The sequence below is a fragment of the Neolamprologus multifasciatus genome, chromosome 22 (assembly GCF_963576455.1).
Source record: "Neolamprologus multifasciatus chromosome 22, fNeoMul1.2, whole genome shotgun sequence".
In the NCBI taxonomy this organism is placed as follows: Eukaryota; Metazoa; Chordata; class Actinopteri; order Cichliformes; family Cichlidae; genus Neolamprologus; species Neolamprologus multifasciatus.
The window spans coordinates 2,941,914-3,011,097 of record NC_140459.1 but is presented as its reverse complement, the minus strand read 5'-3'; the positions used below and the strand labels follow the sequence as shown (position 1 = coordinate 3,011,097).

At 41.5% G+C, this 69,184-nt stretch overlaps 7 protein-coding genes across 12 annotated transcripts in view; 5 read left to right on the top strand and 2 right to left on the bottom strand.

Moving 5' to 3' along the window:
• LOC146492582 (immunoglobulin kappa light chain-like) overlaps positions 1-7,703 on the top strand; it is an 8,487-nt gene extending 784 nt beyond the window's left edge. Inside the window, exons 2-4 of the mRNA XM_085149371.1 lie at positions 716-883; positions 5,535-5,655; positions 6,293-7,703. Coding sequence (XP_085005497.1) covers positions 716-883; positions 5,535-5,655; positions 6,293-6,618 — 615 coding nt within the window. The 3' untranslated portion in view covers positions 6,619-7,703. The remainder of the gene's footprint in view (positions 1-715; positions 884-5,534; positions 5,656-6,292) is intronic.
• Positions 7,704-14,036: 6,333 nt separating this feature from the next.
• Positions 14,037-18,165, bottom strand: LOC146492581 (pro-opiomelanocortin-like). The gene is made up of 3 exons (XM_085149829.1): positions 17,765-18,165; positions 15,409-15,539; positions 14,037-14,890 (listed from the first exon to the last, which is right to left on the bottom strand). The coding sequence occupies exons 2-3, from the start codon at positions 15,523-15,525 to the stop codon at positions 14,357-14,359; spliced, it is 651 nt and encodes a 216-aa protein (XP_085005955.1). The 5' UTR covers positions 15,526-15,539; positions 17,765-18,165; the 3' UTR covers positions 14,037-14,356.
• A 6,366-nt stretch (positions 18,166-24,531) lies between these two features.
• LOC146492580 (fibrinogen-like protein 1) lies at positions 24,532-36,887 on the top strand. 4 transcript variants are annotated; one of them, XM_085149205.1, is made up of 8 exons: positions 24,532-24,736; positions 26,995-27,135; positions 29,425-30,218; positions 32,235-32,466; positions 32,550-32,696; positions 32,786-33,002; positions 34,043-34,238; positions 34,367-36,887. In XM_085149205.1, the coding sequence occupies exons 3-8, from the start codon at positions 29,598-29,600 to the stop codon at positions 34,511-34,513; spliced, it is 1,560 nt and encodes a 519-aa protein (XP_085005331.1). In that variant the 5' UTR covers positions 24,532-24,736; positions 26,995-27,135; positions 29,425-29,597; the 3' UTR covers positions 34,514-36,887. The 4 variants fall into 4 exon arrangements, with proteins under 4 accessions (XP_085005331.1, XP_085005334.1, XP_085005332.1 ...); XM_085149208.1 differs by having other exon boundaries at positions 24,533-24,736; positions 32,550-32,684; XM_085149206.1 differs by lacking the exons at positions 24,532-24,736; positions 26,995-27,135 and having other exon boundaries at positions 28,696-30,218.
• Positions 35,592-39,069, bottom strand: ndufb9 (NADH:ubiquinone oxidoreductase subunit B9). Its single transcript, XM_085149259.1, has 4 exons — positions 38,912-39,069; positions 36,850-37,042; positions 36,572-36,685; positions 35,592-35,958 (listed from the first exon to the last, which is right to left on the bottom strand). Exons 1-4 carry the CDS (start codon positions 38,998-39,000, stop codon positions 35,827-35,829), a joined length of 528 nt encoding a protein of 175 aa, XP_085005385.1. The 5' UTR covers positions 39,001-39,069; the 3' UTR covers positions 35,592-35,826.
• Positions 39,070-39,156: 87 nt separating this feature from the next.
• tatdn1 (TatD DNase domain containing 1) lies at positions 39,157-44,010 on the top strand. Of its 3 annotated transcripts, XM_085149222.1 has the most exons (12): positions 39,157-39,356; positions 40,044-40,109; positions 40,189-40,238; positions 41,743-41,806; positions 41,933-42,076; positions 42,172-42,214; positions 42,578-42,663; positions 42,745-42,785; positions 43,103-43,179; positions 43,261-43,331; positions 43,599-43,725; positions 43,850-44,010. In XM_085149222.1, exons 1-12 carry the CDS (start codon positions 39,284-39,286, stop codon positions 43,950-43,952), a joined length of 945 nt encoding a protein of 314 aa, XP_085005348.1. In that variant the 5' UTR covers positions 39,157-39,283; the 3' UTR covers positions 43,953-44,010. The 3 variants fall into 3 exon arrangements, with proteins under 3 accessions (XP_085005348.1, XP_085005349.1, XP_085005350.1); XM_085149224.1 differs by lacking the exon at positions 40,189-40,238 and having other exon boundaries at positions 39,276-39,356; XM_085149223.1 differs by lacking the exon at positions 40,189-40,238 and having other exon boundaries at positions 39,163-40,109.
• A 769-nt stretch (positions 44,011-44,779) lies between these two features.
• Positions 44,780-57,095, top strand: LOC146492577 (E3 ubiquitin-protein ligase RNF139-like). Its single transcript, XM_085149204.1, has 7 exons — positions 44,780-45,291; positions 49,304-49,959; positions 50,605-50,752; positions 50,870-50,976; positions 51,238-51,489; positions 55,388-55,753; positions 56,935-57,095. The coding sequence occupies exons 1-6, from the start codon at positions 45,129-45,131 to the stop codon at positions 55,712-55,714; spliced, it is 1,653 nt and encodes a 550-aa protein (XP_085005330.1). The 5' UTR covers positions 44,780-45,128; the 3' UTR covers positions 55,715-55,753; positions 56,935-57,095.
• Positions 57,096-58,057: 962 nt separating this feature from the next.
• On the top strand, positions 58,058-68,503 carry LOC146492576 (E3 ubiquitin-protein ligase RNF139-like). The gene is made up of 6 exons (XM_085149203.1): positions 58,058-58,711; positions 59,969-60,624; positions 62,293-62,440; positions 62,558-62,664; positions 63,157-63,408; positions 64,517-68,503. Exons 1-6 carry the CDS (start codon positions 58,549-58,551, stop codon positions 65,297-65,299), a joined length of 2,109 nt encoding a protein of 702 aa, XP_085005329.1. The 5' UTR covers positions 58,058-58,548; the 3' UTR covers positions 65,300-68,503.
• The last annotated feature ends 681 nt before the right edge of the window (positions 68,504-69,184 follow it).

The window sequence follows — 69,184 nt, the reverse complement described above, 5'->3', positions numbered from 1 at the left end:
TGTAGTGCTTTACGGCTGCTGGCAGAGCAGCTTCTGCACTAAACTGTAATGCAGCTCGTCAGCAAGCTCTTGATCGCACACCTGTAGAAATTTGAGGTGATCTTAGCATTCATGCCAAACTTCCTCAGCCTCCTCAGGAAGTAGAGTCGCTGGCGAGCTTTCCTGATAGCAGTGTCTGTGTGAAGGGTCCAGGAGAGATCCTCGGTGATGTTGACTCCAAGGAATTTGACCCTTTCGACCTTGATGTGGATGGGCTGGTGTTCCCTGACTGGTCGTTTCCGGTAGTCCACTATCATCTCTCTAGTTTTGCTGATGTTGAGAGTCAGGTTATTTTCCAGGCACCACTCGTACAGCGCCATCACCTCCTCTCTATAGGCCATCTCATCGTTGCCTGTGATGAGGCCTATGATGGTTGTGTCATCCACAAACTTTATAATGGTGTTGGACTCGTGTTTAGCAACACAGTCGTGTGTGAACAGGGAATATAGGAGGGGGCTAAGCACACAACCCTGTGGCGTACCTGTGTTTAGGATGAGTGATGAGGAGGTGTCTTACCAACTCTCACCACCTGTTTGTGAGGAAGTTTAGAATCCATCTGCAGATCGGTGTCACCCAAGATTGACGAGCTTCAAGGCAAGTTTGAGGGCATGATGGTGTTAAAAGCTGAGCTGTAGTCGATGAAGAGCATCCTTGCATATGTATTCCCTTTTTCCAGATGAGTGAGGGCGGTGTGCATCGTCAGGGTGATGGCATCCTCTGTGGCTCTGTTTGTCCCATAGGCAAACTGAAGAGGGTCCAGTGTGTCAAGGAGGGAGGAGCAGATCTGACCTTTGACCAGCGGCTCAAGTCACTTCATGATGAGGGATGTCAGTGCAACAGGATGGTAGTCATTCAGACAGGAGACCACTGATTTCTTAGGAACAGCAATGATGGTGGATGTTTTGAGGGATGTGGGGACCACTGACTGCCTCAGAGAGAGGTTGAAGATGTTGGTGAACACCTCTGCCAGCTGGTCTGCACACACTCTGCTCCTGGAGCTTTGTGAGGATTGACCTTTTTGAAAGGCCATCTCACAGCTTCTGTTTTGAGAGTTAGAGTTACAGCCTCCCTGTGCTCCTGAGGATACAGGATCTGCTCTCTGTTGTCTGCATCAAAACAAGCATAGATGTTGTTAAGCTCGTCTGCGAGAGATGCAGTGGGCTGAACCCTGTCTTTGTTTTCCTTCTTGTAGTGATGCAGCATTGTCCATTCCACAGTCGCCTGGTGTCAAAGCTGTGGTAGCTGGACTCCACTTTGTCCCTGTAGTCCTTTCTGGCCTTTTTTATGGACTTTCGCAGCCACCCCAGAGCTGATGGATATAAAGCAATGATTTCTTTGCATGTGTGGATTAGATGGGTTGTTACCAACATCTGGTGAGAATTTCATGTCAGCATCACCTTTATAAATATGTATACTCATAAAAAAAAGACATTTTCAGTACTTATTTTAACCACTGTATATTTTCTCTACTTGTTTCCTCTAAATACAGAATGTGATGTGATTATGGAGATGATTTTGTAATGTTAATGTTACTACATCTCATGTTTTTATTTAATGTCATTTGAACATTTTTCAGGTAAAAATGTGTGATGATTCTGACTGTGCTGATATGCATGACAGGTTTGTGTTTCTGTGTGTGTGTCCTCGTTGAAATGCGTCAGTTGAGTTTCAGTTCAGTCTCAGGGTTTTTGTATGACGGTTTTTCACTGTGTGAACACCCACTGACTGTTTACACTGAAACCACCCTGACAGTAATAAACTGCTGCATCTTCAGCCTGGACTCCACTGATGGTCAGAGTGAAGTCAGAGTTTGATCCACTGCCTGTGAAACGACCCACAGTCCCAGGATCTCTTTTGCTTACATAATGAATAATACGTTTGGCCATTTCTCCATCTCTCTGTTGGTACCAGGCTAAACGATGATCAGGACTGCTGTAATACACGTTTGGACTTGTCGTACAGCTGATGGTGACAGATCCTCCTACAGTAGAACTCACTGCTCCAGGCTGAGTAACAAGGACATGGCCTCTGGATTCTGAAATGAAGCCCACAAAACCATAAAGCTGCTTTATGTTTTTGTCTCTGTATCCTCAGAGGGACAGATGTTGATAGAGGAGAGGAGTTTGATTCTCTGGACTTTACCTGTGAAGCAGCAGCAGAGGAGAGTCCAGATGAGGACGCAGATCAAAGTCATGTTTTTGATGAGGAGGATTTCTGTGGCTTCTGTTGTGATGAAGGACAGCTGTCAGTCATCCAGTGTTCAACTCTCAGGACTATAAACTCTCCCAGAGCACTGGAGCATGGTGCTGCTGATGCAAAGTGCCTCTCTATGGAAATCATCTGAATCAAGGACATGTAATTATTTGTTTTATGCACTGTTTGGCTTTCATAATTATCAGCTTCTGAAATGAAAAGGTTTAGATTTTCAGTACAAATAAACAGAATAAAGCCCTTTCATGACTGTGAAAACAGATCCTTGAACATATTTAATAAAAAAATGTAATAATTCTTGGTCGGTGATGCATTTTTCAGGTACAAAGAAGATTTTGTTATCATTTTTAATGAATTTGCAAAAGACCCTTGAATTCTTTTGCATTTAAAAGTGGAGCAGAACTAAACACAAAATAACCTTTAATTCTTCATCAGATGATGGTTTAAACCAGGGGTCTCTAACCTGGGGGCCACATCAGCCCTACTTGTGGCCAGTATATTGACATTAAGAAATTAAGTGCAATGTGGCCCTTCAAGTTGCCTTTTTTGTTAGGGAGGTTTTTTTGTTGTTCAGTGAAATGTTAAAATAAATTCTTTAAAAGGCAAAAAATGATTTAACCTCCTAAGACCCAAACTCTTCCATGGCATGGATTTTTTATTTATTTAAAATTTTGTATTTTGGTCTAGACAACCCAAACTATGATGTTCAGTTCAATTCAATTCAATTCAATTTTATTTATATGGCACCAAATCACAACAACAGTCGCCTCAAGGTGCTTTATATTGCACAGTAGATACAGAGAAAAATCCAACAATCATATGACCCCCTATGAGCAAGAACTTTGGCGACAGTGGGAAGGAAAAACTCCCTTTTAACAGGAAGAAACCTCCGGAAGAACCAGGCTCAGGGAGGGGCGGCCATCTGCTGCAACCGGTTGGGGTGAGAGAAGGAAGACAGGATAAAGACATGCTGTGGAAGAGAGACAGAGGTTAATAACAGATATGATTCAATGCAGAGAGGTCTGTTAATACATAGTGAGTGAGAAAGGTGACTGGAAAGGAAAAACTCAATGCATCATGGGAATCCCCCAGCAGCCTACGTCTATTGCAGCATAACTAAGGGAGGATTCAGGGTCACCTGGTCCAGCCCTAACTATATGCTTTAGCAAAAAGGAAAGTTTTAAGCCTAATCTGGTATGTGAGGAGCAGGATTTTGAATTCAATTCTGGATTTAACAGGAAGCCAATGAAGGGAAGCCTAAACAGGAGAAATATGCTCTCTCTTTCTAGTCCCTGTCAGTACTCTTGCTGCAGCATTTTGGATTAACTGAAGGCTTTTCAGTGAGTTTTTTGGACATCCTGATAATAATGAATTACAGTCGTCCAGCCTGGAAGTAATAAATGCATGAACTAGTTTTTCAGCGTCACTCTGAGACAGGATATTTCTAATTTTAGAGATGTTGCGCAAATGGAAGAACGCAGTCTTACATATTTGTTTAATATGTGCGTTGAAGGACATATCCTGGTCAAAAATGACTCCAAGGTTCCTCACAGTGTTACTGGAGGCCAAGGTAATGCCATCCAGAGTAAGAATCTGCTTAGATACCATATTTCTAAGCTTTTCAGCGCCGAGTACAATGACCTCAGTTTTATCTGAATTAAGAAGCAGAAAGTTAGTGTCATCTGCATAGCAGTGTAAATGTATGCTATGTCTTCTAATGATGCTGCCTAAGAGAAGCATGTATAATGTAAACAGAATTGGTCCTAGCACTGAACCCTGTGGAACACCATAATGATGTCCACATATGTGGACGCCAGGTCCTAGGAGGTTAATATGAAGGCGATATGAGCAGAGAGTACAAACATGTTGAGGGATTGGCTGTGTTAATTCAGTGAGAGAGTCAAAAACTAATGTGTATGCTTCTGTCTGTATGTTTATTTTGTTAAATATGAACAAAGGTATATCCGAAGTGCTGCCAAGTGTCTGGTCAGAAAGAGAGGAACAATGTGTTTATTTGGTAGTTCAATGAAAGGCTTCAGTTGGTTAAATTGAGAAAGACAAATTTACGTTCACATTTACAGTTTTGTCTTGTTATGCAATATTTGAAGTTAAAAAAAAAAAAAACACTACATTTTCAGAAATATTTGTGAGTGTTTTCTTGTTTGGTTGGGTTTTTGTACTACTTGAACACTAAATTGGCCCTCAAATGAGATGGATTGTAATGTATTCCTCTCACTTTTCTAAATAAATATTTGGTTAGTTCTTGTTTTACTTTGAAAGTAAAACCAGGTGTAGATTTTCCATGAAGACTGTCATGGTCCCTCTAGCTGTGTCTCAATTCATAGGCCGCATCTTTCGGAGGCCGCATTTGAAAGCCAATTACGTCACAGCCAGGCAGCGAAAGGCTGTCCCTGTTTGAAGGCTGTTCCAAATGCGGCCCACAAATGCGGCCTCTTTTTCACCACCTTTTTATTTATTTATTTATTTATTTATTTATTTATTTATTTATTCATTCAGGATCTTTAAGTCTTCTTCTGATGTACAAACTATGGAGCCCACTGATGAGTCTAAAAGACTCTTTGGGAGGGAAAAGGGCTGGTTCTTTTATACTGCTTTTCTATTGTAGCCTATCTGAGCACTCAAATCTCTGTCTGAGTTTGGGCTGCACACAAGCAGCTGTGTGCTTTGCACAAGCACTTTAAACTTTACACAACATGTCTCATTCACCCACAGAGAAATGCAAGAACTTTTTTCTATGCTTTCTATATAACATTCACGAACATTCAGACTCAAATGGATACATTAGACTGATGCTTCTGAGCTACAGCCACTCCAAGTGTAACTGTATTTAAACTAACATTGTATGATGTTATTTGAAGAAGTCATATCAGCTGAGTCATGGCTGCTGTGCAAACAGTGAATGATTTTGTTGAGTTTGTTTGTTTCAGAGTCAGAGAGCCGTGTCTCTCTACAGTCAGAGGTTTTTGTACGGCGCCTCAATGAGTTTGTATCACTGTGGTGGACTTTTGGTGGAGGAACCAGACTGGATGTTGGAAGTAAGTCACATTTAAACCTGTGTTATTTTTAAAGCTTTTTTCTCTTAATTTTATTCTACTTGTCTGCTGGGTGTGGCGGGAAAAATATATTTTTTAAGTATAATTATGAAGATTTACTGAATATTAAAAATACATTTTAATCATTTTTAAACATTAGAAATATCCATAAGAAGACTTTTTTTCAATTTACAATTTTAATGGCTGAATTTTGAGGGCTTGTAGGTTTAGTTCAGTCTGTTAGAGTCAGAGAGCCGTGTCTCTCTACAGTCAGAGGTTTTTGTACGGCGCCTCAATGAGTTTGTATCACTGTGGTGGACTTTTGGTGGAGGAACCAGACTGGATGTTGGAAGTAAGTTTATTCGGGTTTACTATCAAATACTGTCTTTTTATTAAAGTTCATTTAACAATTTAATTTCTGATTTTTGAATGAGAGAAAAGCACTTAGCTTTACAATAAGTTTGATGAAGGAATTTTTAATTATCCTCTTATGTCATGGAGGATAATTCAGATCTGCTCTGTGAAAATATTATGTCTACATTTCAATCAAATTAAAACGGAAAATAAAATCAAGCAATAATATAAAGAAGAAGAACTGTCAAGTATTGTTTGAAATTAGTTTGTTTGTGTGAATTTTAAAAATTGTTTTAGATATACATGAAGAGCATTTTGTGTCACTGAATATTTATTCTATTTATTTGTTTCCAGTTAATATTAATGTAAGTCATGTACAATACTGATGATTTTAAACTTGTTTTGTAAATGTTTCCACATCTGCTTCTTTTATTTCCAGTGTAGTTTGAACATATTTCAGGTCAAACTGTGTGATGATTCTCTCTGTGCTGATATGCATGAGAGGTTTCTTAAAGGGAAGTGAAACAATGTGTGAGTTAATGACTGGTGGAGCAGAAACAACACCTGACAGAAACTTCTTAACGGAGAAAATCAAATTGTGGTTCGTGTCCTCTAAGCTGATTGGTGTTTCCTAGGTGATACCCGTCCCATCCTGACAGTGTTGCCCCCCTCCAGTGAGGAGCTGCAGCAGGGGACTGCAACAATCACGTGTCTGGCCAACAAGGGCTTCCCCTCAGACTGGAGGCTGTCCTGGAAGGTGGATGGCAGTGGCAGCATCAGCTGGGAGGAGAGCAGGAGCCCCGTGGTGCTGCAGAACGACGGCCTCTACAGCTGGAGCAGCACCCTGAGGCTCCCTGCAGACCGCTGGATGAAGGTGGGCTCTGTGACCTGTGAGGCCACCCAGGGCTGCCAGACTCTGGTCTCAGAGCCACTGAGGAGAGACCAGTGTTCCCAGTCCTGACCTGACTCAACCTGATACTGGTTTAATGCTCTCATTCTCAACTCTGTAACTGTCTCTCCATCTTTCTTTTTTAAGAACAAATAAAGACTAAAACTGTTATTTTCTTTCTCATAATGACAACATTCATGTTTCATGTAATAAAGATGTTTTGCAAAGTGAATTTTGGTTGAATCAGACATTTAATTTTATTCAAATCTACAAACCTGCACTTGATGAATAAATTTTTCATTTAGAAGAATTTAGACCAACTCTGCACTCCAACATGATGTCTTTATTTTAAACTGGTAAAATAAAACACAGGTGAAAGAACCATTAAGGAGATCTGCATTTTGGCAAAAGCTGAAAAAGGAGTTTAAAATTGTACAGGTTATTTTTATTTTTATTTAAATTTAAATGACTGTGTGTGGTAGGTTGTTGGTGGTGTTGCTCACCTGTACCAGACAGACTGGTTCATGAAGGAATGCTGGGACCTGATTGCCACGGAAACAGCCTCACCAGACTACAAAGCAAGTCTAAAGAAGAAAAAGTCTTTAGTGTCTCTAATGAGCTGTTTGTTCTGAGGAGAACTCACAGACAGGAGAGTCAACGAATACAAGGAGTGATTAGAAAGAATCTGAAGAACAAAGTTTTAATTTCATTGACGAACACGGAGAAGATTAAAGGAATGATGACATGAACAAAATATGAAAAAACACCTTGAGTTCAAATACAGCTTTTTTATTCGTGTTCATGTTTGATGATATGTTTACAGAAAAATCTTTAATTCACAGGTGTGTTGAACACAACATGGATGCGATAGCAGTAGGACATTTTTGACGAATCACTTTATGTTGCGTGTGTGTGTGTGTGTGTGTGTGTGTGTGTGTGTGTGTGTGTGTGTGTGTGTGTGTGTGTGTGTGTGTGTGTGTGTGTGTCCTCAGTGAACTGTATCAGTCTCTGCAGTATCTTCCAGCTGCAGCAGTCACTTCAGTTTCTGTTCAGTCTGACTGAGGGAGGTTTTTGTACGACTGTTTTTCACTGTGTGAACACCCACTGACTGTTAGGATAGTGCCGACTCAGACAGTAATAAACTGCTGCATCTTCAGCCTGGACTCCACTGATGGTCAAGGTGAAGTCAGAGTTTGATCCACTGCCTGTAAAATGAGCTGGAATCCCTGATTGTCGACTGCTAGTACGATAAATGAGCAGTTTAGGAACTCCTCCATCTTTCTGTTGGTACCAGGCTAAAGCGTAAGAGTTATGAACATTCTGACTGGTCGTACACTTGATGCTCACAGTTCCTCCCACAGCAGAGCTCACTGCTCCAGGCTGAGTCACTGTGATCTGTCCTCTGGACTCTGAGGACACAGAGACAAAAACATAAAGCAGCTTCATGGTTTTGTGGGCTTCATTTCAGAGGGACAGATGTTGATAGAGGAGAGGAGTTTGATTCTCTGGACTTTACCTGTGAAGCAGCAGCAGAGGAGAGTCCAGATGAGGACGCAGATCAAAGTCATGTTTTTGATGAGGAGGATTTCTGTGGCTTCTGTTGTGATGAAGGACAGCTGTCAGTCATCCAGTGTTCAACTCTCAGGACTATAAACTCTCCCAGAGCACTGGAGCATGGTGCTGCTGATGCAAAGTGCCTCTCTATGGAAATATTCACAGTGACTCCAGCATGACTTCATAAGCAGTCATCACATTGTGAATTCACAGGTGTCATTTCAATCGGCCAACATGTTTCAAGAAAAATGTAAAATGGTATAATTATCATTTTTTGATCTGGGATGCACTTTCGAGGTCCAAGTATTTTTGTTTTTAGTTTGTTATTTATTCATTCAGGATCTCTACGTGTTCTCCTTAACTACAAACTGCTGCAGCAGATTAAAAACAGAATTAAACATTCATTCAGCTACTGCTGTAAAAGTCATGATGAATGATATCTTCAGGGCATTGAAACTTTTGGTGTGACTTTCTCCTGCACTGACTCCAACATGCTGTTGTCAGGGTTCCTGGGTCGTTGATCCAGCATTTTCAGTTTGTTTCATGTCTGGTTTCTTCTGTTTTCACTCCCTGTTCTTTATACCAGCCTTTCCCTGTGTGTTACTTCAATTATGTTCAGCTGTTCACTCACCAGTCTCCAATCAGTCATTATTCAGCCAGTGTATTTAAGTCCTCAGTTCCTCACACTCACACTGCCCGCCTCATTCACCAGACCTTCCACCTCGCCGGGGCGCCGGGACTCCATCTAAACCAAAGACTGTTTACTGTGATTACATTCTGGACTATCCAATTACTACTCATTACCATTCTGCCTCCAAAAGAACTGTCTTGCCCTCAGAGGCTCCCATTAAAGACATCAATGCTGCTCAGGCTGATAATTTTCCTCATTTTGCTATTTCTTCACCTACCTGTCAGCCTGTCCCAGTTCCTCCATCCCAGGCTATTATTAATTACACCACTAAACCCAATAATTTCTCCCAGTCAGTCATTATTTCTCCACCCATTGTTCAGCCTCTTCCTGCCAGCAGGGCAGCTAAGATTCGGCCTTCCCCTTCACCTGTTTCACGGGCAGCTAGGGCTCAGCACGTACCCACACCTGCACCAGCCCCTTGGGATGATGCAACTGACGTCCAGCCAGCACCCACTCCTGTGCCAGCTCCTATGGCGAGGGCAGCTAAGACACAGTCCACTCCTGCACCTGTTCCGGTTCCTCGGGTGGGGGTGACTGGTGTCCAGCTAGCTCCCGTGCCTGTCCCAGCGCCCAAGGAGAGGGCGAGGATTCCACCTGACCTCTCTAGAGGCTCTCACACCATCACCTGCAGCTGCTCCGCCACCGGCGGCTCGTCCAAGTCAAGTTTGGTGTCAGCAGCCACCTTCCACGCACTGACTGGACTTCCTCGCAGCCGCCCACCGGACCTGTTTTGGCTCAGCCGCTGGCCACGTGGTCGCCCACCACAACAGTTTCTTTTTGGAAATTTAAGTCCTCAGTTTCGACTCGCTCACTGTCTTGTCATTGATGTTGTCACTGCTGTCTACTCTGCTTGTTTGCCTTTCCGTCAGTCAGCCAGTCTTCTTCCATGTACTGTTCATCCGTTCATCCTGCCATTGCATTAAACACCCTTAATCCTCACCACGAGTCCTGTGTTTGGGGTCCCCTCTTCTTCACATCCACACAGCAACCCCTGACAGCTGTTTAGTAATAGATCAATCACATTAATATAATCAAGATCACAAAGTCGGTTGTCTAACTTTCTGATTGTATTTGAATTGAAAAGGTGTGTAGATTTTACCCACAAGGATTTTTTCTCCAGACACTCAAAAGTAATTGAACAACTGTCTACTACAACCCATTTCATGGAGATATAAGACTTGTTTCCTCATTATTCAAAGATAAATTAAAAAGATGAAGTATTTTCAGTTCAAAGTTAGCATAAGGTTCAGGAAATCGTCAATCAGCTAATATACTAAACTTTAAAAACCACCCAAGACTTTCAGAGGCAAAGAAATAGGATATTCTTCCATTTTTAAGTCACCTTCTTTCACCTCAACAGAGCATGCATTCCTGTTATTAAATACTAAACTGAATGAAGAGAGACACACAAACGAGCAGAAACTGAATTTGGATTCAGTAAAGGCCTAGTGGAGAATTATGTTGTTGAGTTTGTTTCAGAGTCAGAGAGCCGTGTCTCTCTACAGTTTTGTTTCAAAATAGCTGATAACTATTCACTGATAGCTGCTAACATCTGCAAACAAATATAATTCTATAAAATTGTTCTATATAGTGTGTAACTGTTAATATAGAGGGTTATTAAATTTATTGCTAATGCAATTGTAACCCAGTGTTAAAAACGGGATTAAAAGCATAAATATTGATACTCTTTTGCATGTAAACATAAGTTTAATCAATATGTGGATAAATGGTGTGGAGGCAGGACTGACCCTCCCCCAATCTGTGTGCGCTCTGGGCCAGCAAAGGACCACCATTGTATCTGCAGCTGGCCTTGTGCTGGCCCATGTGTGGGCCACCTCTGGCAAACCTGATCTGGGCCACCAAAGGGCCGTCATTCTTTGCGGTATGTGGGCCATGTGTAAGCACATTGTGTGGGCCAATCAGGGCCATAACAATTTTACTGTGTGGGTAATAGTTTATGTTACACTTCTTTTGCTCCAAATCACATTTTATTCACTACTGTTGTGTTTCTACATCATTGTAAATAATGTACCAATCAGCTACGCTAGACATACAGATGGAAGGAGAAAGAAGCTATCTGGATAGTAAAAGCCTTTTTGGTGAAAGTACTTGGAGAGTATTAGTGAATTCTGAAGGCCATGCAAGCACTGTGAAGTCCTGTATAGCATTTGCTGCTTTACATGGGGCCTGTCTCAATATGCGTACTTGTAAGGGTCTGAACAGAGTTTCATCATGTTATTTTTGCACTATTATGTTCCGGCACATGTTGTTATTACATGGGTTGATTAAGGTAAACATTAGGCTGACATCTGGGGCCAGAGCTGAAACTGTTCTGGGCCAGCACAGGACCACCATTGTATCTGCAGCTGGCCTTGTGCTGGCCCACGTGTGGGCCACCTCTGGCAAACCTGATCTGGGCCACCAAAGGGCCGTCATTCTTTGCGGTATGTGGGCCATGTGTAAGCACATTGTGTGGGCCATAACAATTTTACTGTGTGGGTAATAGTTTATGTTACACTTCTTTTGCTCCAAATCACATTTTATTCACTACTGTTGTGTTTCTACATCATTGTAAATAAAGTCATTGTCCACACCACAGCTCGGAGTCTGTTTTGGGTTCACTCCACACTCTGGCGACAGCCCTGACACTTGATTAGATGTTATGGCTTTGTTCCACTGCGGTTATCAAAGGTCATGACTAAGATTCATCTTGGTATCTGTTACTGGCCCACGTTTGTTCTTTAGTTAATTATATATTTGCAAGTTGAAAACAACATGCATGAGATAGCAGTGGGACACATATTTGTGTCGAAGGGCTTTATTTTGTGTGTGTGTGTGTGTGTGTTTGTGTCCTCAGTGAACTGTATCAGTCTCTGCAGTATCTTCCAGCTGCAGCAGTCACTTCAGTTTCTGTTCAGTCTGACTGAGGGAGGTTTTTGTACGACTGTTTTTCACTGTGTGAACACATACTGACTGTTGATATAGTGTTCACTCTGACAGTAATAAACTGCTGCATCTTCAGCCTGGACTCCACTGATGGTCAGAGTGAAGTCAGAGTTTGATCCACTGCCTGTAAAACGAGCTGGAATCCCTGATTGTCGAGTGCTAGCACGATAAATGAGTAGTTTAGTAACTCCTCCATCTTTCTGTTGGTACCAGGCTAAAAGATGGTAGTTGCTCCAAACACGAACATCCTGACTGGTCCTACACTTGATGCTCACAGTTGCTCCCACAGCAGAGCTCACTGCTCCAGGCTGAGTCACTGTGATCTGTCCTCTGGACTCTGAGGACACAGAGACAAAAACATAAAGCAGCTTCATGGTTTTGTGGGCTTCATTTCAGAGGGACAGATGTTGATAGAGGAGAGGAGTTTGATTCTCTGGACTTTACCTGTGAAGCAGCAGCAGAGGAGAGTCCAGATGAGGACGCAGATCAAAGTCATGTTTTTGATGAGGAGGATTTCTGTGGCTTCTGTTGTGATGAAGGACAGCTGTCAGTCATCCAGTGTTCAACTCTCAGGACTATAAACTCTCCCAGAGCACTGGAGCATGGTGCTGCTGATGCAAAGTGCCTCTCTATGGAAATGCCTTGTTTTGCACAGTAATCCATAAACAAAAATTTGCATGAAAAACGCAAAAATGTTAATTCTTCACCAAGTGTAAATTTTTCAGATAGCAAGAAAATATCATTAGTTGTTAATTTTTCATTTCTGCAATTTAATAATTATAATTTGTGCACATTTGTCTATTTAAGAAAAAACTTCTGCTATAATTGCTGATTATGCGTGGGGTAGAATAACACAATCTTTTTATGTAAATATACTAATAGATTTGCTGCAGACTAAAAGTAAGTGAAGGTACAACCCACTGGACCATATTCAACAAGAAATACTTTAGTATTCATAAATCATCGTAAAATGTGTTATTAGTTATTTATCTTAGGAGTCTTGAAATAAAGCGACTGGACCTCTGTAAGTTCTTGAGGATGTTTCATCCAAGAAGTTTCTTTGGTTCTAAAAGGCAAATGGTGGAAAGTCCCAGATTTTAAGCCCCAGTGGGAGTTTCCCCTTAAGAGGGACATTGATCCACCATTGATTGTGTGCCCATCACACGAGCCAACCAAAGTATGTTGAAAATCACAATGCATTAAATTTCCAGTTTTTCCTGTAATCCTAATTTCTCTAAATGTCTAAATGTCTTTCTGTAAATACTGTTAACACAGTACTGAGTAAGGAGGGACTCTGTGACTGCTGCTCTAGTTTCTAGTCAGACGTTGCCAGGACAGGACCCTTCATCCCTTAAAATGATGAAGCAAATTTGTCAGTTAAAACTAATTTTAAACTGAGCTAAGTCATAAATACAGTTCTAGCATTTGTATAAAACTAAAATGCTTGAAAATCAGAAGAAAACTCAGCAACCTTTGATGATTTTAATTAAAATTAAGATAAATACCTCTGGCTCATGTTGCAGGACTAATGTCCTTGGTTTGACTCTATGCTTTTTTCTTGAAGCTTCTTTATTGAGCTCTACTTCTGTGAAATGTGTCGCATGTAAAGCATTTAAATTATTAATAAAGTACAATAAACCTTTCAATTGATCAGCCGTGGACGTGTTGTCTGTAAAGCTGTATGACAGTGCTGCCCTCTTGTGGCCTGTGTGTGGTATTACACACACGTGCTGTCCTTCCTGTTACTGAAGCTCTCACTATAATCAGTTATTCATCATATGGCTATAATGTAAATGCTTGAGGAAGAATCTTTATTATATAGTTTTTATAAATTGTATTTTTCTTTGAATCACATAGAAAAACAACATGCATTGTATTTTTTGCTTGCAAATATCTTTATGTTTTTATGCGATATACAGGTTTTTTGCATTATATGAAACATTTCTTCTCACCCACTTTCTCTCGCTCATCTTCTTCCTGTGTTTCTTTCTCATTTCTGGCACAAAGATGACAAAGATAAATAATAATAATAATAATCCTTTTTATTACTTGCATCTCACTGAGTGAGCTGTTAGCTTCCATTGGACATTATCTGTCACAATAAAACTAAATCTGTACTTTTGTTTTGGGGGATTATAATGACAGCAATGACAGTTCTGACTCTTCTGAAGCATCGAGAACTCTGTGTTAGGTCCAGTATATCAGTTTGGGAGGGACTTACAAACATGATGGGAAAGATACTGTTGCTTGTTTACCCCTGAATAAGACAACATTATTAACCTGAGTGACATGAGACCACTCTCTTTCCCTTTGTTATTCAGCTAAAACAAATGGAAAGCAGCCCCAATGTTGTTTTGTACAGAAAGGCTGATTGGATCTGTTAATATTTGGTGGTTACCGTGTTTTGAATCAAAATATCAAAAACTTGGAAAACTGGGGTATTCAAATAATTTCATATTTCCTGCTCATGGACGTATGACATCATGGATTACTAACCCTGTCATAATGTGGCAATGACAAAAACACATCTTGTATTTGGTCACAGGACTTGTTTGCAGCTGTGAATAAAACTTTTCTGTCTGCTCGTCTTCTCTCCATCCCTCCCTCTTTTCTCCCCCCTCACTGCTCCCTCTTCTCCTCCTGGGCTTCTTTGTTGATGACGTTTTTGAAGAGTGTGATCAGCGGCCTCTGGCTGCGCTCGTCCCAGCTCTTCATGAACCCGCCGTAACGCTTGCTTGCCGGCAGGCCGCCCCAGCGAAAGTGCTTCATCTTGTACATTTCATCTTTTTTCTCATGGCTGTCATCTGGCGCCTCCTCCTGGCCCCCCTCTGTTAACTTCCCCTCGTTATCGTCCATCGTCATCATCTCACCAGCGAGCTCCCGCTTTTTCATCTCACCGGGGAAAAGCTCCGCCGACTCCTCCTCCAGACCGTTGGTGGTATAGATTTTAATCGGGCGGCGTTTTCGCCCAACAGGCTTCCCCCAGCGGAAATGCTCCATGGAGTAGGAGCGTTTGGCCTGAGGCGAGGAGAAGAAGGGCGGAGGGAAAGGTAAAAGAGAAAGAGGGCCCGATGGGGGAGGAGGCTGCAGGTGGGCATCACCAGGGATGATGGGCTTCTCGTTGTTTTCAAAGTGGCAAAGCTGAATACACTCCTGCAGGACAAAACGTGCAAACCATCAAAGGCTATCATCTGACCAAATTTTAGATGATAACGTTTTCCCATAACACCCACCTTGTGGGTGCTCCAATCTCAAATGATGGGAGTTCAGGTGATCCCAGGCTGAAAACCCACCCAATGCTACCAGTGAAACCCAGTAAATGACTTCACAGTGACTCATCTCATATATACAGTCCATCATGATGCTGCATCAAATTAATGATTTGTTTGTGGCCTTGAATTTATGGCCTTCTGTCCCTCGTTTTCTATAACATTTTACATCAAGACGTCAGTTATCAATCAGAAACGCTGAATGGTGAAATCACCTCTGTAATTCTACTTGGTCAGCAGCACTGACAAATCTGTCTGTATGCAACCTTGGGTCTTTTTTATCAGCAACATTTAAAGCCCTTAAAATCCTCTGTGCACGGTAAACTTCTCACTATTTATCCTCAGCTCTTCTCGGCCTGCAGTTTCTCAGCTTTGGTTCAGCCTCAGTGTGTGTGTGTTTACCATCATGCTCCTCTCTGAGTTGACCTCCTGACAGACAGGATGGTCCCAGCATTGACTTTCAGCTCCTCTGGCCACGCCCACTACTATTACAGCCACCAATAGCAACACAGGACACATTCTCTGTGCATCTGCTGTTGAAATACACAGTACAAGACAACCACAGTTACAGTCAGGTTAAGTTCATCCTGGCTTTAAATCAGTGTCTTCTTCCAAAATGCACTCTGGTAAGATAAGATAAGATAAGATAAGATAAGATAAGATAAGATAAGATATGATATGATAAGATACAATAAGATAAGATACGATATGATAAGATACAATAAGATAAGATAAGATAAGATATGATACGATAAGATAAGATAAGATAAGATAAGATAAGATAAGATAAGATAAGATACAATAAGATAAGATAAGATCAGATAAGATACAATAAGATAAGATATGATAAGATAAGATAAGATAAGATAAGATAAGATAAGATAAGATAAGATAAGATAAGATACGATACGATACGATACGATATGATAAGATACAATAAGATAAGATAAGATAAGATAAGATAAGATAAGATACAATAAGATAAGATAAGATATGATACGATATGATAAGATACAATAAGATAAGATAAGATAAGATAAGATAAGATAAGATAAGATAAGATACAATAAGATAAGATAAGATATGATACGATAAGATAAGATAAGATAAGATACGATAAGATAAGATACAATAAGATAAGATAAGATAAGATAAGATAAGATAAGATAAGATACAATAAGATAAGATACAATAAGATAAGATAAGATACAATAAGATACAATAAGATAAGATACGATAAGATAAGATACAATAAGATAAGATAAGATACAATAAGATACAATAAGATAAGATAAGATACGATAAGATAAGATAAGATAAGATACGATACGATACGATATGATAAGATACAATAAGATAAGATAAGATAAGATAAGATAAGATAAGATACAATAAGATAAGATAAGATATGATACGATAAGATAAGATAAGATAAGATACGATAAGATAAGATACAATAAGATAAGATAAGATAAGATAAGATAAGATAAGATAAGATAAGATAAGATAAGATACAATAAGATAAGATACAATAAGATAAGATAAGATACAATAAGATACAATAAGATAAGATACGATAAGATAAGATACAATAAGATAAGATAAGATACAATAAGATACAATAAGATAAGATAAGATACGATAAGATAAGATACAATAAGATAAGATAAGATAAGATAAGATAAGATACAATAAGATAAGATAAGATATGATACGATAAGATAAGATACAATAAGATAAGATAAGATAAGATAAGATAAGATAAGATAAGATAAGATAAGATAAGATACAATAAGATAAGATAAGATACAATAAGATACAATAAGATAAGATAAGATAAGATACGATAAGATAAGATACAATAAGATAAGATAAGATAAGATAAGATAAGATACAATAAGATAAGATAAGATATGATACGATAAGATAAGATACAATAAGATAAGATAAGATAAGATAAGATAAGATACAATAAGATAAGATAAGATACAATAAGATAAGATAAGATAAGATAAGATAAGATAAGATAAGATACAATAAGATAAGATAAGATAAGATACAATAAGATAAGATAAGATAAGATAAGATACAATAAGATAAGATAAGATAAGATAAGATACAATAAGATAAGATACAATAAGATAAGATATGATACGATAAGATTAGATAAGATAATTGTAATTAAACAATAGGTTAGGTAAAGAGGTCAAAAGGTAAGACATTTATAGTACAAAAATCTATTTATTCTCAAATTTCTTTCGATATATTCACCAATATTCTAGTTTCTAAACTCTACAGAGTATTATAAATATAGTCCCATATTTCCACAGGGAGACAGAATGAAAACACACATGAACAAAATTTCACATGAAAGAAGTAAGAAGTAAATGTCAAACAATGGAATGAAAATGTGAATCAAGCATAAAATAATTTTTTAAATGACACATTTTGTTCATGTTGTCTTCTATCAGATGTTTATACCAATCAAACATCAGAGAAACCACTTCTTCACTTTTTATGTTAAGTTAATGCATTTTTTAAAATAAAATAAAAAATTAAGAATATATGCAACAGAGTAACAAAGTAAAATTCTCTCAAACATTCACATCACTGTAAAATGCTGGAATTTTTATATAAAATTATCTTCATTACATATAAACAATCTGTTACTTTTGCTTTAGCTGTTATATCTTGGAATATTAAAATAAATAAAAGACTGTAAAGTAAATAAATAACAACACATAATGAAGACACTCACCACCTGCCCTCTGACTCTCTGTCTGATGCAGTTTGTTGTTTAGCAGTGAAACAGATTTCTGCTGTTCTGTTCCTCTGATGCACTGACTGATTTTATACTCTGTCACCAAAGCACAAACATACCAACGATGACGTTCTTACTTCCTCCCGTCGCTCTACCCCCCCCAAACAGGGACACTCATCGTTCTTTCGTTCAAGCTCGCAGGGCTAAACTTTCTTGGAAAAGCAGTCGGATATTATTTATATATTTTTTAAATGTCTGACAGGTCACATCTGTATGCTGTTAAAATCCCACAGAAATATCTCTGAATCTCTCACAACTAACAGGTTTGTCTGTGATTGCTGAAAAAAATAAATGTTTATTTAAAAGCCTGATTTAAGGACTTTTAAAAGACTTTTGTGGACAAACTGTACACCAACAGGGACATTTTTGTTTTCTTTTTTAATGAAGCTGTAAAACATCCTTTTGTTGGGTTGTGTGCATATTAAAATAAATAGTTTTTAATATTTGAATTGTAACATCTTGCATCCTCTGTTAGAACTTCAGAGTCAGCGTTTGGCTTTGTGGGTCAGTTATGTTTGACAAAAACAACCATCAGATGTACTGAAGTCCTGTGTTGACACTGATGATGTTCAGACCACGAAGCCTGTCCTGACTCTGCTTCAAGTTTCCTTCCCCACAGTAAACACTTTGCCTTATTCACGCTTCATCCACCTTCCACAATCTTTGTATTCGTTCCTGCGTGATGCAGTATTGATCAGCAGAGAGGTTAACTTAGTGACACACAGAACTGCATAGCAAAAACAGTCTACATGTCTCTCCCTCTGTGAAGCTGTGCACGAGGTGTCTCCAGTGTGATTGTGTGTTCATTTGCAAGTGTAGCTGCAGCTTGTGATGAATTGACCCAGAGCAGAGGATTCGGTCACACTGCTATTCCAACCAATCACACCGTCACCCCCCTGTAGGTTTTGCAGTGAACTTGTTCGTTCTGAAGGAGTCTGAAGAGTGTGTCACGTTCCTGGTCTTTTGACCCAACGTTTTGAGTTTTAGTTTATTTGGATGTTGTGTTTTAGTTCTTTAGGGTAGCTAGGTTCATTTGTTTATTAGTTTCTCTTTGTGTTTTCTACCCCTGTATTTAAGTTTCCCTCTCCCTGTTTCATGCTGCGCGTCTTATGTTGTCAAGTTTATATTGTCTTGTCTGCGTCTCACGTTTCCTGTTTTATTTTGAAGGTCTGTGTCCTATGTCAGTGTAGTCAGCTTTGCTTCCTTTGTCTCGTGTGTTTCCACTTCCCCTAATCACCCTTGTGTGTATTTAGTCTGTGTGTTTCTGTTCATTCTTTGTCAGGTCGTCTGTTGTCATGTCTCCATGTTTCCAGGATTTTCCATGTTTAGGTTTTTGACGACGCTCAAGGTTTTAGTCTTTGTTCTTTAGCATTTAGTTTTTCCAGTTTAGTTCTTTCTTGTGTGCATCTGCCTTTTGTTTTTGTACTTTTTTTATCAGCCATGTTAAACGGCTCACTTATTGTTAATACTCAAGCTTTAATAATAATGGATTGCATTTATATAGCGCTTTACAATTCCACTATTCATTCACTCTCACATTCACACACTGGTGGAGGCAGCTACGATTGTAGCCACAGCTGCCCTGGGGCAGACTGACAGAAGTGAGGCTGCCATATCGCGCCATCGGCCCCTCTGGCCATCACCAGTAGGTGTCTGTCTTCTTGCTCAAGGACACAACGACCAGGACAGAAAGCCCGGGATCGAACCGGCTTACAGATGCGCTTCCCAACCCCCTGAGCCACGGTCGCCCAAGTTTCGTTCCTTCGTGTCTGCATTTTGGGTCCACTCTTCACAATACATACAGTCGGCCTCTGCCACACTGTGACAGAGTGAGCTGCCATTCGTTGAGAAATGGTCTGATTGGCTAACATTAGATGGAGGGACTCTTTTTCCTTGTTGTATTTTGGTTTGTTTACTTGTTTCTTGGAGTAATGTGGTTATTATTTTTGACACTGATGTTTGTTTGTGGGTTTCCTCTTTCTGCTGTATTATTATTTATTTGTTACATTTATTTATTTATTTATTTATTATTAAGGTCATATATATTTTATATATATAATTTTTTTAATCTATTTGTTTTGCAAGCTAGAAGATGGTATTTAGTAAATGTTACAGTTCTGCATATTTAACTTACTAAGCACATGGTTATGTAATCAAAACATATTTAATTGCCTAAAATAAACAAACTCATTATGTAGTCTCACACCTTTCAGAGTCATATGCAGTTAAGCAGATGTGCTATTGGACGGTTATTGTTTAGGTATTGTTGTATAAATCTCTTTATCATCACACCAGCTGGTTATTTTAATTACTTACTTACTTACTATACAATGTTGATATTAATATTTGCATCCAAAGTAGAAAGTAACATAGTTAAATTTGGTACAAATACATTGAACCTGTGAGCATACTCATCGTAGGATTAAAAATGTGTTTATAATGTGTTCATGTTGTGACATCAGACCGGCAGAAAACTGATAATGAGCTGTTTCCATCTGTGCCTGTTTGTGCGTTTTCAATGGCACTTCTCTAATTATCAGTTTGTAAGACTACACAAAAATTACCAGGAAATGTTTAATGAAATTTGCTGCAGGAATGAAGCATCTGCAAAAGAAGAATCCATTAAATGTCTTTCTTTATTTGAAAAAGCAACGAGCAACGGCCTTGGTAGACGATTCGCTCTCGAGTGGCCGTCTCCTTTTAGACTGTTATCGACAGATTTGTGTGCAGTGCCCATCAGACAAACAGACTTGATGTTCTCAGACTATAGTCAGAAAAATCAGTGAAGATAAACACACCGTGGAAAAACCCCACACTGCTGACGCTGATGTTGTTGTGTTGTAAATATCTGCAGCATATCAGCCGATTAGCACCGGACTGACATGTTCAAACAAAGAGGAAGAGGAGGGTCAAATGTGTGAGTAAGAGTTTGGACTTCTACACAAACATTCACATCTTTTTATTGTCTGAGTCCACAATGTATGACTACAGATCAACCCAATGCAAACTGCAGATTGCAGACATTAAATCTCAGGTGATTTAACTAATTCTGTTGTAATGATGACCCTGATGGAGACGGGTGCTGGTAATACCACGGTAAAGGTAAAGGAACCATGGCTTTAACCTCCTTACCTTCCTCCACTTCTCCCAAAAACTCACCAGGAACGTCTCGTTATGAATACTGAGCTCTGACATTTATCACCTTTACATTTTAACATCCATCAAGTCACCAGAGACTCATTTAAAGTTAGGGTTTGTCTTGCACCCACACCTTACTTTAAGTATTTAGATGCATAAATCTGTAAATAAAACATTTCACTACAACTCTAAATAAATATGAGGGAGTTCATTTGAAAGATAACATCTTCTATTTTCTGAAAACTAGACTAGTTAACTTACAGCTAAGAATTCAATTAGACAACACTTTGTCTTTATCTTTGATTTGAGTTGGACTCAAATGGTCTCAAGTCCTGAGAGCAAGCTACCTGCAGGGGGAACCGTAGGCGTTCTGGTTTTGGATCCAGATGTTTCATTTGTGGACTCTGAGTGTGTGTTTTATATCCCGTCTTCTATTTGGTTCTTAGTTTTGTTATTGTTTAAACTTATTTAGTTATGTTTCTGCTGTTAGTATCCTGTTTAAGGCTTAATCTGTTTACCATCTGAGTCTTCTCCTTGTGTCACATTGTGTCAAATCTGTGACACAGTTAGTCTGTCATATCAGTTTAGTTACTTCCTGCTTTATTTTGATAGTCATCTGTCTTTGGTTTCATGTTTTACTTTTCTTCTGTTGCTTCTTATCAGTGTTGGTCAAGTTACTTGAAAAAAGTAATCAGTAACTAATTACTGATTACTTCCCCCAAAAAGTAATCCTGTTACTTTACTGATTACTTATTTTCAAAAGTAATTAATTACTTAGTTACTTCTTAAAAACACGATTTACAACCTGAATAGGTGATAAAGTGATAGATCTTTCAGCCCAATTCTACTTTTTCTACATAATCATCATACAAAATGTAATCAAATGGAAAAGTCTCTTTTTAAAACTTGTTTTATTAGTTTTAATCTTTTAAGTTTATGCATCAAGCAAACATTTAATTATATGCAACATTCTCTGACTGGAAGAAATTAGTTTAACATTTAAACCTATTTTCTGCACACTTAGCGGTCCTGTTGCTCTATTTTCACCTGTAAAGCAGGAGTGGGGTAGGCGGAGGGTTACCCTGGTGCAGGTGTGCCGCGGTCAGTGGAAGAATCCGCGAGTTTCTCTGTGAGTTTCCCATTACGTCGTAGCTACTCGGTGCTTGTTTGGAAGTTTAGGGGTTTTTTTCGCTGTAAAAAGAAGTTTTCTTCCCACGCACAACGGACACTAATGTTTTTGTCACTTTTTATGGAATCAAACTCAAAGTAAGGTCAGTACTTCCACGCTTTAAACGCTGCACGCTCATACTCTCTCTGTACTCGATATATGATCCATTGTTGATCTGCACACAGCTGTTGTCACGAACGTCGCACTCGCTTACGTCACTGTCATGAGACATTCTCGCAAAGAAAATCACGGTTTTAGTAACGCAGTAACGCAGCGTTCCTACGGGAAAGTAACGGTAATCTAATTACCGTTTTTGCAATAGTAATCCCTTACTTTACTCGTTACTTGAAAAAAGTAATCGGATTACAAGTAACACGTTACTGCCCATCTCTGCTTCCTTTTTTTTAAATTTTCATTTGTTTGTTTGTTTTTTGTTTTATCAAGTGAGTTCAACATTAGTCCACATCCTGCATTCCACACAAACACCATTCGACAACAGACCGTGGCCGTCTGATTCCTGGCTTCAAAAGCAGGTTTGTAGTCTAAACTACAGAAACTGAAATCATTAATTGTGTTTGTGTAAACTCATGCACCATTAATTTTTCAGTCCACAGATGTCGAATTGTTAGATAGCCTCTAGCATTGTGAGTGATGGTATCACTAATCCCAGGAAATGTTGCATGTTTCATTACAGTTTTTCTGAATTGCTAAAACACATTTCCTAAAATCTCACCTCTTTGTCCCAAAACACTAAACACAAACGGTAAAATTCAAGCTACACACACAAAACCTTCAACTTGTCTTGCAAAACCAAACATTTGACCCAAAACGACTTTAACTTTTCTCAAAATCAACCACTACTGTCAAAAGCCACACAAAACCAGCCAATGCAAACACAACTTAGCAACACACTACAGAAATAAATACAAAACACTGTGGGATAGCTGGAAAATAATACATCATCTATTCATTCATTTATTCTTGTACTCACATTTTAACAAAAAAAAACTGCAATAAAAAAGTTACATATACATAAAAAATTATATATTTTTACAGCATATTCAGATCATTTAATCTGCCTCAGCATCTCTGTGCTGGGTCAGGCCACACGACTTCATCACATCATATCTTATATTCTCCCTTGCGATGCAACAAGGAAAGCATCCTTTAGCATGCCGAATCCAGCCCTGGCAAGATTCCCCTCCCATCTCTTTTCATTGCTTGAAGTAGATTTTCCTTTGTGTGAGGGTTTCAGTTGTATACTTTCCATCTCCATGCTGAGAAAAACTCCTTGATAGGGTTCAAAAGTATGGTGGAAGAAACACATTGATAAAATGCTGCTCATTGTGAAACCAGCTGCATATTCTTGGACGTCGGTGAAAGCTCAAGTTGTCCCAAATGATATGGGAAGCTCTGCCTGCTCGCGATCTCTCTACTCGAGCAAAGCATCCCATAGACCCTCCAGGGATGCTGCTAGAAGTTCGGTGTTTTACGGCCCAACAGTAACAGACTGTGGAGAACCCCACAGCTGCTGATGGCAGCACAGATAGGTACGTTTCCACCACGCTGACCAGGCAGTGCAATAATGGCACGCTGACCATTGCAACCTTTTTTTTTCCTTTTTGCTAGATTCAACATGTATGTTGTCTTCTATAATCCACTGCAGTTTTCATGCAGTCGAATTGCATTATTCTGACGGACCATATCCACAATAAGTGTCCTGGTGTTGTGAGCGCGTGCGTGTTCTTCCACCCTCATGTGTTTCAGTTCTAAACAAAATACCATTTAGTTACAAGTATACTTGTATGCATAGCACATGTATACATCATACTATTCATTTACTGAACTAAAATTAGTTTTTTGTGTACAGAGAATCTTTGAGCTTGACTCAATGGTTAGGCCTCATGAATACAATTCAATGGAGCAAAAAGCAGAAGAGGTGGTAGTGTGTTAATGATGAAAACAGTGTTAGTTGTGTTTAACTTCTGTTGCCTGTGTGCACCATTCTGGGTACAAGTGCACCAAATGGCTAAATGTGCTTTGTGTTTGAGAATGTGTTTAGAGTTTTGGTAAACGGGAGCATGATGGAGTCCCAGGAATTATTAGAAAAATATAGTTTTCATTTATTTAACCCCCAAAAATTATGTTTACAAAACTAATAAATGTTGAGCTCATAAAAGAGGTCAAAGAAACAAAACTGAACTCGGGCACAGACTGAGATACAGAGAAACTTAACAAACCAAATGACTGCCCAAACATACATAACTGACCTAAACATGAAATGACATACAAGGGTATATATAATGGCTGATCAGACCATTGTGACACATGAGGGGTAACAAACAAACAATCATAAATCACAAACAATGCAGTACAATCTACTTTGTTAATAAACTAAACACGAAAGAAGAAAACCAAAACCCATTAAACCCTAAACTCAAATATTTAATTAAATACAAATACTTTGTTTTTAAAGTAAAGAAAACACACATTCTCCCCTTCAGCAGGAAGTGGTGGTGTGGTCCAATTATCTTCCTTTGCATTTAATGGTTTCAAACCCTGGCTGCCATCTTTTGTCCAGCAACTCCCAGGGATGATGGCAGGTAAGAAATAAAAAGACAAAGATTAGTCAAAAATCAAAGAAATGAAGTAGTATGAATACATAAGTAAACTAAATGTGCGCGCTTACAAATAGGACAAATGTATCCAAACCAATCAATAAAGTTATTGGTAACTAAAATGTATTACTATGTTCAAATGAAGAATGAAAATACAAAAGTCACCAACGTTAGAGTGTGGCCACGGGTTTGGCCATCACAGGTGTCCTCACCAGATGAATAGTGTTTAAGATTTTGGCAACTGTGAGGTTGATTTGATGAAAGAGTTTTCATAGTTGACAGTTTAGTTTTTACAATGAGATTTAGTGTTTTAGCAATTCAGAAAAAACTGTAACCACACCACCCTCTAGTGGTTGCATGAATTATCCCAGAGGGAAACCAGTCATTTAGTGTGGGGAGGATGTCAGGGTGGATGAAGGGTAGAAAAAGAAAAGAAAAAACCTCAACACTAAACATGCAAAAGCAACTAATTAAATGTATACATTTTTCATGTTTTTACTCACCATACTGCACTCTAACTCAGCACTTCAGCTGCTGTCATGACAGATGGAATAGCGTCACATTATCAAAAATCATACAATATTTTACTCAAAGGCTCATCTCTTCCTGTGCTAACAAAGTAGTTTCTGTATCTCTATGCTGTATCTCTATGCTCACTTTAAGCATATTTGCACTGCACAAGACACTAAATAATGTGGATTGCACAACACTGGACATTATATTCTTCATTTCACTGTGTATTGTGTATTTTGTTGTACAGTTATTTTATTTTCAACTTTAATTTATATATTTTATCTTATTCTTTCCCAGTTAAATTTACCCTTCATTCTAATTTGTGTTGTACAGTTATTTCATTTTTAACTTTAATTTTTATATTTTATTTTTATTTTATTCCTTCCTAGTTAAATTTACCCTTTTTAATTTTCATATTTATTTCCTATCTTATTCATAGCCTTTTCTTTTTTCTTTAGGTCACGAGCAGTTGTCTAAGCATTTCACTGCATATCGTACTGTGTATGACTGTGTATGTACAAATAAAATTTGAATTTGATTTGATTTATGCAGCAATTAACAGTTAGTGAAAGCAAAGGAAGCACCACCCACACACTGACACCACCTGTTCTTATGGTTTGCTTAAGGCATCAGCATCTTTGTTCTCCCGTGATAAGCCCTTACTCACAGTATTATCATAATACAACAGAGTTTTTTAATCTTATCACTTGCAGCATGTCACATTATTTCAAATAACTTTTGTGTTGAAAGCAATTTAAGCATAAATCAAAGCTCTGAAAGTCAAACATAAATCTAAAGTCCGTTTTGAGAGCATCGTGACCTTTTTTCCAGTTCTTTCTGTTTCTCTAATGGAACAAACGGAGCAGCTTGTGGAGGTAAACGGGAAACAGAAACCCATTAAAGGCGGAAACAGCCTTGAACATTCGGTCCATTAAAAACTCAAGTATTCTTGGGGATAAAACGAAGAGCTAATGGTCTGATGGAAAAAGTAGTCAGTTGGACTCAAACTGAAGATATTGACAGTATTAAAAAAGTCGGAAACTTCCAGTTGTTATGTTCTGCCTGACTCTGTGTGAGAGAGAGACGACACTCAACAAAGACAATAAATATACTGAAATTGGACAGTTTTAAAGATCTGGAATTAATATTCACAGTAACAGCATTAGCAGAAAGACAGTCTTATAAATCATCAGGTAGTTTTATCATAATGTTAACATCTAATTTAAAAACGAAGCACAGCTGAATCTGACAGCTGAGTGAGTTTTACAGGTATTTCAGATTACATCCGTTTGCAGCCTGTAGCAGCAACTCATTTGTGTCTCCATAGTGTGGTGATTTACATGTTTGCTTAACAACTGAAAGATCCCTTGTCCTGTCGCAGGAGGAAACACGAATCACTTTGAGGTTGCATCAGGAAGCACGTCCAGAGTACAAACAAGGTTTCAGATTTATTTGATATTTAAACACATCAGTTCTTTAAATTATACATTTTCTCAACAATAATTGTCACATGTGCGTTATCCGTGGTTGAAAAAGCTTCACCTAAAATCACAGATTTATACTGAATAGGGGACAAAATAAGTTCTGATCGGTAAAAACACAAAAAAATTAATACACTTAAAGCAAAGAGTTAAAACACACAAAGTCCTCTTTAGTTTACTGTAATGCAATTACTGTAACTTGTTGTCACATTACTCTAATCCCATTATATGTAATCTATTACTTTCCAGGCCACTGGCTGCCAATCTCATTAGAGGATTATAAGGATACGATGTCATACCCGGTGCTGAACGAACAGACACACATGCTGCTTCCTGGCTGTCCTGACGCTTTTCCATTCAGCTGAATTCAGCACTGAGACGTGGCAGCAGGTAGGAGAGTGGTTTTCAGCTTAAATATAAAACGATCTGTAGTCAGCTCAGCAGGTTTAATCGTCTGGTGTACTGCTGTTACACTTTTATTACACATTTTCTCAAACTTATCAGGTTTTCTTAGGAGGACTAGTTTTACCTGATTTAAATCATTTCTAAGAAAATCACTGCAAACACCTGTTGAGGACAGACACTCAGAGTCGGCACTCATTCAGTTTTATTGTCAAAGCTACAAGATTCAGTGTTCGGCGCAGTATGTTAATGAGTTTCATCAACTTTTACTCCTCCTTTACAGTTTGACCATCTTCAGCACTGCAGCACTAATACAAGTGTTTTGTCTCTGATCTTTATAATTCCTGCTTTATAAATAAAGCTAAACTTGAGGCCCACTTGACCACTTGTGTATTATCTGCACTATTCCTATAGGAGGTCATTATATAGGTTATATTAAAAAGTTTGCAGATTGAGGCTATTTAATGTCTGCTCTGTTTGTGTTGGGGAATAACAACAAAAGGTCAGATTGTAGTTGTTGTGTGGAAAAGGCAAAACTCTCAACTTGCCCCAAGTCGTGTGCTTACATATACCTGGTACATTAAATGATATATGAGAATGTTTTTAGGCCAAAGTCCAGCCATGTTTCAGGTGTAAAGGCTGCAGGAAGAGGCCTGCTGAAGGTAAAACGTTCAAAATTAAACAAGGATCGTCATCTTGATGGAAAAAGCCTTTTTAAATTCTGAATATCCACCAAGCCTTCTCTCCGTTGTCCCGCACACCATCAAACCGTTTAACTCCTCGCAGGAGGGGACAACTGAGCTGTAGCGCCTTTTTCACTGTGCAATATTTATGAGATTTTTAAATATCCAACAGTGCAATAGACACACAATAGTTGAAATGTGCAATTCCCTTGCATTCTTATTTCTGTTTATTCTATTTATCCCTATTATATACTCTGTATTTATATGTGTATACAGTGTTGGGGAGTAACGGAATACATGTACCGCCGTTACGTATTTAAAATACAAAATATGAGTAACTGTATTCCGTTACAGTTACCGTTTAAAAAGGTGGTATTTAGAATACAGTTACTTTGTTGAAATAAATGGATTACACGGCGGTACTTCCCTGTTTCATATTGTGGCGGGTCAGGACTGTTTGGGTTTTGTTTGACAGCTACGTTCTGTTGTTCCAGGCAGCAGCGTTACGGTTGCCATGGTTACAGGGTGACGCCCTCTCTCTGCGTGTTTCCTGGGTGAGAGAGCACCTGTTGTTGTTGTTGTGCTAAGCTAACAGGCAGAATGCTACAGGTATAGCTCTAAAGAATGTAGCATCATGGGCAGTGTAGTCCGTGCTGCAGGGAGAATGGACTGCCATACACGTTATGTGTCTGTGAGCGAGGGAGGGAGAAAAAGGAAAAGTACGAGCTGTCATCGAGCAGAAACGGGAGCTGGAAGCATGTAAATATAATAATAACCACTGCAGCCAAGAAGAGAGCCTGACGAGCCCAGTTGTAAGTAAGCTATTAAGACTCGACTGTACACCGTGTTCGTGTTTTCCTCTGAAACAATAAGTTCTGTTGGAGCAGCCTTTCAACGCCTCTCTCTGTCTCTGCTAGCAAAGTTGACCCAGACAACAAAGTAAAGCTAGTTTTCAGCTACGAGCCGACACAGAACCCACCGTATTAGCCAGAGGTCCCTTTACTACGGTTCGGAGCCGCGGACCTTCAGTAACAGTAATAAATCACAGCAATAGTACATTCATGTAGTTGTAAACAGCATGATAATATATTAAGTAATCCAAAGTATTCAGAATACGTTACTCTCATTGAGTAACGTAACGGAATACGTTACAGAATACATTTTGGGGCATGTAATCTGTAATCTGTAATGGAATACATTTTAAAAGTAACCTTCCCAACACTGTGTGTATATATGGTTATTCCTGCTCACATTCTGCAACTTCTGTCGGTGCTGTGCTATTGGAAACTGAATTTCCTGGAGGAACCCACCCGAGAGATAAATAAAGTTTCATCTAATCTAATCTAAGATGCCTGTGAAATGTTATTTTGGCACAACAAAACAGAAATCTTAACAGACGAGCTGTAAGACTGATGTGAAGAAGTTCATTTGTTCCTGGATGGCTTTTGATTATGTACTGATTCAGTTCAAAACAGTGGCTCCACTCTAAACCACATTCATTGTTTTGGATCGGGTTCGCACATTCACAGACACCTGGCTGGTGTGGCTCTGAGTTTAAAGGTCACAATAAACCTTCTTTTACTTTTTCTTTCAGATCTCCCACAGTTTTGGACCTAATGCCTTCGTTTGGGTGAAATCTGGACCGCATCTTTCTGCGATGATGTCAGAGTCTGATCCTGACTCAGTAACTGAAACTGATTTCACCAGTAAACTGAATTTGTTTCAGATACAAGTGAACAGCCAGGAAGGAGGAGTCATTTGTTCAGAATGAAGCGGGTTGAAGTGTTAATATTTTATTTCTTACTGATTGTTTGGTGCGTCCGGCCTGTCGACGGTGACTTTCGGGTCTCAGATGTTACACATGATGATGATGCCCACCCCAACACCCTCACAGAAACCGACACCGATGCACCGGTTAGGAATATCCAAACAAACAGGGACATACGGGACACGAGCATGGAGACAAACTGGGACGAGCCAGATATGAGAAAGGACCACTATGAGGATGCTGACTGGCATCCTCTTACCTCCTTTACGGAAACGCTTACCGACCTGACCCCTGACGCCCCACTGGTGATACGCAATGACAACCCTGGCGCTGAAGATAGCACCAACCGGACTATCAGCAATTTATCAGCGTCAGAGTGCGGCGAGTTCAGCAGTCAGCTGATGTCTAACGGACAATGCCGACTGACGGCAACACTTCCTCCTGTAGGAAATTCTCAAAAACGCTGCCCAGACATGTTCCGGTGTACAGACGACGTCTCCTATTGGCTCCATGAGAACGAAAACAGAAAGGAGCAGCTGGAAGAGCTGAAAGAGACGATGTCAGGGCTCCAGGAGGAGCTGAGGAACCACCGGCATCGAGTCAAGGCCCTGGAGATGCAGGTAGACTTCCTGCTGTCTACTCTACGTTCATGAAATGTCGTGTTGAACTTTGTAAAGAATAGATTTGTATTTTGAGACACGTGGGCTTAAAAAAAGAGTGTGATGTCATATCTCCAAAGCAAAGAAATAATAGAAATAATTTGAGTGAAAAAAGTACAGTTAGTCTCTAGTAGTGTGATTACTTATAATTAGTGCTGAAGAAAAGAGAAAAATAAATCCTCCAAACACAGAGAAGAACAACATATGCACGATTAAAGCTCAACAAAGTGAAACGTTTTGGAGTTTCAAAAATTAAATAAATAAAATAAAGTGAAATAAAAAAGATTTTTATCTAAATGGGTGGAGAACATTACTCATGCAGGTAAATACAACGCTCTCCTTTATCTCGCTATATCTCTCTGTCTTGACACTCACTAAGTCCTCATTAACCCTGAACGCTAACAGGATTAGCTGCAGGCCGGGGTCCTACATCATTCTCAGTCTGCCCAACCCACAATGGATCCCTGCAGGCTTCTAAAACTAATCAATAATTAATTAAAACAAATAATGTTATGTACCAAGTTTCAACATTAAGTTCAGTCACAGAGGCATTTGGACATTACGACATTACGTTTCCGCCAAACCTTCCTCCTCAGTCTGGAGCTCAGTAGCAGCTGAAGTGGTTAACTTTTTGTCAAAGGAAAACATGTAGATATTAAACAGCAGTGGTCTGAGCATTGAGCCCTGTGGAACACCTGGTAAAACAGAGGTCAGCTGACAGGAGGAATTACTCTTTAAATTGTGTTACTGTTCATCTTAGAGATCAGCTGACCCCACAGAGGGCTATATTTAGTTACTGTTGTTCCCTTTATAATAACATTCACAATAAAATGATGGTACGTTGGCTTTTTATAACACACAAATGAAGCAAGCTGAAGTTGTCTGACTAAAAGGTAACTAGCTTCTAGGGGTGCAACGATATACAAAATTCACGGTTCGATATCTTTTCGATACAAAAAAAATGTTCATGCCTTTTTAATTTGTCATTTATTAAAATTATAAATATATATTTTAACTTAAAAGTACAGTTTTTAAATTTAATGTTGCTGAAACAACAAAGTAATAAAAAAATTAATCTATCTGATGGAGAAATCCCTCATCTTTGGAAAAGACTTTATTACAGAGAAATGGCTCTTTTCAAAATAAAAGCTTCTTCTGGGCTATATTCTCAGCAGCATATTAAACATATCAGGTCCCCATAAGGAGAATCATGTGCTAACGGCTGTCTAAATGACTCGGGTAAAGTTTGTAGCATGCGTGCTTGTTGTTTTTGTCTGCTTCCACTTGTCTTTGCACTAGGATGATGTCGGAGTAAATGTGCAGTCATATTCGTTGTGTTCCCACTAGTGCTGTCAGCGTTAATCTGAAATGATGTTAACGCCACAACACGGCAAATCTCCGTTAACGAGCTACCGCGGATCGCCCCGTGCGTGGGGCTGGACGGCGTCAACACGTTAACGAGCTAACTGCGCTAACGCACTAGTTCCCACCAATGTAATTGAGCATTGCTGGCACATCCGACACACTGTTTTACTTTTGTCCATGACGCGCTTACCTTCAGGGTCATACGTCTCATGAAAACCAAAATAGTTCCAAAGGCCAGATCTGAATGAGGGTGGGGGAGGTTCAATTTGCCATGTTGCAACGAGCTTAACTTCTGTCTTGCTAGCTTGCCCTGCGCTCAGTGAATCTGCGCTCGACTACTCCGCCTAGGCTGCACTGTCGAGCGCAGATCCACTGAGCGCTCAACACAGACAGCATCGTCAGAAGGAAATGTTGTATTGTTCATACATATGCGTACCGAACCGAAAGCACTGTATCGAACGGTTCAATATCGATACGAGTATCGTTGTACCCCTACTAGCTTCCTCCATCTCAGCTTCTTTTTACTTTCTATTTGCTTTTTTCAGGGCTTTATTTGACTAACCTCACTATGACCACACAGTAAGGTGAATCTTCTCTCATTGCACTGCTCAGGGTGAAGAAAGTGTTAGCTTAAACTCAACCTTTCACCAGCGGTTGCGTTCTCTGGAGCGCCGTCACGCCGAGGCCGACACGCTGCTCCACGTGCACGCGGCGCTGCTGTACGAGCTGCAGGTGCAGCTCCGAAACCTGTCGGCGACCGCGCGCCACATGAGTCACAACACGGGCTGCAAGGTCAACGTGATCAGGACTGCACCACTCGGCATGCGAGACACACTGCCACCAGGTGCACCGGCAGCAAACGCGGTGATGAATTGTGGGATGTTTGATGTTTCACAGTACATTTTAACTTTGTCCGTCTCCCTTCAGATGTACAGCCCCTGTCGTTCTGTCCATCAGACTGTGCCTCGCTGTATCACAACGGTGTCCGTCGTTCTGGTGTTTACACTATTGTCCTGTCACCAGGCACCGCCCGGCCTGTCTACTGCGACATGGACACCGAGGGTGAGACAGCTGGTGTGTTAGTTCCTGCAATACTAGTGCCAGTAATGGAAACACTCAGATACTACACACACTTTACACAATTCTATGTGTGTGTGCACCAGGTGGAGGCTGGACAGTGTTTCAGCGGCGCCGTGATGGGTCAGTGAGCTTCAACCGTGGATGGTCTGAGTACCGTGATGGCTTTGGCGAGCCGCGAGGTGAACACTGGCTGGGGAACCAGCACCTGCACCGGCTGTCTAACCAGGGCCACTACAGCCTCCGCATCGACCTGCAGGACTGGAGCCACGCCCACAAACATGCTCTGTACCACACTTTCAGGTAAACAGACACATTAGAAGAATGAAAGATGGTAAATGCACAGGAACTGGACAGTTACTCGGTAAGAGAGGTGCTCTTAACGATGGTTAATGAAGACTGTCTGATTTTCACTGTCTTGTTGTTTTTAAACAGGAAGTGATGAAAACTGAAAAACTGAGGGATGCTCAAATAATAGGGACTTGTTGATGTCACTGCAGGCTCGCCCTAAAGCAAACCTGCCTTATACTCCTTTTTGGCACTAACGTGGAGCATCACTTACAAAAAAAAAAAGATCCTACTGTATTCAATAAGACCGGTTTATGATTTATGGTTTGGAGTCAGCGGCACTAACAAATAGGCAGGAGGCCGAGCTGGACGTAGGAGATATGAAGATCTTAAGATCTTAAGAGTGACTTGGATGGACGGGATTAGAAATAAGTTCATCAGAGGGACAGGTCATGCTGAAGGGTTGGAGAAAAAGGTTGGAGTGGTGAGACTGAGATGGTTTGAGCCTGTGCAGAGGAGGAATAGAGGATATACTGGATGTTGAATATGGAGCTGCCAGGCAGGAGGAAAGGGGAAGAGCACAGAGATGCATGGATGTAGTGTTGGAGGATACTGGGGACAGGGTGAGGTGGAGGCAGGTAGGCCGCTGTGGTTACCCCTAAAGAGAGCAGCTGAAAGAAGATTAAATACATAAAACCTCAAACTGAAAGTGCATGGTAGATCTGCTCTGTTATAGATTTCTACACTCAGACACCTTTGTGCTGCCAGAAGAGATTGCCCCCTGCTGGTTAAAGAATGAAGGTGTACGTCCGCACTGGCTTCTCTTTGCAGACCCAGAACTATATTCAGATTTACAGACTATATTCAGAGCTGCATTTAACAAAAACTGTCACATGCAATAAAAGATGAAAAGGCACTAACGTTTCCACCTTGTGGCTTTCATCTACCTTATTATAAACAGTAGTAGCTGTTTGGCACAGTACAACAGTGGCCAAGGTGTAAATCAACAGCCAACGTTGAATAGTTTTGATTTGATTATTTTCCTCTCGCTGCAGAATCGAGGATGAGGACAACCAGTACCGCCTGCATGTGTCCGGTTTCAGCGGGACAGCGGAGGATTCGTTCGGCTGGTATCATGACCTGCAGGGTTTCAGCACACCAGACACAGGCAACATCTGTGCTGAGATCAGCCACGCTGGCTGGTGGTTCCACCAGTGTTTCTATGCTAACCTCAACGGTGTCTACTACAAGGTAAGTTCTACTCCTACAAAGTTGTTTTTCTGCCAAAAATTGTGAGAATAACAGTAAATTAGTATGAAATAAAAGAAACAATGGTTTGATGGTAAAATTAGACGGATGCTTCCACGTGTCTCCATCAGGGGGGGCACTACTCTCTGAAAGCTCAGAACTTGCTGGGGCCAGATGGCATTGTTTGGTTCTCCTGGAAGGATTCAGACTTCTACTCTCTGAAGGCGGTCACCATGATGGCACGACCACATAACTTCAGGCCACGCCTGTCACCATAGAAACACTCTCAATGACACTCAAGGATTCTGCAGCAGCAAAGACGATTTATGAAAACATTTTTCTATAAAGTGACTGGTGATTCTGTACAGGCTGTTTAAAAAGTCATTGGCCACTGAAATGTAGCTAATTCAGATATTTTTTCCAAACTAGCTGCACAAATAATTGCCCAATGGTAGCTGAGCAACCAAGAGCTTCCAGAAGTAACTGTACCAGAATCAACTATGTACTGGAAATATTCCCCCAAAATGCATCATTTCCTTCTGTAACTTTTTGCTTTTTTTAAACATAAATGATGAATAAAACTGATTATTTTTGAGCTGTTTGCAGGGATTTCTATCAGTCATAAAATGCTTAAAGATTTTCTTAACCACACCAAGGGCCCTGAAATCACTTTAAATTCAAACCGACACACAACTGGACTTGAACCTGAGACGCACAGTCAACTCAGAAAGTAGTGAAAGCTCCACATTGTTGGTTTGGAGGAATTTAAAGGATGAAGATTTCCTGAAACATGAGCAGCAGCTGGCACAGAAACCAACTGGTAACACTTGATTTCACAGCTAACATCAGTAACTCACAGGTCCACAAACTATTAACATTTCTGTTATCAAGCAAATTAAACAGCACATGTTAATGAGCGTGTTCATGGGGTTCCTGCAGCTTCGGGAAATTTTTCTCAAGGCCAGTTTAACAAGAACCATGACACGTGTCTGTGGCCATCAACGGTAACACCACAGATTTGTGGGCAATCATTTTAAGTGACAGTGCGGTCACTCTCAGAGTTTGGGAACAGCTTAGGATTCAGTTTGGTTTTTTAAACATTAATGATATTTAAGGTCATACTCTCCCGATGACTATAATGCCTTTCAACGCTTTAATGATCTACAAAAACTCTTGTCTCAACATGTAAAAGTGAACTGTGAGCCTTTTCTATTTCGTTAAATTAAATGTTAAGCAACATTTATCTAATGCACTGCTCTGACACTTTGTTTACTCCTGAAACATGTAAAATGATCTGGTCGATCAGACCTTCAGGTACCTAATAAACGTTTCAGCTGCAGTAAAACACACAGTCAATTTTAATACACATATTTATTAGAACAGGAATTAACTGGTACATCTACAGGACTTCTTAGTCACTCTGAATTCACAAAGGCTGTTTTTCTTAATTAATGCAACCTGCACCGGTGAACTCCTTTAGAAATGACTCTGTACAGACAGATGGTAATGACGGGTCAGCCTGTCTTCATGCTGTTGTTGTGAGATTTTCTTCAGGTTGCAGGAACGAGCAGGCCCACGAGAAAAAGATCCTTTATGTGGGGCGCTCTCTGGGACGGGTGACGAACTGCCACCACAGAGGGGGGAGGTCGCCCTCTTTGCGGGCAGGAGGGAGAGCTTCGGACTTCGGTCCGACAGCAGGGGTCTCAGCCTCTAGCTGGGCAACCTGGAAGTCAAAGAAGGAAATGGTGACCTGAAGTTTCCAGTCCAACAAAAGCACTCTGGTGCCACCTACTGGAGTTTGTCATCAACAGGGACCCTTACATTCAGTTCCAGCTCCACGTTCTCAGCATCGGGCTCTGCTTGAATAGCTTTGCATGACTTACAGTTCAAAATAATTCCTATTTATCTTATACAGGCCTTAGATCATCCTGTCTAAAACAAGCCATTTATCTCCAGCCATCAAGTTTCTTAACCATTTATCCAATCAGGTTTGCAGAGGGGCTGGAACTTATCCCAGATGTCATAGGGTGAGAGACAAGCCTATCACAGGGCTAACACCGAGACAGACTCATATTCACACCTACAACCAATTTAAAATCACCAATTAACCTAGTTAACCAATCAACTCAGCTCTCGTTAAGCTGTGACCAAGTCTAGGATTATCTGCTCTCAACGACGTCATACGAATCCAAGAGTAGAAAACCAAGAAGAGTCTAAAAGCTGAGCTATATGGAACAGGAAAACAGGAAGTAGCACCTTTCTTGTCATAGGCAAAGGAAACCAGGTTAAACAAGGAGGTCAAAAGTAATGCTGGCATGTAAATGTTTGCTGCCCACCTCTTTCTCCCAGCTCTGCATCCTCAGTTTCTTCCACTGCTCTCTCTTGGAGAAATAATCAGGATACATGGCCTTTTCCGAGGGGTGCCAGTGGTCCAGCACCCACTCTGGGACCTACAGAGACAAAGCAGAGCTCACAGACACGTCTCTATCCAACATTAGGACAGCCAGCTTTTTCACTTCATTGTCCCCAGTTAGTTCAAACAGACCAGAAGTTAGGTCCAGAAAAAAGAAAGTCAGGTACAGTTTGAAATAATTTCACGGTTGCTCTGTTTTACCTTGTAGCACTCGTATCTCTCATATGAGGTCCCTCCAGGAGAGTCGGGGAAGATGTAGGGCTGAGGATGTTGGTTTGTCCAGAATTCCTCCTCTCCTGCCTTTAGCATCATGGTGGCCTTCACCATGTCCTTCTCAGTCTTGTTTTCATCAAAGCGAGCCCGCAGTAAGCAGGCGTAGAAACGGTACTTGTCTCTATAATGACAAAACAACAGTCAGACCTCAAGAGAGACCACCAACATGTTTGAAGCAACTACATGACATCAAGAGAAAAAAAGTGTTACAATATAAGCATGTGTATATTTTATACTAACAGAAACATTACATATGAATTATATCTATAAAACAGACAAGACTTTTCTTAAAACTTAATATGGGGCGATCGTGGCTCAAGAGTTGGGAGTTCGCCTTGTAATCGGAAGGTTGCCGGTTCGAGCCCCGGCTTGGACAGTCTCGGTCGTTGTGTCCTTGGGCAAGACACTTCACCCGTTGCCTACTGGTGGTGGTCAGAGGGCCCGGTGGCGCTAGTGTCTGGCAGCCTCGCCTCTGTCAGTGCGCCCCAGGGTGGCTGTGGCTACAATGTAGCTGCCATCACCAGTGTATGAATGGGTGGATGACTGGATATGTAAAGCACTTTGGGGTCCTTAGGGACTAGTAAAGCGCTATATAAATAGAGGCCATTTACCATTTAATATCATCAGTGCAAAACATTTTAAAAACAAATTCTAAAGAAGGAAAATGAACAATTTTCTCTTTACTTTTTCTAAAATGAAAATATATATATTATTGTTCTTACAATCAACATAAATAACATTAAAAGAGCAGCCTTCAATCCTCATTAGAAAGACTCTATGCTGACGTGGGTAACATGGTGATTCACATTAAAACCCTGATACTGATTCTTCTGTCCATCTCTTTTCATAATGTGAAGCTCCTGCAGGCAGGTCATATTTCTAAACAAGCACAAAACTAATAACAATTTAAATACTGGCTGACTACTAGTGTAAAATTAAATCTGTAATGTGGAGCACTAGTTTGACCAATGGATTGGTGTGGCGTCAGCAGTAATGTGTGTGTTGTATGAGGCTGGGATGGTAAAGAGAACGGAAAGGCCAACTTTTCAATTTACCAGTCTGAGCCCCAGACCTAACCGATGGTAATGAAATCTGACAGACTCATGCTCTCAAATGCATGAGGCTGAAACTAGTTTCCTCCATACGGTGTCTGAGCTCAGCATAACAGATTTTGGAGCAGAGACGCTGCTCCTGTGTGGTAAAAGGAGATGGTCAAAGTCGCTTGGGCATCATGTTAGGATGCTTCCTGATAAACCAGAAAGAAACCCTGGGGTGGAGAGATTGTATTTCTCATGTGATCTAGGAACACCTCAGGAGGTACTGGAAAGTATGGGTGTGGGGAAGGACTTAGCCTGCTGACACCACAACCTAACTCCATATAAATAGAAGATGACGGATGGATGGATCAATGTCCAAAATCTTACTGACCTAACTGTATGTATTGATCTTTCACCAATGAAAGCCTTTCATTTATTCACATAGACCAGAACTGACACAAATAACGCTACATCCGAGTGACTGAATGAATACCAGTTATCCTAAATATTAAACATCATGACAACTAACTTTGGAGTATTTTCCACATAAAGTTTAGACTAGTGCCTCTAATGATTAAGTAGAGTAATGTGTTTAATAACCTGTCTGCAGCTGAGCCAAGTGGGAGCTCAGCTAGAACTTTGTTATTAGCCGCTTTTGACGCTAGCTGGCGCCATGTAAATACAAGTAACATATACTGACTCCTGCTCAAAAAGATTAAAATGAAACTATTGCAACTTCGCGATCTCTTACGCACATTCCCATCTGAATGACAAGTGGAGACACAAAGATAACACTTTGGAGGTGTAACTGTCAGACTTGAGGAATGAGTGACCTGGCTTAGCAGCGGCTAGCTTCGCTGTTAGCTTAGCAGGACAGTGAACTTACTGCATGTAAAACACCGATAATCTATATTTTTTCCACAGTCCTACACTAACTAAGAAGCCCTTCTTACCTAAATATGCACCACGACTCGAGGTGTCTCAAGGACTTCTTGTAAAGCCGCAGCACTTTCTGCTGGTGAGTGAGATAGGCAGAGGCCATGTTAGCCGTCCCCTGTCACCTTCTCGCCGAGCAGCGCGAAGGATTCTGGGATTTTGTGGCATCTGGAAGCTAAACCCGTAAATATTAAAAAAGCAGCGCGAATATAATACATTTCTTTTTGGTCACGTATTAAGTGTAAGTTATACGAGTGTAAATTATCTTCACGCGTCGAATTTTTTTTCGATATTGTCTAAAATGTTTGGATAAGATGAGAAGAGTAGCCGAAAATCTTTTTCAGTAACAGTGATCCGGTCTGTTACAGTTATTACGGTACTGCGGCATTATGGGAGTGGTGAGAGCTGCATGTGTAGTTCTTTCTAGGAGAATTTCAACCATGGCACAAAACAAATTCATTGGTAAGTCGCCTCTGCTTTATCGCCTGTTAAACGCTACCAGAAAAGGTAGAAGAGAGCGAGTGTCACTGGCTGCCGCTGACGGTTATAAAGCGGAGCAGCCTGCATGTTTTGTTAGCATCAGTGCTAATAAGTTAGCTTCTTGAAAATGACAACACAGCAGGAACAGACTGAGTGACAGGCTCACAGCTGTGCAGGAATACAGTATACCGGGCACTTTATTTCAGGTTTACAGTAGTTCAGATGCCATGATGGCAGCTCATAGTAGACCGATCAGCAGTTGGTGCTGTTGTGCTGGCAATGAAGAAGATGTGTAGAAGATATAGCACAGCATGAGCTCTGTGCTGGTCCGTATATTAGATTTAACCAAGTCAAACCCTTTACCTGTCCCTGCAGCTCCTCTGCATACAGCCTGTGGTTGCTCTTCATTAAGGACAGCTGTAAGCTGTGTAGGGTTGTAGTCCTAGCTACACAAAGTTCGTTTTGTTATATGACTGTATTTTCAGTGTGTTTCTATTGTCTGTAAGTATCCATTACTGCTAAATGTGTTCAGTGTTATTGTATAACGTGACCTCAGAGCGTCTCTCGCATGATGCTGGTACCAATACTGTGATGCTTTAATTCCAAAGATACAATCAGTAACTCTCTGAGTCAGTACATGTAGATAAATCCTGAGCTCTTGCTGTTCAGACATCGGGGTGAATCTGACAGATCCCATGTTCAGAGGACTCTACAGAGGGAAGCAGAAACATGACGGTGAGCTACTGCTTCACTCTTATTTTCACTGTGGGGCCGTTCACATGATGTTTTTCTGAGTCTCACGTTTTCCTGACAGATGACTTCAATGAGATCATTGACCGAGCTCTCAAAGTAGGAGTTGAAAAGGTATGCTGTGTCCAACACTTTGATGAAGCCTCGTGTATTTTAATCATAGCCATGACTTCAGGGATCGCTGCAGTGTTGATTTGTTTTAAAAAGGTAATCGTGAAATTCTGGGATGATAGAGATTTTTACAGCAACAGTTTGGCTAATAGCTGTTGGAGATGTTTATGAGTGTTAATATCCCAGACAAAACCCTAATTTATTTCACTCCCTGAAATGGACCGGGCGATGAGGGAAAGAAGAGAAGAACAAGAACAAAAAAAAGCCTCACCTATATTTTAAGTACACTCAACATATAAGTCGGTATACTCTATCATGCTGAGCCTCATTATATATGCTAAAGAATTGTGGTGCAAGTAGTCAGGATGCCGATGCAGATATAAAACATAATATAAACTAGGGCTGCCACAAACGATTATTTTGATAGTCGACCAGTCACCGATTATTTTTGCGATTAGTCGATCATCATCCATTGGATGTAAAACGTACAGCTTATTGCACCAGCGGCATCTGCTCTTATAAAACCATCATTAGCTTACAGCTTTAAGTGTTTAAGATATGTGCTAACTAAAAATAAAGACAAGATGATAGTTTATTAAATTTTAATGAAATTTGCAGATTGTTTTGGTGAAGTTTAATAAACTCCTTGCTATCTAAAATATAACAGGACACCGGAGTAAATTCTCGAGCATCTCACACTTCTGATAATCAGCTGTCTGCTTGACGTTTATTCAGCTGTGTAAAACTATAACTTTAATCTCAGCCAAACCAATTTACTCAGGAACAAATAAAATACTAAAAAAAGCCAAACAATAAAATTTTTAAGTTATCTAAGTGACTTATATATCATGTTTAACCTGAGTAGCGAAAGACGGCGGTGGGTTTGAAAACTATTTGTCGGGAGTCCGGTGTGCTCACGGCTCTAGTTAGCCTAGCCCCCGGCTAGCTATCGAGCTAGTGGGTAACAGACGTCTCCGAAAACGTCAGAGCGCTTTTGAAAATATGTGGTGTCTTGATAAACTGAGCAGATATTTGAGGTTTACACAGCTACATTCTCGCCTGAAAATATATTAAACGTTTATTTTGTGACCCAGAAAGAATAATAAGAGTAATATTAAAACTAACTAGCTGCCGCCATTGTTGGAAACTGCGCTGGGCTGCGCTATGAATTCTGGGACAGAGCTACTTCTTCTTCTTCGGGGTTTAACGGCAGCTGGCATCCTTGTACATGCAGTGCTGCCATCTTCTGTTTCAGTCCGTTATTACACTCTTAAATCCTACTACTTATTCCTACGTCTTTTGTGATCTTACAAAGCTTCAAACGAGGCGTCGACTATTAAATTAGTTGTCGACGATTTTGATAGTCGACATAATCGTGACTAGTCGACTAATCGTGGCAGCCCTAATATAAAGTCATAGTTACTCTTATTTGTGTATGTTGGAAATCTGTAATTTGACAGTTATTTGTTCTCAGTTGTAATGATTGCGTGTTTTATCTTCACTGCAGTTTATGATCACAGGGGGGAGCCTTGAGGACAGCAGGGAAGCTCTTAAACTAGCTGAGACCAGAGGTAATAACGACAGCACGTTTAGTGCAACTAAATGATTTGTGGTCTTAAAGAATCAGCCAAACCTACCTAATGTTTTCCTCCGTGCTGGAGCGTCTCACCTTTAACAAGACCCCTCCTTCATCACAGATGAGTTCTACTGCACGGTCGGCTGCCATCCCACCCGGTGCGGTGAGTTTGAGCAGAATGGAGAATCCCAGTATTTAACTGGGCTGAGGGAGCTGGCAGCAGCACACAGAGGAAAGGTGGTGGCCATCGGAGAGTGTGGACTCGGTGTGTGTACACGAGCACCTTATTTATTTTTCACTCTGTGGGTTACCCACTCTTAGCGTTCAACCATGAATATGTTTCTTTTCTCCTCGTTTCAGATTTTGACAGGCTGGAATTTTGCCCAAAAGAAACTCAGCTCAAGTACGTTTGTGTGATTTTCACGAGTTTTGAAAAAAGGCCTTCTAGAAGCAAAACTTGCCACTCGGCGGCCATTTTTTAAGGCCACATTGGGAATTTTAATAGTGACTGCATCCTTTAAGTTACCAGTGAAACCTGATAGATGTGCCAGAAAGTCTAAAAGCGTTTTTCCCCTGAAGATTTCCTTCTAATAAACATGGTTCATTTATGACTCCACAGACTTGCAGATTGTTTCCGAGTCTGAAAAGTGAAAGTACCTTTAACCTGCTTTCTTTAGAAGTCTATAAGAAAATGGCCTTTAGCTTAAATGGCCCTTGTGGACTTTTGTTTCTTGTGCCTCAATTTGCTCCTTCTGCTGTGTTGCAGATACTTTGAGAAGCAGTTTGACCTGGTGGAGGAGACCAAGCTGCCCATGTTCCTCCACTGCAGAAACTCCCATCAGGAGTTCATCGGTAGGTTTGTGAAGCAGACACCTGATCTGTTTCAGGAATTAGATTTTTATGCGAAACATTCAACTGTTTTTGTTTCCACAGACATCATGAAGAGAAATCGAGACCGATGTGTTGGAGGAGTGGTAAGGATGATATGATATCTAAATATCATAGACGGAGGAGGATATGCTTTCCAAATCCTGGAGATGCAAAAACAACCTCTGTAAAAGTGAATTATTTCTGTGACAGGTTACAATACTCGATGTAAACAGATTAAGGACCTAAAATGTCAAATTCTTTGAAGTTAATACTTTTGTTGGTATAAATTCACAAACAAACCTGATTTCATTCAATAAAACTAATTTGCAAAACATTGTTTGCATATTTAAAAAGCCACTGAGTCACTTTATGAATGAATCTGATCATAATTCTTCTGCGTTATTGCTCATTTGAATTTCAGGTCCACTCGTTTGACGGAACTGCAGACGACGCTGCTGCTCTCATTGACCTGGACCTCTATATTGGAATAAATGGATGGTGGGATAATCTTGAGAAATGTTGTTCGGTTTCCTTGAACGTGACCTGAATCACACTGAGTCTCACTTCCATATCTTTCAGTTCCTTGAAAACAGAGGCCAATATTGAAGCTATGAAGTCGATCCCCACAGAGAGGCTCATGGTAGAAACAGGTGAGTCACACAGTCTGTTTATTTTAAAGCTTTTGGCAGAATGTGGCCTGAGTTTGATCACACAGTGAACCTTTAATATAAAGTTTTCTTAAAGCTCTGGAGTCATTGGTTTTATATTCTTGTTGAAGCTGTATCACCAATAAGAGGGAATATATTAGATTAAAATAGGTTTGTGCTCACTTTATAGAAATATTTTGCTGATGTTACAGTTCTTTAAATGCTACATTCATGTTATTTATGGATTTCCACCTTCCTGCTCATTTCCAGACGCCCCGTGGTGTGGTGTGAAGAACACTCATGCCGGGTCCAAATGTGTTAAAACTACATTTCCCACAAAGAAGAAGTGGGAGGCAGGACACTGCCTGAAGGACCGGAATGAGCCCTGTCATATCATGTGAGTCACTAAAGGGAAACGCTTTATAAATCCAATGGATACAATCAGACGTCGCACTGAAGCATGAATATTGTTAAACACAATAGACCTTTAATTTTAAGATTTCACTATTTGTCTCTTGCAGACAAGTCCTGGAGGTGATGGCAGCAGCGAGGGAGGAGGATCCACTGGAGCTGGGCAACACAATCTACAACAACACTGTCAAAGTCTTCTTCAGCTCAAGCTGATAATAAATGACATCATCAGACTCACCGATGTGTCATTAATATTCTTTTATGAATCTGTTTGTGCGCCTCAGGACAAACCACTTATACTGTTATATTATTTGTGTTTACAGTAAATAAACATATTTTTTTTCATAAGGAACACATCAGTTGTTGTGTTTAGAAAAACATCAAAAGCATTCTCAGAGGTTTGTGTTTTTAAGTCATGCAGGGGTGGACTTGCTGGTGTGTCACTATCATTGTGCTGCTACATAACTTGAGCGCTCTTGAGCTTGAAAGATTTTCTGGAAGACAACAGAATTTATGATTCTATCAGTTACGGCGAGTCATCTAGGTCCAGAAGCAGCAAAGCAGCCCCGACCATCACATTACCGCCACCGTGTTTGACTGTTTATATGACCTTCTCTTTATGAAAAGCTGCCTTAGTTTAATGCCAGATGTAACAGTATTTGTACCTTTCAAAAAGTTCAAGTTTTTAACTTTTGTCTTCAGTTTTCTCCGTCCATAGAATATTTTCCCACAACTTTTGGGGATCCTCGAGATGTTCGGAAACCCCAAAGTCTTTGAAATGTGTTTGTTTTTAGCTCAATAAATCAAATGCGATAAGACACAACAAATATCTTAATAAGGTATAAAACTAATCTGAAATCTAAATACAGTAAACTGAAATATATTTAATATAATGGTCTTATTATTATATTAAGTCTGTGTTATATTTTATTTATGGATGTCTGTACTAGCAAACCATCCTCTGAAAGCAAAATAACGTCCATATTAAAACGTGTAGCAAACAGGACACAGAAAAAAATGACGCTGTGTAATTTTATAGTTTGTAGAAATGTTACGTCAGCTGCCACGCCCACCGATGCGATACGTCGTAACAACCTAGAAACTTCTCTGGTTATACAAAAAAAAGTATTCAAGTGGCACTTTCACAGCACTGACAAACTGACATTTAGCTTCACTGGTTTTGTGACAGCGGACAGCGCCGGGTCTGATGGGGGGCGTGAAGTTTACCGGCTGCCGGCTGTAACACGGAGGGTGGAAGCGTTTTAACCCGGAAAGCAACAGGAGGTTGAGATGGACGAACATGGCGGACAGATATAGGCTTCCAGCTGCCGAATAAACGTTGGGCAAAGCGAAACCGAAGACGAAGGACGGCCGCCCCGCTAAAGCCGTATGGCGTCCACTCAAGCCCGGATAGGCCAGAAGGCCTTGGTGGTGCTGGATGTGGCTCTGCGAGTTCCATGTATTTTTATTATCGACGCCATTTTTAACTCTTACTACGACCCTGGCTCGGGATGGGCCGGGGCGACGGGGAAGGTGTTGGTCAGAGTTATGGGTAAGTATTTTTAACATGAAAGAGCGCACGTAAAAAGAAAGTTTGCAGGTGCAAGTGTTTTATTTTGAGGAGAAATTTATTTTGAGCGAAGAAAAGCTGAATTTGAGTGAACAAAATTCATTCCTGCGTGCAAAAAATGTATTACAGTGTTTGCTATTATCCACACACACACACAACAGCAGCCCCTCTCGCTCAGTTATTTCATTTGCGCTCGCGCTCTCAACATTTCTGCCCGTGCGCGCTCAACTCTTTCTCTACCGTTATATTTGTGCCACAAAACCAGCCAATCACAGACTTGGATGCAAAAAAATCTGATTGGCTGTTCTGGTCTCCAATCAGCTCGAAATGAGGAAATGCAATATCACAGAATCTATTTCCTCCAAAACCTCAAACGAGGCAGTGGCGGAGGGACACAGAGTGGCAGTTTGAACTATTACTCTTTCTGGGTCACAAAATAAACTTTAAAGATATTTTCATGCGAGAATGGTGCTGTGTAAACTTCAAATACCTGCTCGATTCATCAAGACATCACATATTTGCATAAGCGCTCTAACGTTTTCGGAGATACCAGTTACCCACCAGCTCTGCCACTCTGTGTTCCTCCGCCACTGCCTCGTTTGAGTTTTGGACGAAATGGATTCTGGGATATTGCATTTCGTCATTTCGAGCTGATTGGAGTAGTGATGGTAAATTTGATTCTTTTTACTGAATCGAGTTTTAATGAGTTACTCACCAAAGTGAATCGGATGTTTTGAGTCATTGGCTTCACTGAGTCAGTTGAACAGAGAGTGCAAAAAATGTACATTTTCACTCAAACTTAATTTGTTTCTCTTTTCATGTAAAATACTACTGCAAAGATGAGTGATTCTAAAAGAAAAAAACTTATAGAGCAAAAAAGAGCAAAAACATTTCTAAAATTAAGCAATTTCCTATCAAAATTGCTTAATAAACATTTATTTTGTTTATTTTTATTTTATTAGTATTAGTATATAGTATTAGTATTTTCCTTAAATGTGTCAAATATATATTTTCTCTTCTAAATGTCCACTGAGCTGTGAGCCAGGGGGCGGTAATGCGCCTTAACATTGGTTAACCAAGAAGAAGAAGCTGTGAGCCAGGAGGGAGGGGGTGAGTGAGTGATTCGTTGGCTCTATGATTCAGCACAGGAGGGAGGGGTGAGCAAGTCCTGAGCAGAGATGGGCACAAGTAACACGTTACTGTAATCCAATTACTTTTTTCAAGTAACGAGTAAAGTAAGGGATTACTATTGCAAAAACGGTAATTAGATTACCATTACTTTCCCCTAGGAACGCTGCGTTACTGCGTTACTAAAACCGTGATTTTTTTTTTTGCGAGAATTTCTCATGACAGTGACGTAAGCAAGTGCGACGTTGTGACAACAGCTGTGTGCAGATCAACAATGGATCATATATCGAGTGCAGAGAGAGTATGAGCGTGCAGCGTTTAAAGCGTGGAAGTACTGACCTTACTTTGAGTTTGATTCCATAAAAAGTGACAAAAACATTAGTGTCCGTTGTGCGTGGGAAGAAAACTTCTTTTTATAGCGAAAAAAACCCCTAAACTTCCGAGCAAGCACCGAGTAGCTACGACGTAATGGGAAACTCACAGAGAAACTCGCGGATTCTTCCACTGACCGCTGCGGCACACCTGCACCAGGGTAAACCTCCGCCTCCCCAACTCCTGCTTTACAGGTGAAAATAGAGCAACAGGACCGCTAGTCTTTGACTTTATTTATTTTCTGCTGTGTTTTACTTGCATCTATTTGAAAGACTGAGTGTAAACACAAAAAAAATTATTTTATGTGCTGGAATGTGCAGAAAATAGGTTTAAATGTTAAACAAATTTCTTCCAGTCAGAGAATGTTGCATATAATTAAAGTTTTGCTTGATGGATAAAGTTAAAAGATTAAAACTAATAAAACAAGTTTTAAAAAGAGAATTTTCCATTTGATTACATTTTGTATGATGATTATGTAGAAAAAGTAGAATTGGGCTGAAAGATCTATCACTTTATCACCTATTCAGGTTGTAAATCGTGTTTTAAAAAAGTAACTAAGTAATTAATTACTTTTGAAAATAAGTAATCAGTAAAGTAACGGGATTACTTTTTGGGGACGTAATCAGTAATTAGTTACTGATTACTTTTTTCAAGTAACTTGACCAACACTGGTCCTGAGTGATTCGCTTAAGCTTACGATTCAGCACAGGAGGGAGGGGGTGAGTAGCTCAAATGTGCTGTTAGCTTGTTAGCAGAGCGATGCTACTGTGAACCGAGGAGCTATTGTCTTGATGTGAGCTTCTACTCAGGGTTTTTTCTTCCAGTTCAGAGCAGAAGTGTTTTTGTTAAGATACTGGATGTTGTGTTTTTCTCCACAATTTTAATTATAAGCTAGATATATTGCTGCTAACAGCAACAGGGATGAGTTGGTGAGTCAGTTGGGCTTGTGAATCATGATTCATGAGTCAGTAAAGTGATTCTCGAGTATTGAACGATTCGTTCATGATTCGCGCATCACTAGATTGGAGACCAAAACAACCAATCAGATTTTTTTGCATCCAAGTCTGCGATTGGCTGGTTTTGTGGCCAAATATAACGGTGTAGAGAAAGAGTTGAGCGCGCACGGGCAGAAATGTTGAGAGCGCGAGCAACACATTGCGAGCGAACTCAAATGCAAAAACTGAGCAAGAGGGGCTGCTACACACCGCCCCCTCGGCCTGTGCTTCGAGGTTTCTGGTAGTTAGAATGACTCGGGCTGTTGATTCATTTAAACTAACATAATCATCCTGCTGCAACCAGGTTTCTGTAAGGCAGAGTAAATCAATTTGTTGATCAATTATTAAGTCATGTACTAACAGAGACTTGCAGGAGAGAGACCTGATATTTAATAATCCACATTTCACTGTTTTACTCTTTGGTTAAGCTCTGGATACTGTATTGTTTTTTCTTTGTGATTTTTTTTTATGCTTAAGTTGTTTATCGCTGGTTTTTAGTTTGTTTTTGTCTATTTGGGAACTGACACAGTCTAGCCTTCAGAATTACATGACAAGCTCTCTCCTTGGAGTGAAACTCTGGCGTCTGCTCCTTCCTATCTAAAATATAACCGAACGCTGGCATAAATTTTCGACCATCTCACACTTCAATTTAATCAGTTTTCTGTTTGACGTTTATTCAGCTGTGTGAAAACCCCAGAGGAACCTTCCCGAGGGATTAATACGTTTTATTTAATCGAATGGACTAGTGTTGTGTAATAACCAGAGCTGCTACTAACAAAAATGTTTCACTTTTTATTTATTGATAGAATAAGTCTGTAGCCTGACTAACTTTGAGTTTCCTCTACACCCCGTAATTCATAAAAGCTCCTCGTTTTCATCACTGTGACAGAGTAAAGCTTCTCTGTGTTGAGTCAACAAACAAGTTATTTACCTCAGTTTTCCAGTTTGCAGACCTTTAAGCAGCTCGGGCCATCTGAAAGTGTTAGCCAAGAGCTCTGGGTTTGGATGGACAGGAAGTGAGATTAGCTGTTGGGTTTGCTTCTGTACCCGTGTTTCTTTATGTTTAGTACAGAAACAGAGACTCCATAGAGCCAGATGTTTGAACAACTTTATATTAAAGCAGTAAGGCTCAGGTTGGTTGAGGTCCTCTACAGTATGTATGATCAGTTTATCATAGTGTTATCAAATGCACACGTAGCATTACATGGACTGTGAAAGGCCTTTCTTTGTTTGTTTTTGATCTTATTTGTTTTTCTATTTTTGTTATATTATGTATGTTGCTTGTTCAGCCTTTTACTTATCAGGATTACTCAACTCTATGCTGATTATTTTGCTCCAAAATTCTTTAATGTGCAGCATCTGTTGTTTTCTCACAAAGATCTAAATACTCACTATAATCAGACAAACTTGGAAGCTACAGTTAGCTGACATCTGTTCAGTTTGCAGTGAGAAATATTTGCCTTTCCTGTCTCTCTGACTGCTTCTCCGGTGTGTTCCAGGTGTCCTCATCTCCACTGTGGTGCTGCTGCTTTCTCAGAAAGCCTTGTTTAAGTTCTACACTCTATTCTTTGCTGTCCTCCTTGGCCTGGCAGCAGTCCTCATAAACTACTACGCCACCTCCCACATGGACTTCTACAACGCCTACTACAAAGCAGCGTTGGGCTTCAGGTTGCTGCCTAGAAACGGGCCGACGCTGTGGCTGGGCATGGCCGCCGTCCAGCTCGTCTTTGGGATTGGCTATGTGTTCTTGCTTAACCTCCAGTCGGTGTTTGCTGCGCTGGTGGTCCTGGACATCATGATTCCTCTGTGGGGGCTGATGATTGAACTTCCTGCAGATGTCAGGCATCTGGTGGCAATGTTCTCGGGCCTGGTGTTGGCTCTCAGCACAGCCGTTTGCCTTGCCACGAGGCTCAAATGGTTCTACTATTCGTGCCGGTACGTCTACCTGCTCGTACGGCACATGTACAGGACCTATGGACTCCAGCTGCTGCTGGAAGACACGTGGAAGAGGATCAGGTTCCCTGATGTGCTTCGAGTGTTCTGGCTGACCCGGGTAACAGCCCAGGCACTGATACTGGTTTACGTGGTGCAGGCGGTGGGGAGAGAGAGCGGAGATGCCACAGGTGGAGCTGCAGATGGGAGCTCTGATGCACAGGTAAATGCGTTTACATAAAAAACCTTCCAGGACATGTTTGCTATATGACGGTCACTTCATAAGAAGGTAAGCTAACAAGATGTAAGCTAACAAGATGTTAGCTTACCTTAATATTTGGTTAATGACCTTATTCAGAGTCTTTGACATATCATAATGTTTACAAAAGTCATATATTTGTTTGGGGAAAGAAGTTTTCCTTTTGCAGCCCCAGGCGCCCCTGTTGGATTTCTGTAATTATATCTAATTATTAACTCCTGTGTGTTTAAAAATATCTCTGAAAGCCTAAAATGTATGTAGGTGACCTCTACAGGTTTCCTGTGTACTGTAGCCAAGTAAAGTCCAGCTGGCACATTAGCTCTTTGCAGTGTTTTACAGGTATATTAATGCACAAATTTCAATGTGAAATATTCTTTTAATAATTTATAAACAGTGTCTGATGTCTGAAGAGCAGTTAAAAATGATGCACACTACATAACAAGGTCATAATTCTTTAACAACCTCCTTTCTACGGAAGCTGCTTCTTCATGTTCTGTGTTGCTGTTAATAATAAAGTCTCACCTAAAAAGACTGCAGAGTCTGAACTGAAGCTAAAAGGGATTACTAGTAAAGGTGACGCGTGTACCTGTGTGACTGCACCGTTTTCAGGGTTACCTGCTGAGCTGGGATGTGTTCTGGGATCTCACGAGTAACATCATCATCTCCGGCTGCGACTCCACGCTCACTGTGCTGGGGATGAGTGCCGTTATCTCCTCTGTTGCACATTACCTGGGTCTCAGCATCCTGGCTTTCATAGGTATGACTGAGATTGTTAGTTGCAGTGCTAGCAGGTGTAAAAGCCTTCCTGATTTGCCCTTCACGTAATTGTTTGGATGCTCCTGGAGTTGAGCACTTTCTTAATTTGAACCTTCAGGTTCGACTGAGGAGGAGGACAAGCGGTTGGGCTTCAAGGCTTCTGTCCTGTTTTTCATCTTGGCTCTTCAGACTGGCCTCAGCAGCCTGGATCCTGAGGAACGTCTGGTACGTCTCGGATTCGTGCTTCCAGTTTACGCCGTCAAAGCAGCCGGCAAACTGTTTTTCTCTCATTTTTCTGTTGTTTTAACCTCTTTGTGAATTGTTATGTTGCCCTCTAAACTAACAAAACATGTTTAATGATTTATACTGTAAATGGCATTTGCACAAAGTAGCAAAGTTCACTGTTCCTTTTGTAATCCTGTATTCCCGTGGTTATAACAGAACAACTTCATACACGTAACTTAGAGTCTTCGTTTTGATCCACAGTTCCGCCTAAGCCGGTACATGTGCCTTCTGCTGACCGCCATCCTGCACTTCATTCACGGCATGACTGACCCCGTCCTCATGTCCCTCAGCGCTTCCCACGTCTCCTCTTTTCGGCGGCATTTCCCCGTCCTGCTGGTGTCCCTGGTGCTCTTTGTACTCCCCGTGGTGCTCAGCTACGCCCTCTGCCATCACTACATCCTCAACACCTGGGTCTTTGCCGTCACCGCCTTCTGTGTTGAGCTCTGCCTCAAGGTGAGCGCAAACAATTTATCTTTGACTGGAATTGATGACGTCCAATTTCTCCCAAAGTTTTCACAGTCTGTGAGATTTTTGTGCGTTATGTTAGTCATTCAGTTTCACGTATGTGAGGTTTTTGGACTCAGCATGACTCAAACTAATGAAAAAATGAATGAATTAACATCCTTGGGGCCCGGCCGTGCACAGCCCAAAAAAGGGACATGGGCCTATCTTCCTGTAGTCCCACCACCCGCAGGAGGCACCTTAGGGGTCGGGTGCAATGCGAGTCGGGCGGCGGCCAGGAGCGGAGGCCCTGGCGGACCCGATCCCCGGCTACCAAGACTGGCAATTGGGACATGGAATGTCACCTCTCTGGTGGGGAAGGAGCCTGAGCCAGTGCGTGAGGTTGAGAGGTACTGGCTAGATATAGTCAGGCTCACCTCAACTTATGGCCGGGACTCTGGAACCAGTCTCCTCAGTCTGCCGACGCCTCCCTGGTGAGAGGCGTCGGGCTAGGGTGGGTATCTTTGTATCCCCTTGGCTTGCTGCTGGTATGTTGGGGTGTTTCCCATTGGACGAGAGGGTTTGTTCCCTTCGACTTCGGGTCAGGGAACAGGTCCTGACTGTCGTCTGTGCTTATGCACCGAGCGGCAGTTCAGAGTACCCAGCCTTCTTGGAGTCCCTGAGTGGGGCACTGGAGGGTGCCCCTCCTAGGGACTCTATTGTCCTACTGGGAGACTTCAATGCTCACGTGGTCAACGGCAGTGAGAGTGTTTTGTTATTGGACTTCTGTGCAAACCACAGTTTGGCCATAACGAACACAATGTTCGAACATAAGAGTGTCCATAAGTGCACGTGGCACCAGGACACTCTAGGCCAAAGGTCAATGATCAATTTTGTAATCGTATCACCAGACCTGAGGCCATATGTTTTGAGAGGGGCTGAGCTGTCAACTGATCACCACCTGGTGGTGAGTTGAATCAGGTGGCGAGGGAGGACGCTGGACAGACCTGGCGCACCCAAACAAGCAGTGAGGGTGTGCTGGGATGGTGGTCCCCATCTTTAAGAAAGGGAACCGGAAGGTGTGTTCCAACTACAGGGGAATCACACTCCTCAGCCTCCCTGGGAAAGTCTATGCCAGGGTGCTGGAGAGGAGAGTTCGTCCGTTAGTCGAACCTCGGATACAGGAGGAACAATGCGGTTTTCGTCCTGGTTGTGGAACACTGGACCAGCTGTTTATCCTCTCGAGGATACTTGAGGGCGCATGGGAGTTTGCCCAACCAGTCTACATGTGTTTTGTGGACTTGGAGAAGGCATTTGCCTGTGTCCCTCGGGGGGTCCTGTGGAGGGTGCTCCGGGAGTATGGGGTGTCTGGCCCATTGCTACAGGCCATTCAGTCCTTATACAACCGTTGCAAGAGCTTGGTCCGCATAGCCGGCAAGAAGTCGGATTCGTTCCTGGTGAGTGATGGGCTCCACCAGGGCAGCCCTTTGTCACCGATTCTGTTCATAATTTTTATGGACAGAATTTCTAGGCGTAGCCAAGTGGCTGAAGGCTTTCAATTCGGTGGTCTCAGGATCTCATCTCTGCTTTTTGCAGATGATGTGGTCCTGTTGGCTTCATCAGGTGATGGCCTCCAGCTTGCCTTGAAATGGTTCGCAGCCGAGTGTGAAGCGGTGGGAATGAGTATCAGCACCTCCAAATCTGAGGCCATGGTCCTCAGCCGGAAAAGGGTGGAGTGCCCACTCCAGGTCAGGGACGAGACCCTGCCCCAGGTGGAGGAATTTAAGTATCTCGGGGTCTTGTTCATGAGTGATGGGAGAAGGGAGCGGGAAATCGACAGACGGATTGGTGCAGCGGCTGCAGTGATGCGGACGCTGTACCGGTCTGTTGTGGTGAAGAGAGAGCTGAATGTAAAAGCGAAGCTCTCAATTTTCCGGTCGATCTACGCCCCTACCCTCACCTATGGCCACGAGCTGTGGGTAGTGACCGAAGGAACGAGATCGCAAATACAAGCGCCAGAAATGGGCTTCCTCCGAAGGGTGGCTGGCCTCTCCCTTAGAGATAGGGTGAGAAGTTCGGCCATTCGAGAGGGGATCAGAGTAGAGCCGCTGCTGCTCCACATCGAAAGGAGTCAGCTGAAGTGGTTCAGGCATCTGACAAGGATGCCTCCTGGGTGCCTCCTGGGTGAGGTTATCCGGGCATGTCCCATCGGGAGGAGGCCCCGGGGCAGACCCAGGACACGCTGGAGAGATTATCTCTCGGCTGGCCTGGGAACGCCTTGGTGTTCCCCCGGATAAGCTGGAGGAGGTGGCTGGGGAGAGGGAGGTCTGGGCTTCTCTACTTGGGCTGCTTGGGCTGCTTGCCCCGCGACCCGGCCCCGGATAAGCGGAAGAAAATGGATGGATGGATGGATGAAATTAACATCCTAAGGTCAAGAAGAGATCAAGAGATCCGGAATAGTAAAACTTGTGACTTAAATAATCAAATGTGTAACAATAATGACCTGATTGATGTGCATATAAGAGCATGATTTAGCCCTACAGAGGAGTCAGTAAGGATTCTGTTGTCTGTTTGTCAACGTGGGATTGAGTGGTTTCTACTGCTTAGAGACAAATGTAACTATAAGAACATGGAACCAGGCTCCTACATTAGATATTCTGGGCATGCTCACTTGACTAAAATTAGCCCGGGGACCCGCTGAGGAATGGCGAGTTTGTGGGTGTCGAATCGAAACTGCTCTGAAGGAGAGCGGCAACACATTTTTAGACTGTTTACTTCAAGCTTAGGGTCCAAAAACATTCCAGCTGTCACCAGAGGTCAGCTTCAGCTCCGTGTCACATATACAGAGGATGTATGACTGCTGCATTTTTACGTTTGTGAATGTTCATTATTCAGGGAGTAAACTTTAAAGAACAACACTTTAAGTAAAGATGTACAAACTTCAACTAAAACATGAATTGTGAGTTCAGGTGACCAACAGCATGCAGGATATTTGTGTTCTTTCTCAAATTAACTTGGAGCATGCAGTGAAGCATGAACACTCACACAGAATTTAAAGGAGAGTGTGGGTCAGAGTACCACTTGTCTATATTCTTAGTTAACATTCTTGTTTTGATTTAACCATATTTCATATGTATTCTGTAGTAGGCAAAAATCTACTATCCCGGGTTTGTTTGTGTAATATAACATCTTGGTTTAAATCAATTCCTACAAGTTTGTTAAGTTAACATGTTATTTATTTCAACTGTTAATTGGTTTAGTTAGAGCTCACCTTACCTACCTGTCTTCCAGAAACAAAAGGAGGAAATGTAGTTTTACTTTTTGCTTTATAGCTTCTGGGTTCATCTGAGGTCACAGGAAGAGACCAAGTGTGGAAGGGGAAGAATTCTTGTAATTTAAGAAAGTTGATTTTAGAGTGTTTATGGAGAAATAGATTTATTGTTGTAATGTATGGATTACACCAGAGTTTATGTTGCTAGTAAAGAATTGCAGTAGAGGTCGATAATGTTCATCTTACCTACTGAATGGAATAGTCCAGAGGAGTAATTGTTTGGTTAAGTGGACGATTTAAGCAGAAGAACTCAGGTGTTTGGGGGAAAAGGTTCAGGTCAGTGTAGCTGTGTGCAGTTATGTTTATTTGAACGGAGTTAACTATGGAGTTGTTATGGTGTTTCTTATTTATTTTTTGTAAATATTATTTGGGTCACAAATGGTGAATAAATCACTTGCTACACTGGACAGCATCAGTCTCCTGCACTTCTTTGGCCGCTTAAGTCAAGTCCTACCACAGAGAGATTGTCAAACTTCCCGTTGGCGTGCTCGCTTCTTGTCAGGAGCTGAAACCGTTCACTCGTCTGCTTTGCTCTCTGCAGATTAACTTCAGCTCACGTTTCTGCTTCCTGCTCTCCAGGTGGTTGTGTCTTTGACCGTCTACGGCCTCTTCATGGCTGACGGATTCTCCAATGTCCTGTGGGAGAAGCTGGATGACTACGTCTACTACGTGCGCTCCACGGGCAACATCATCGAGTTCCTGTTCGGCGTCATCATGTTCGGAAATGGCGTCTACTCCATGATGTTCGAGACGGGCAGCAAGATCCGCGCCTGCACGATGTGCCTGCACGCTTACTTTAACATCTACCTGCAGGCCAAGAACGGCTGGAAAACGTTCATCAACCGCCGCACTGCCGTCAAGAAGATCAACTCCCTGCCGGAGTTGCGACCAGCTGAGGAACATTGAGGACTTTGATTTCAACCATGGCACAACACAAATTCATTGGTAAGTCGCCTCTGCTTTATCGCCTGTTAAACGCTACCAGAAAAGGTAGAAGAGACCGAGTGTCACTGGCTGCCGCTGACGGTTATAAAACGGAGCAGCCTGCATGTTTTGTTAGCATCAGTGCTAATAAGTTAGCTTCTTGAAAATGACAACACAGCAGGAACAGACTGAGTGACAGGCTCACAGCTGTGCAGGAATACAGTATACCGGGCACTTTATTTCAGCTTTACAGTAGTTCAGCTGCCATGATGGCAGCTCACAGTAGACCGATCAGCAGTTGGTGCTGTTGTGCTGGCAATGAAGAAGATGTGTAGAAGCTATAGCACAGCATGAACTCTGTGCTGGTCCGTATAGTAGATTTAACCAAGTCAAACCCTTTACCTGTCCGTGAAGCTCCTCTGCATACAGCCTGTGGTTGCTCTTCATTAAGGACAGCTGTAAGCTGTGTAGGGTTGTAGTCCTAGCTACACAAAGTTTAAACCAACTGAGATAAAATGATGCAAATCAGTACATCCAGCAGCTCATCTCTCATTTAAATATTAACGACTACAAAATGGAAATGTCTAAAAAGCAGAGCAGTTCTCAGTGCACTTAGATGTGTCCAAGCAATTTAGTAACTTAGCTGACAGAAAATTGTTAATTGTTAATATTTCTGAAAGAATCATCTAGTAATTTCTTAATGAAAACCTACCTGTGCTTCAAAGTATGTCAAAGAAGTATTTAAAGTATGTCGTAGTGAGTCACTATAAAGATTACCAATGGAGTGAAATAAATTCTTTAAAACTAATAATTGTTATTAAACTCAGTTCATGACCCGTGTAGAATTTAGGTGTTGTTTTTTATGTTGTAGGCTAAAGACAGATAATCTGTTTTGAAAATAATCAGCACGATAATGAAGCTGTTGTAATTACTCATTTTGTTATATGACAGACGCCCCGTGGTGTGGTGTGAAGAACACTCATGCCGGGTCTAAATGTGTTAAAACTACATTTCCCACAAAGAAGAAGTGGGAGGCAGGACACTGCCTGAAGGACCGGAATGAGCCCTGTCATATCATGTGAGTCACTAAAGGGAAACGCTTTATAAATCCAATGGATACAATCAGACGTCGCACTGAAGCATGAATATTGTTAAACACAATAGACCTTTAATTTTAAGATTTCACTATTTGTCTCTTGCAGACAAGTCCTGGAGGTGATGGCAGCAGCGAGGGAGGAGGATCCACTGGAGCTGGGCAACACAATCTACAACAACACTGTCAAAGTCTTCTTCAGCTCAAGCTGATAATAAATGACATCATCAGACTCACCGATGTGTCATTAATATTCTTTTATGAATCTGTTTGTGCGCCTCAGGACAAACCACTTATACTGTTATATTATTTGTGTTTACAGTCCTCTGTTAATGCACAATAAACATATTTTTTCATAAGGAACACATCAGTTGTTGTTTATTCAAACCACACAAAAAGCTTTGATGTTTGTGATTGTTCAAGTACCCCTACAGTGCTTTTGCTTCAGATCATCAAACAAGTTTTAATATTATACAAAAGTAACCCAAGCAAATGCAGAGTTTTCAAATGTTAATTTATTAATATAAAAAGTTATACAAAACCTAATAAACTGGCAGTGCCAACATTTGCAGCAGGAGCTAAAATCAGCTGTTTTCAGTAGCTGGCGATGAGTCTTTGGCCAAATGTTCTTTGCAAAATGATTTTAATTCAGTCATCTTGTTTTAGAGTTATGCTGAAGTCCATCAAAAGCATTCTCAGAGGTTTGTGTTTTTAAGTCATGCAGGGGTGGACTTGCTGGTGTGTCACTATCATTGTGCTGCTGCATAACTTGAGCGCTCTTGAGCTTGAAAGATTTTCTGAAAGACAACAGAATTTAGGATTCTATCAGTTACGGCGAGTCATCCAGGTCCAGAAGCAGCAAAGCAGCCCCCGACCATCACATTACCGCCACCATGTTTGACTGTTCATATGACCTTCTCTTTATGAAAAGCTGCCTTAGTTTAATGCCAGATGTAACAGTATTTGTACTTTTCAAGAAGTTCAACTTTTCTCCGTCCATAGAATATTTTCGACAATTTTTGGGGATCCTCGAGATATTTGGAAATCCCAAAGTCTTTGAAATGTGTTTGTTTAAATCAAATACGATATGGCACAACAAATATCTTAAGGTATAAAACTAATCTGAAATCTAAATACATTAAACTGAAATATATTTAATATAATGGTCTTATTATTATATTAAGTCTATGCTATATTTTCTTTATGGATGTCTGTACTAGCAAACCATCTTCTGAAAGCAAAATAACGTCCACATTAAAACATGTGTAGCAAACAGGACACAGAAAAAAATGACGCTGTGTGATTTTATAGTTTGTAGAAATGTTACGTCAGCTGCCACGCCCACCGACGCCACTGACGCGATACGTCGTAACAGCCTAGCAACTTCTTTGGTCTTTTAAAAAAAAAAATAAGTCAAGTGGCACTTTCACAGCACTGACAAACTGACATTTAGAGATGCCTTCACTGGTTTTGTGACAGCGGACAGCGCCGGGTCTGATGGGGGGCGTGAAGTTTACCGGCTGCCGGCTGTAACCCGGAGAAGCAACAGGAGGTTGAGGTGGACGAACATGGCGGACAGATGCAGGCTTCCAGCTGCCAAGTAAACGTTGGGCAAAGCGAAACTGAAGACGAAGGACGGCTGCCGGGTGACTCGTCACGTATTTCAGCGTTACATGGATAGCTGGGTCCCTACAGGACTGTAAAAGCCCTCCGCTAAAGCCGTATGGCGTCCACTCAAGCCCGGATAGGCCAGCAGGCCTTGGTGGTGCTGGATGTGGCTCTGCGAGTTCCATGTATTTTTATTATCGACGCCATTTTTAACTCTTACTACGACCCTGGTTCGGGCTGGGCCGGGGCGATGGGGAAGGTGTTGGTCAGAGTCATGGGTAAGTATTTTTAACATGAAGGAGCGCTTAAGTTTCCCTCAACAACAACGAGCTAGCCGCGTTAGCCGTGACATTAGTCGGCTGTGTGGAGCTGTGTCACCTGTCAGACAGGCTAAAGCCGATTAAGCGACCAGCAGTTACATTTACACAGGGCAGGTCCGTCTGACATGCTGCTTAACTGCTTCACCTCGACCCTAATTTACTCTGCTTTGGCGCCATCAGCTCGCAAGCTAACTAGCTAGCTAACGTCAAGGTGTGTTGTCACAAGTGTGATTTGTGGTGTCACGGATGGCCTCAGAGGCACCTTGGACACAGATGGATCATATCCAGGTCCTTCTTCCTGACAAAGCTCACTTCTTCTCCTCTAGCTGTACCCAGAGAGCTGCTCTCTGATCTGAACTCTGTACCTGTGACTTTATATCAACGTGCGTTGACCTGGTGTCCCACTTTATGCACATCATTTGTATGTCTTGGCACTTGTCATGTTTTCGGACAGGGGAATTACATTCTGGACTAGTGTTGTGTAATAACCAGAGCTGCTACTAACAAAGATCTGTTTCACTTTTTATTTATTGATAGAATAAGTCTGTAGCCTGACTAACTTTGAGTTTCCTCTACACCCCGTAATTCATAAAAGCTCCTCGTTTTCATCACTGTAACAGAGTAAAGCTTCTCTGTGTTGAGTCAACAAACAAGTTATTTACCTCAGTTTTCCAGTTTGCAGACCTTTGAGCAGCTCGGGCCATCTGTTAGCCAAGAGCTCTGGGTTTGGATGGACAGGAAGTGAGATTAGCTGTTGGGTTTGCTTCTGTACCCGTGTTTCTTTATGTTTAGTACAGGAACAGAGACTCCATAGAGCCAGATGTTTGAACAACTTTATATTAAAGCAGTAAGGCTCAGGTTGGTTGAGGTCCTCTACAGTATGTGCGATCAGTTTATCATAGTGTTATCAAATGCACACGTAGCATTACATGGACTGTGAAAGGTGTTTGTTTGTTTTTGTTCTTATTTGTTTTTCTATTTTTGTTATGTATGTTGCTTGTTCAGCCTTTTACTTATCAGGATTACTCAACTCTATGCTGATTATTTTGCTCCAAAATTCTTTAATGTGCAGCATCTGTTGTTTTCTCACAAAGATCTAAATACTCACTATAATCAGACAAACTTGGAAGCTACAGTTAGCTGACATCTGTTCAGTTTGCAGTGAGAAATATTTGCCTTTCCTGTCTCTCTGACTGCTTCTCCGGTGTGTTCCAGGTGTCCTCATCTCCACTGTGGTGCTGCTGCTTTCTCAGAAAGCCTTGTTTAAGTTCTACACTCTATTCTTTGCTGTCCTCCTTGGCCTGGCAGCAGTCCTCATAAACTACTACGCCACCTCCCACATGGACTTCTACAACGCCTACTACAAAGCAGCGTTGGGCTTCAGGTTGCTGCCTAGAAACGGGCCGACGCTGTGGCTGGGCATGGCCGCCGTCCAGCTCGTCTTTGGGATTGGCTATGTGTTCTTGCTTAACCTCCAGTCGGTGTTTGCTGCGCTGGTGGTCCTGGACATCATGATTCCTCTGTGGGGGCTGATGATTGAACTTCCTGCAGATGTCAGGCATCTGGTGGCAATGTTCTCGGGCCTGGTGTTGGCTCTCAGCACAGCCGTTTGCCTCGCCACGAGGCTCAAATGGTTCTACTATTCGTGCCGGTACGTCTACCTGCTCGTACGGCACATGTACAGGATCTATGGACTCCAGCTGCTGCTGGAAGACACGTGGAAGAGGATCAGGTTCCCTGATGTGCTTCGAGTGTTCTGGCTGACCCGGGTAACAGCCCAGGCACTGATACTGGTTTACGTGGTGCAGGCGGTGGGGAGAGAGAGCGGAGATGCCACAGGTGGAGCTGCAAATGGGAGCTCTGATGCACAGGTAAATGCTTTTACATAAAAAACCTTCCAGGACATGTTTGCTATATGACGGTCACTTCATAAGAAGGTAAGCTAACAAGATGTAAGCTAACAAGATGTTAGCCACAGTGAATTGATATTTGGTTTATGACCTTTGTGTTTTGAGTCTTTGACATATCATAATGTTTACAAAAGTCATATATTTGTTTGGGGAAAGAAGTTTTCCTTTTGCAGCCCCAGGCGCCCCTGTTGGATTTCTGTAATTATATCTAATTATTAACTCCTGTGTTTTTACAAATATCTCTGAAAGCCTAAAATTTATGTAGGTGACCTCTACAGGTTTCCTGTGTATGTTTCAAGTAAAGTCCAGCTGGCACATTAGCTCTTTGCAGTGTTTTACAGATATATTAATGCACAAATTTCAATGTGAAATATTCTTTTAATAATTTATAAACAGTGTCTGATGTCTGAAGAGCAGTTAAAAATGATGCACACTACATAACAAGTAGGGCTGCAACGATACACAAAATTCACGGTTCGGTTCGATACTTTGGTGTCACGGTTCGATATTTTTTCGATACAAAAAAAAATGTTCATGCCTTTTTAATTTGTCATTTAAAATTATAAATATATATTTTAACTCAAAAGTACAGTTTTTAAATTTAATGTTGCTGAAACAACAAAGTAATAAAAAAAAAAAATTATCTGATGGAGAAATCCCTCATCTTTGGAAAAGAGAGTTTATTACAGAGAAATGGCTCTTTTCAAAATAAAAGCTTCTTCTGGGCTATATTCTCAGCAGCATATTAAACATATCAGGTCCCCATAAGGAGAATCATGTGCTAACGGCTGTCTAAATGACTCGGGTAAAGTTTGTAGCATGCGTGCTTGTTGTTTTTGTCTGCTTCCACTTGTCTTTGCACTAGGATGATGTCGGAGTAAATGTGCAGTCATATTCGTTGTGTTCCCACTAGTGCTGTCAGCGTTAATCTGAAATGACGTTAACGCCACAACACGGCAAATCTCCGTTAACGAGCTACTGGGGATCACCCCGTGCGTGGGGCTGGACGGCCAACACGCTAACGAGCTAACTGCGCTAACTGCGCTAACGCACTAGTTCCCACCAATGTAATTGAGCATTGCGTGGCACATCCGACACACTGTTTTACTTTTGTCCATGACGCGCTTACCTTCAGGGTCATACGTCACATGAAAACCAAAATAGCTCCAAACGCCAGATCTGAATGAGGGTGGGGGAGGTTCAATTTGCCATGTTGCAACGAGCTTAGCTTCTGTCTGCTAGCTTGCGCTGCGCTCAGTGAATCTGCGTTCGACTACTCCGCCTAGGCTGCACTGTCGAGCGCAGATCCACTGAGCTCTCAACACAGACAGCATCGTCAGAAGGAAAGTTGATAAAATAAATTGAAAATTTTGTATTGTTCGATACATATGCGTACCGAACCGAAAGAACTGTATCGAACGGCTCAATATCTATACGAGTATCGTTGCACCCCTAATAACAAGGTCATAATTCTTTAACAACCTCCTTTCTACTGAAGCTGCTTCTTCATGTTCTGTGTTGCTGTTAATAATAAAGTCTCACCTAAAAAGACTGCAGAGTCTGAACTGAAGCTAAAAGGGATTACTAGTAAAGGTGACGCGTGTACCTGTGTGACTGCACCGTTTTCAGGGTTACCTGCTGAGCTGGGACGTGTTCTGGGATCTCACGAGTAACCTGATCATCTCCGGCTGCGACTCCACGCTCACTGTGCTGGGGATGAGTGCTGTTATCTCCTCTGTTGCACATTACCTGGGTCTCAGCATCCTGGCTTTCATAGGTATGACTGAGATTGTTAGTTGGAGAGCTAGCAGGTGTAAAAGCCTTCCTGATTTGCCCTTCATGTAATTGTTTGGATGCTCCTGGAGTTGAGCACTTTCTTAATTTGAACCTTCAGGTTCGACTGAGGAGGAGGACAAGCGGTTGGGCTTTGTGGCTCCTGTCCTGTTTTTCATCCTGGCTCTTCAGACTGGCCTCAGCAGCCTGGAACCTGGGGAACGTCTGGTACGTCTCGGATTCATGCTTCCAGTTTACGCCGTCAGAGCAGCCGGCAAACTGTTTTTCTCTCATTTCTTTGTTGTTTTTGCCCAGGGGTGGGCAACTCCAGGCCTCGAGTGCCGGTGTCCTGCAGGTTTTAGATCTCACCCTGGGTCAACACACCTGAATCACATGATTTGTTCATTACCAAGCCTCTGGAGAACTTCAGGACATGTTGAGGTCATTTAGCCATTTGAATCAGCTGTGTCGGATCAAGGATGCATCTAAAACCTGCAGGATACCGGCCCCTGAGGCCTGGAGTTGCCCACCCCTGTTTTAGCCTCTTTGTGAATTGTTATGTTGCCCTCTAAACTACCAAAACATGTTTAATGATTTATACTGTAAATGGCATTTGCACAAAGTAGCAAAGTTCACTGTTCCTTTTGTAATCCTGTATTCCCGTGGTTATAACAGAACAACTTCATACACGTAACTTAGAGTCTTCGTTTTGATCCACAGGTCCGCCTGAGCCGGAACATGTGCCTTCTGCTGACCGCCATCCTGCACTTCATTCACGGCATGACTGACCCCGTCCTCATGTCTCTCAGCGCTTCCCATGTCTCCTCTTTTCGGCGGCATTTCCCCGTCCTGCTGGTGTCCCTGGCGCTCTTTGTACTCCCCGTGGTGCTCAGCTACACCCTCTGCCATCACTACATCCTCAACACCTGGCTCTTTGCCGTCACCGCCTTCTGTGTTGAGCTCTGCCTCAAGGTGAGCGCAAACAATTTATCTTTGACTGGAATTGATGACGTCCAATTTCTCCCAAAGTTTTCACAGTCTGTGAGATTTTTGTGTGTTATGTTAGTCAAGAGATCAAGAGTAATCAAACTTGTGACTTAAATAATCAAATGTGTAACAATAATGACCTGATTGATGTGCATATAAGAGCATGATTTAGCCCTACAGAGGAGTCAGTAAGGATTCTGTTGTCTGTTTGTCAACGTGGGATTGAGTGGAGACTGATAGTATTCTGCTTATTGACTTTATAGTCTGTGCCTACAGTTAATTAGTATTTATGTTCAATTACACTTATGGATTCCAGCATTTATGAAAACAAGAAATAATCAGGATTAAATGATTACTTGTCTGGATTCCTTTTCACAGTTATGCTCTCGCTTTGTGTTTTGCGCAAGTCCAACGCACCACTTTCCTTTGCAGCACGTCTCTAAAAACCCAAACTCACTCCTCGACAGGCGAGGGGAGAGCCGAGGTGAGGGCCAGGCTTTGTCAGCAACGACAGTAAAACTGATTCACAACCACAAATACTGTTTGTAAATTCTTAAGTGTTGTGAGTTTGCATATAAAGTACTTGTAAGTTAGTGTTTCTACTGCTTAGAGACAAATGTAACTACAAGAACATGGAACCAGGCTCCTACATTAGATATTCTGGGCATGCTCACTTGACTAAAATTAGCCCGGGGACCCGCTGAGGAATGGCGAGTTTGTGGGTGTCGAATCGAAACTGCTCTGAAGGAGAGCGGCGACACATTTTTAGACTGTTTACTTCAAGCTTAGGGTCCAAAAACATTCCAGCTGTCACCAGACGTCAGCTTCAGCTCCGTGTCACATATACAGAGGATGTATGACTGTTGTATTGAGTTCAGGTGATCAACAGCATGCAGGATATTTGTGTTCTTTCTCAAATTAACTTGGAGCATGCAGTGAAGCATGAACACTCACACAGAGCAGAATTTAAAGGAGAGTTTATCAAACTTCCCGTTGGCGTGCTCGCTCCTGGTCAGGAGCTGAAACCGTTCACTCGTCTGCTTTGCTCTCTGCAGATTAAATTCAGCTCACGTTTCTGCTTCCTGCTCTCCAGGTGGTTGTGTCTTTGACCGTCTACGGCCTCTTCATGGCTGACGGATTCTCCAATGTCCTGTGGGAGAAGCTGGATGACTACGTCTACTACGTGCGCTCCACGGGCAACATCATCGAGTTCCTGTTCGGCGTCATCATGTTCGGAAACGGCGCCTACACCATGATGTTCGAGACGGGCAGCAAGATCCGCGCCTGCATGATGTGCCTGCACGCTTACTTTAACATCTACCTGCAGGCCAAGAACGGCTGGAAAACGTTCATCAACCGCCGCACCGCCGTCAAGAAGATCAACTCCCTGCCGGAGGTGCGCGGCGACCAGCTGAGGAACATCGAGGACGTGTGCGCCATCTGTTATCAGGAGTTCGCCACCTCAGCCCGCCTCACGCCCTGCCACCACTACTTCCACGCACTGTGCCTGAGGAAGTGGCTCTACATCCAGGACACGTGCCCCATGTGCCACCAGAGAGTTTACGTTGAGGAGGAGAGTAGAGACAGAGCCGCCTTTTCCAATAACAACGGGGGCTACGCTCCGCAGCAGGACGCCGCCGCCGCCGCCCCGCCGGCACCGGGGGACAATCAGCGAGGACAGCCGGCTGCAGAGCTGCAGGCCAACGGAGTGGCAGTTGGCGCGCAGGCCGCAGGAGGAGCGGCGGCGCTCGACCACGACCTGCTGGAGGACAATGACAGCATAGAGTACGACGAAGACGAGTGGGGGACTCAGAACGGCAGCGCGCTGATAGAAGAAGACTATATCAATGATGACACAGACTCCACAGAGGACTGACGACAGAAGAGCTATAGATAAATAAACATATATCTTTATTATATTTAAGTTAAGAAATGATAAAAGACATCTTAAGCATCTTAATTTGCTCTTGAAAAATGTCAGGGATGTCTTTCTCGTTAGTTTCTTTACGTTTTTGAGTTTTACTCTACAAGGGCTCGTGGAAAGAGTAACTGCTGCTCTCGTTCTGTGTGTGTGCGTGTTGAAGCTGTATGACAGACCAAAAAACTCCCAACGACTCTTTTTATTCGACAGCATCTCCGGAGCATCGCGATCCTGATAGAAATCTTGCTATGTGGGCACAGCTGTCTTTGCAGCGTTTATTCCCTGATGCCAATCAGAACGTTTCTAATAAAAATAAATATGAGACTATCTGCTGCAGCAGATTCTGCCTTGTTGGAGATGGTGGTAGACGTGTTTTGTTCCAAATGGAGAAAAGAAACAGCTGCACATTATTTTCTTTCTTTAGACTTTGTCACTTATGAGCATAAAAACGTATCTGGTTTGAAATTTAGCCGAGCTCCTCCTTCGGGATCCTTGTTTTGTGCACCTCTAGAAAGCTTTCAGATTGTCTTTAATGTTTTTTTTCATTGCTATCTGGTCTCTCCTGTTCTGACCACTCTGGGTTACCTGTTGCATTTCTTCCAATTTGTCAAAACCATGACTTAAATTTCATTTTAAGGAAGGGAGGAGAGAGCTGAGCTGGAGGCTTTTAGATTCACCAGTCCACTATGCTACAACCCTCACCCTGTGGCCATAACCAAAACAGGAAGGTCAAGAACACACGTGCCTCTCTTACATTTGTAATGGGTAGGCTGGCTGGGCTTAGCCTGATGTGTGATTCATGTGTTCTGTTGGCAGCAGAAGCAGTCACAGATAGTACTGAGCAGCCAGTCCCTGTCATTGTGAGCTGCGTTGATGCATTTCTAGGGAGGTGCATGTCAGGTTATGGCACAGGGTCTCAAAACCTTTTGCAGTTACAACTTAGATTAAATACAGATGCATGCGCTTCACTTAAGATAAGAAGCTCGGAGTAAAGCCGCTGCTCGTTCATCTCAGGCTGAGCCTGAGGTGGTTCAGGCGTCTGGTCAGAATGCCTCCTGGACTCCTCCCTTCAGAGGTTTTCCAGACACGCCCAGGTGCGAGGAGTGTTTCTGGTGAGGAGGATGTCTCCTACCACAGCCCTCCTTCAGATAATGGTTGGACTGATGTCATGGAAAAAGTTGCAGGGAGGCTAATCTGGCGAGTAGGGTGGGCGGTGGATGATGGCGTTTTAGTGAAGGTGGTTTGTGCCACGGACTCTCACGGCGTTACAGGAGAGCTTTGCATAGACAGGTGGACAAATCCACCACCAGCACCGATCAGTTGTCCAAAACAATGAGGCTACTTGATGCTGCTTCAGAGATCTCGTCCACACTGATGATTCTTAGTGTGAAAGTTGTCCGTTTGAAAATGGAGTTTTGTCTCTGCGCTAGTTAAAGGTTCGTGGTTAAAATAGAGAAACTGTAAAAGGTCTGAAAGTACAAACCATGCTGAGTGGATCAGAGGTGCACAGGGGGCTTAAGTGGGGAGCCTGGTGAAATTTAAGTTATGGTGGGAGTCTCTGAACATAAATGCACTTAATATGCAGCCCTGATGTGTGTGTGTGTGTGTGTGTGTGGTCGTTTGTGTGCCTGCCGACTTGTAATGTGATAAGATGGTGTCTTAATAATTTGGTTCATGTTCCCTCGTGGTGTGCTGCAGGGAAAGATGCTGGAGTGTTTATTAACGACACAACTGAGGAGCGATTTGAACCGATTCTGAGCTCTAGTCATTCTGCTGGATTTGAGTTTTTAGAAAAGCTGTGAGCACAAACGGTCACGACTGATTCAGCTGTTTTTATTTGAATAGACGATTGGTCCCCATCAAAGTCACCGTCTTTCACCTCAGTGACGTTAAATGTGTTTGATTAGTTTCCTGCGTGTTAAAATCTCATCTCTGACTTGCAGATTGATCACAGCTCAGGTTTGTGGTGAACTCGCTCAGCTTTTGTTTTTGTCCTTAAATGCAAACCGAGGATTTGTGAATGAAGCAGGAGAGCGAAGCAGTTCCCCATCAGCTCTGCACCGACCAGAGAAAACTTTTTTTTTGTGTAAAGGTGACATCCTACTGTAATCACTGATATACCTCTGTCATTACTTACTACTGGTCTCTTGTGTGACCTTGCTTAGATTTGTGTACGTTATTGTACATTTAATGAAACAAACACGTGCACACTTTTCCCCTTGACGCTACTTTCTACATCATTCTTTTAAGAAATCAGTATTGACGTTGGCGAAAAGCTTGTTTCAGACCTGGGAGCGGTTAATAAGAGTGTGAAGGAGCACATCTGAAGAGCTCGAGTCCAAAAATGTATTTGGTGAAATGATTGCTATGTTCAGTAACGGTCATAAAAATATAGGAGGTGCCAGTTGTTTCGCATTTCTTAAGGGAAAAATCCACCCATCGGTTTTAGTTATTTTAAAAGAGTTGGATGGAATTTCTGTTGCCACACTGGTGGTTTTATCATTCACTAAATGCACATTTTCTTTCTAATCACTGGTACAGATTCCTTGTTGTGTCTGAGCTACGAGGACGGCACTTTTTTAAAGGCTAAAACTGTGTTAGCAGCCACAGGCTGGAAGAAAGAAACTGGAAAAGATCCAGACGTGCAACCTCTGAAGGCAGTGTGCGATCATGTTGTTAAAAATTTGTTTAAAATAAGAAAATGTTTTTATTTTCCTGAGGTTTATACCTGCTGATCTAACAATTAACTACTGGTCCAAAACGCAGCCCCGGCTGACTCGGCTCCCTCGGCGACTACAGAGATCTTTAATGTGAAACTGTATTAAAACTGGCTTTCAAGCATAACTCCACAAGTATTATGATGTGTAGACGTCCACAGCCCAAACGTTTTGAAGGGTTTGACTACAAACTTGTGCTCTGTGCTGTTTTAAAAAAAAAAAGCTGCAAGGAATCCATTTAATTCTTGCTCGATAAGAGGATATGATATATGAGGAAGTGTTGGGTCTAATTTGATTAGAAAGCTGTGCTTTTTGTTTCAGTAATGAAGGACTTTGATTATTAGTTTTATTGTTCTGAAAGCTTTTTAAAAGGTGGAAGCTGTTCATTTTGCCTTTTGTTTTTAAAAAGAGATTTATGTAAATAAAATCATCTTTGATATTGCATCTGGACTGATGACGCCTTTAAGTGACTTCTTCATAAACACATTAGAGCATAATCTTCTTTTATTATTATTATTATTATTATTATATTTTTATTGAAAAAAGGACTTGTTACAATAAAGTGCATTGATATTATTTAGTCGGAAAAAAAATACTTTTCTTATTCCTTTTGTTTTACATTCAGGTAACGAAAAGTGATCTCGGTGCTTGACAGTGTTTACATAATGTAGCATGTTTAACTTATTTACATAAAGTACAAATTATGAAGTTGAGGGTGAACCTGACATACATATTGGGAGATACACCAATTCAGAGCTGGTCTTACCTAAATTCAGGGTGGATGGGGACACAAAGCTAATCCATTTATTCCATATTTTGTAGAATTTGTCTTTTCAAATTTTTAAAAAGAATGTCAACTTTTCCATTTTAAATATTTCAAAAACCACCTTAAACCAATCAAGTGTTGGCAGAGTTGGATTTGCCACTTCCTGGTTATTAATTTTTTGCTGGCTGCTAATAGATCTTGTAAGACCTTTGTGTCCCCTCCCCGTACCGAGCCAGCAACCAGGCCCAAGTACAAATTTACAAAATTAATATCAAATTTTATCTTAAAAACCTCACACAGAGTTTTATGAATTCCCAGCCAGTAATTTTTAAGTTGGGGCAGTCCCAAAAGATATGG

Bases quoted from the DNA above. Each gene is read 5' to 3' on its own strand.
- LOC146492581 (XM_085149829.1), bottom strand. From the start codon at position 15,525: ATGTGTCCTGTGTTGCTATTGGTGGCTGTAATAGTAGTGGGCGTGGCC. The intron at 14,891-15,408 runs GTAAACACACAC...TTTGTCCTGCAG, and splicing joins ACTCAGAGAGGAGCATGATG to GAGTGTATTCAGCTTTGCCA.
- LOC146492580 (XM_085149205.1), top strand. From the start codon at position 29,598: ATGAAGCGGGTTGAAGTGTTAATATTTTATTTCTTACTGATTGTTTGG. The intron at 32,697-32,785 runs GTGTGTTAGTTC...TGTGTGCACCAG, and splicing joins CACCGAGGGTGAGACAGCTG to GTGGAGGCTGGACAGTGTTT. The intron at 33,003-34,042 runs GTAAACAGACAC...CTCTCGCTGCAG, and splicing joins GCTCTGTACCACACTTTCAG to AATCGAGGATGAGGACAACC.
- ndufb9 (XM_085149259.1), bottom strand. From the start codon at position 39,000: ATGGCCTCTGCCTATCTCACTCACCAGCAGAAAGTGCTGCGGCTTTAC. The intron at 37,043-38,911 runs GTAAGAAGGGCT...TTGTCATTATAG, and splicing joins GAGTCGTGGTGCATATTTAG to AGACAAGTACCGTTTCTACG. The intron at 35,959-36,571 runs GTGGGCAGCAAA...TTTGACTTCCAG, and splicing joins TGCAGAGCTGGGAGAAAGAG to GTTGCCCAGCTAGAGGCTGA.
- tatdn1 (XM_085149222.1), top strand. From the start codon at position 39,284: ATGGGAGTGGTGAGAGCTGCATGTGTAGTTCTTTCTAGGAGAATTTCA. The intron at 39,357-40,043 runs GTAAGTCGCCTC...CTTGCTGTTCAG, and splicing joins GGCACAAAACAAATTCATTG to ACATCGGGGTGAATCTGACA. The intron at 43,180-43,260 runs GTGGGATAATCT...CATATCTTTCAG, and splicing joins TATATTGGAATAAATGGATG to TTCCTTGAAAACAGAGGCCA.
- LOC146492577 (XM_085149204.1), top strand. From the start codon at position 45,129: ATGGCGTCCACTCAAGCCCGGATAGGCCAGAAGGCCTTGGTGGTGCTG. The intron at 49,960-50,604 runs GTAAATGCGTTT...CACCGTTTTCAG, and splicing joins ATGGGAGCTCTGATGCACAG to GGTTACCTGCTGAGCTGGGA. The intron at 50,753-50,869 runs GTATGACTGAGA...TTGAACCTTCAG, and splicing joins CAGCATCCTGGCTTTCATAG to GTTCGACTGAGGAGGAGGAC.
- LOC146492576 (XM_085149203.1), top strand. From the start codon at position 58,549: ATGGCGTCCACTCAAGCCCGGATAGGCCAGCAGGCCTTGGTGGTGCTG. The intron at 62,441-62,557 runs GTATGACTGAGA...TTGAACCTTCAG, and splicing joins CAGCATCCTGGCTTTCATAG to GTTCGACTGAGGAGGAGGAC. The intron at 63,409-64,516 runs GTGAGCGCAAAC...CCTGCTCTCCAG, and splicing joins GTGTTGAGCTCTGCCTCAAG to GTGGTTGTGTCTTTGACCGT.